Genomic DNA, 72,089 nt, shown 5'->3' with positions numbered 1-72,089 from the left:
AGCAAGAACTTGACACGTTGAAAAATTTCCTGAGATTTTCTTGCCATTATTCAGTGAAATCAGGTCACTTTAAGTTTATGATATATATTTTAAAAGTGTGGGTTTCAGTCATAAAATATTATGTTCTCTTCAAAACAAGAACAAGTCTAATACCTGTATATAAAACCTTTATAATTTATTTAAATAACTATGTCAGATATAATTTTATTATTATATTCATAATTTTTGAATTACTAAACCAATGCATGTTTGTTTTCTAAACATTTTCACTATGGAAATCTCAGAAGTATATTTAAAAATATCTCCCTTAAAAATAGGAAGCCTGAGGATTCTGATGAGTTAATGTTCTTTATTTCTAAAACATATATGTTTAATACATGTAATAACACTAGGTACAGGATCAAATACAAATTTCAAAAAATATTTAAATAATGTTTTTTTTTTAATTTTTAAACCAATATTAGCTGTCAGCCATTATCTAGGTATAAAAAATCATCAACTCTAGCAAACAAGTAAAAGTTGCTCTTTCAATTTATTGCAATTTGTTTAGTTTCAAGTTTTGGAAACTCTCTGAGCAGCTTTGTTAAAGTTGTGGATATGGTGATGTTTTCCTTCAATTTGAAACCTTATTGATGTAAGGTTTATGTTTTAGTTAATGAAGCAAACTATTTTAAAATATCTTAGAGAAGTGAATAGTTTTCAGATATTTCATTGAAAAAGTAAATAATTAATTTTAGGAACCAGCTGGTCTTTCCTTAGTGACTTTTAAGCTGAGAACCAACTGAATACACCATCCCTAAGAAAGTCTGAGTCCATTCTATATAAAAAAGAAACAAAAACGTTGTTTACTATCGAGGCTAAAGTGAAGTTTGGATTAGTGCTAAGAGCTAAGGAGAGGCATCACGGGAAGGGGTAAGGCCCTGATGAATTATTATATGTTTTAATCCTTCAGTTCAACAAAGATTGGAGTTACCAAAAATACCTTCTCAGTATACACCTGAAATCCAAACCCAACATAGACTTCCATGGCTCTAAAGGCAGAGAACCAAAATTTTTGCAGATTGTTTATCTTTTATGTATTAACAATTGAGAATGGTATTTTATATCTTATATCAATAATTTAGCCTAAAATATATAAATTTAAATTTCATCATATTCATCTCAAAAAAGAGAATAATCTTAATATTATAAAAACTGTGGTCTAAAAAGAAATTTATGTAGACTATTTTCTTTTTTTTTTTTTTTTTTGAGGACATATAATTTGATATTTGCTTCTTTTATGCTTCAATAAAAAGTTATATAGAACATAAAAAAATGAAAACAGAACTTTCTCTCTGGATAATATTCTTTCTTGTGCTAGCTGAGAAGACTTCTTACAGGGGAATTGGGTGTGACTCCAACTCTTTTGCTTTCTCTTAGAACTCTTTTTTTTGTTTGTTTTTAATTTCTTTATTTTTTCCATGACCAAATTATCATTGAATAGATAGTAGTTCAGCTTCCAACTTTATGTGGCTTTTATGGTGTCTTTCTTTTAATGAAGAGCAGCCTTAGTACACAATGGCCCAATAAAAAATATGGGGTAAATTCAATGTTTTTGTATCTGTTGAGTTTTGTTTTGTTTTTGATTATATGGTCCGTATTGTAGAAGGTACCACGAGGTGCAGAGAAAAAGTTGTATAACTGTTTACCTCTCTCTGTCTCTCTTTGTCCCTCTCTGTCTCTGTCTCTGTCTCTCTCTCTCTCTCTCTCTCTTTCTTTCTCTCTCTTTCTCTCCCTCTATCTATCTATCTACCTACATATCTACATATATATATACACATACACATATAGATATATAGATATGGATGTAGTTTCTTTGAACAACTTTATTCTAATAATCAAACATAAATGAACAAGTTTTAAGCATTTTTGCATAAAAGTATGCAAATACATTTTTGTCAGTGATTGGATTTTTTTTAAAGGATAGATAGTGTGCATTAAAGTGTTACTAGTTACAATGAACAAAAGGAACATGTAAAACAGGATATAACCTGAAAATAGTCAAAGGTTTCTTGGTGTGTAAGGACTGATCATAATGATTTTGTTTTTTTTTTCTTGAACTTCACAAAGACTGTGAGTTCTTTCTAGAGTGTTCAGAGCTTTCTGGGGGTAAGTATTTCATTATCACTGACTGCATATTATGTCTGTTCTTTTGTGACTGGGTTATCTCACTCAGGATGATATTTTCTGGATGCAATCATTTTCTTAAGAATTACATTAAGTAATTGTTTTTGATAGCTGAGTAGTACTCCATTGTGTAAATGTTCCAAAATTTTTATATCCATTCATCTACAGAAGGACATCTGGGTCCTTCCCAGCTTTTGGCTATAATAAATACAGCTGCTATGAACATTGTGGTGCATGTGTCTTTGTTGTATACTGGAGTATTTCTGGGGTATATACCCAGAAATGGAATAGCTGGATCTTCAGGTAGTACTATGTCCAATTTTCGGAGGAATCGCCAGACTGATTTCCAGAGTGGTTGTACCAGTTTACAACCCCACCAACTGTGGAGAAGTGTTCCTCTATCTCAACAACCTAACCAGCATCTGCTGTCATCTGAGTTTTAGAGCATGGTCAATCTGACTGGTGTGAGGTGGAATCTCAGGGTTGTTTTGATTTGCATTTCCCTGATGGCTAAGGATGTCAAGCACTTCCTTAGATGTTTCTGAGACATTCGATATTCCTCAGTTGAGAACGTTTTGTTTAGCTTTGTACCCCATTTTTTTAATAGGGCTGTTATATTTTCTGTTACCTAGCTTTTTGAGTTATTTGTATACCTTGGATAGTTGGCCTCTATCAGATGCAGGGTTGGTAAAGGTCTTTTCCCATTCTGCTGGCTGCCATTTTGTTTTCTTGACAGTGTCCTTAGCCTTAAAGAAACTTTGAAATCTCATTAAGTCCCATTTCTCTGTCTTTGACCTTAGATCACAAGCCATTGGGGTTCTGTTCAGGAAATTCTCTCCTAGTGTATGAGTTTTAAGGATTTCCCTACTTTCTCATCTAATAGTTTCAGTGTACCTGATTTAATGTGGAGATCTTTGATTCACTTACACTTGAGCTTTGTACAAGGAGATAAGAAAGGGTCTATTTCAATTCTTCTGGATGCTGAGTTCCAGTTGGACTAACACCATTTGTTGAGTAGGCTGTCCTTTTTCCATTGAATGTTTACAGATTCTTTGTCAAAAATCAGGTGACCATATATGTGAGGGCTCATTTCAAGATCTTCTATTCCATTGATCCACATGCCCATCTCTGTACCAGTACCATGTAGTTTTTAGCACAATTGCCTTGTAATATAGCCCGAAGTCATATATAGTGATTCGCCCAGATATTTTCTTTTTGCTGAGGATGGATTTCACTACTCTAGATCTTTTTCTTATTCCAGATGAAATTTCACATTGCTCTTCCCAACTCAATGAAGAATTGGGTTGAAATTTTGATGGGGATTGTATTGAATCTGTAGATTGCTTTTGGTAAAATGGCCATTTTAAAAATGTTGATCCTTCCAATCCATGAACATTGGGGATCCTTCCATTTTCTGAAATCTTCCTTGATTTTCTTCTTTAGTGGTTTGAAGTTCTTGTCATAAATGTCCTTCACTTGCATAGTTAGAGTCACACCAAGGTATTTCATAGTTTTTGTGACTATTGTGAAGGGTATATTTTCCCTAATTTCTTTATCCACATGATTGTCCTTTGAATATAGGAAGGCTACTGATTTGTTTGAGATAATCCAGTCACTTTGCTGAACTCGATTATTAGCTGTAGTAATTCTCGGGTGGCATTTGTGGGGTCGCTTAAGTACAATATCATGTCATCTGTAAATAGTCATTTTTTTACTTCTACTTTTCCAATATGTATCCCTTTGACTTCCTTTTGCTGTCTAATTGCTCCAGCCAGAACTTTCTGTACTATGTTGAATAGGTAGGGGCTTAGTGGGCAGCCTTGTCGAGTTACTGATTTTAGTGGGTTTGCTTCAAGTTTCCCACTGTTAAGTTTAATGTTGGCTGTTTGTTTGCTGTATATTGGTTTTATTATGTTTAGGTATGGTCCTTGGATTCCTGTTATTTCCAAGACTTTTAGCATGAAGGAGAGTTGAATTTTTTCAAATGCTTTCTCAGCATCTATTGAGATGACCATGTGTTTTCTTTTTCTTTGAGTTTGTTTATATGGTTAATTACATTGATGGATTTCCATATATTAAACCATCCCTGCCTCCCAGGGATGAAGCCTATTTGATCATGGTGAATGATCGCGTTGATGGGTTCTTGTGTTTGCAAGGCTTTTGTTGAGTATTTTTGCATCAATGTTCATAAATGAGAATGATCTGAAGTCCTCTTTCCCTGTATGGTCTTTGTGTGGTTTAGGAACGACGGTAATTTTAGCCTCAAAAAATGAGTTAGGTAGTATTCCATCTGATTCTGTCTTTTGGAATAGTTTGGAATGTATTGGTATTATGTCGTCAATAAATGTTTGACTAAATTTTGCACTTAACCCATCTGGACCTGGACTTTTTTTGATTGAAAGGCTTTTGATGGCTGCTTCTATTTCTTTATGTGTTTTGGGATTATTTAGATGGGTTAACTGGTCCTGGTTTAACTTTAGTATTTGGTATCTGTCTAGGAATTCATTCATTTCCTCCAGATTTTCCAGCTTTGTTGAGTTTAGACTTTTGTGGTAGGATCTGATTTCTTGAATTTCCTCAGTTTCATTCTTAATTTCACCACTTTCCTTTCTGATTTTATTAATTTGAATACTCTCTCTTTGTCCTCTAGTTAGTCTGGCCTATGGTTTATCAATCTTGTTAATTTTCTCAAAGAAACAGCTCTTGATTTCCTTGATTCTTTCAATGGTTCTTTTTGTTTCTATTTGGTCTATTTCTGCCCTAAGTTTGATTATTTCCTGCCATCTACTTCTCTTGGGTATATTTGCTTCCTTTTGTTCTAGAGTTTCAAGTGCGCTGTCAGGTTGCTAGAGTATGATCTCTCCAGGTTTTTTTTTTGGGGGGGAGCACTCAGAGCTATGAGTTTTCCCCTCGGTACTGATTTCTTTGCATCCCATAGGTTTGGGTATGTCATGTTTTCATTTTCATTGAATTTGAGATAATCTTTAAGTTTTTTCTTTATTTCTTCTTTGACCCGGCTATCATTTAACAGAGCATTGCTTAGTTTCCATTTGTATATGGGCTTTTTGATGTCTTTGTTGTTATTAAAACCAGCCTAAAACCATGGGGATCTGAAAGGATGCATGGGAGTATTTCAATCTTCTTATATCTATTGAGGCTGATTCTGTGTCCAATTATGTGGTAAATTTTTGAGAATGTCCTGTGATGTGCTGAGAAAAAGTTGTATTCTTTACTTTAAGGATGGTATGTTCTCTATGTATCTATTAATTCCAGTTGGTTCATAATATCTGCTAGTTTTAAAGTGTCCTTGTTCAGTTTTTGTTTTCATGATCTGTCCATTGGTGAGAGTGGTGTATTAAAGTCTCACACTATTATTGTGTGGGTTGAAATGTATTTTTTGAGCTTTAGTAGGGTTTCTTTTATGAATAAGGGTGCTTTTGCATTTGGAGCATATATGTTAAGGATTGAGAGTTCCTCCTGACAGATTTCCCCTGTAATTAGTAAAAAGTGTCCTTCCTTATCTTTTTTTGATGCCTTTTGGTTGCAAATTTACTTTATTTGATATTAGAATGGCCACTTCAGCTTGCTTCTTGGGGTCTATTGCTAGGAAGCCTTTTTTTCCTCAATCATTTACTCTGAGATAGTGTCTGTTTCTCTGAGATCAGTTTCCTGTATGCAGAATAATGCTGTGTTTTGTTTTTGTATCCAGTCTGATAGCCTATATCTTTTCATTAGGGAGTTGAGTCCATTTATGTTAATAGATATCAAGGAATAGTGGTTGTGGTTTCCTGCTATCATTTCTTTTGTAGGTTGAATTGTGCCTTTATCTCTTTCTCCTTTTGATTTTCTTGCTTAGGAGTTTTCTTGTTTTTACTAGGATGTAGTTTCCATCATTGTATTGGGTTTTTCACCTATAATTCGTTGTAGTGCTTTGTTTGTGGTCAGATATTGTGTAAATTTAGTTTTGTCTTGGAATATCTTCATCTCTCTATCTATGGTGATTGATAGTTTTGCTGGGTAAGCAGCTTGGGCTGGCACTTGTGCTGTGTTAGTGTCTGCATGTTGTTTGTCCATGCTCTTCTAGCTTTCACAGTCTCTGTTGAGAAATCTGCTGTCATTTTGATTGGTCTGCCATTATATGTTACATGACCTTTTTCCCTTACTGCTTTTAGTATTCTTTCTTTGTTTTGGGCACTTGGTGTTTTGACTATTATGTGTCAGGAGGTATTTCTTTTCTGGTCCAACCTCTTTGGAGTTCTGTAGCCTTCTTTTATGCTTGTTGTCATCTCATTCTTAAGCGTAGTGAAATTTTCTTCTATGATTTTGTTGAAGATATTTACTGTGCCTGTTAGTTGATATTCTTTGCCCTCTTCTGTTCCTATTATCCTTAGGTTTGGACTTCTCATGTGTCCTGGATCTCCTGGCCGTTTTGGGTTAGGAGCTTTTTGGTTTTTCATCTTCTCTTACTGTTTTGTCTATGTTTTCAATGTTGTCTTTGTCCCCCGAGATTCTCTCTTCCATCTATTGTAGTCTGTTGGAAATGCTTGCATCTGTGACTCATGATTTTTCTTCTAGGATTTCTACCTCTAGGATTGTCTCATTTAGTGTTTTCTTTATTGTGTCTATTTCTGTTTTAAATTCCTTCTTCCATTCCTTCATCTTTTAGGTTCTCTTTTCACCTAGGTCTTTGAGTTTTTTGAGTGTTTTTCTTATTTTTTCTTTAAAAACTTCTAATTCTTTATGTTTTTCCTCTGTTCTTGTTTAAGGATCTCTATCATCATCTTGAGGTAGGATTTCGTGTCTGAGTCTTCTTTTTCTGGAGTGTTTGGAATTCCGCTGTTTGTTGTAATTGGTGAGCTGGTTTCTAGTGTTGCTAGGTTGTCTTTTTTTCTCTGGGGTATGTTCTTTCGCTTTCCATTTGCCAATTTGTTTTCAGTGATTTGTTCTCGCCTTTCCCTTGTGCCTCGCCTGTGTCCCTGTATTTCTGCTGTTTTTAGTGGTGGATGGTTTGTGCCCTGTTCTGCACCTAAAAGCTGCTGGCTGGGAATAGAGGGCTCAATGCTGGGTTCTTGGTCCCTGGATCAGCCAGGGCAGGGCGCACTTTCCACATGTGCTTGGCAGAGATCTCTCTGCCTACTGACTAGTTGGAACCCTTTCTCATCTGGTATTTATCTCGGGGTCTCCGCTGGTCCTGGTGGTGAATCGAAGAATATTTTCTTGGTTCAATTATAAAATTTAACAATAGTTAGAGAATAATAATGAGATTTTATACTAAATTCTTTTTAGTCTTAATAATAATTTTTACAATAACAGAGGTAGGCCTGGATGCTTTCAACTACACTGTTAAGTACTGCTGAATAGTCATACAGACATTATAACAGTAACATTTTAAAAATATGTTCTTGCCACTGTTGTATATACTTGCCTAGTTTCACTCTTTCTAATAGTCTTGATACCTGAAGTAACTGTTAATTTTCTTATAAATCATATGATTATTGTTTAGAACATGAAAAATGCAGTAATATTCATCAAATTATTGGGAGACACTTTTATGAACTGTGTATTTACATGCTGATTACTGTGTTCAATATCAGGTTGCAGTCCATATGTTGGTATTGTCAAGCATTTTCTGTCTCAACGTTATGTCAAAATTGTTTTCCATAATCTCTGATTCATTAACAAAGATCTGATAAACCAATAGCTGGACAGGAGAGGAGGAGGGAAGGCATCTGATCTCAATGAATGGGCCTCAGCTACAAAGAGGCCAAGGCACTTTACCATGAGAAATTCACCATGAGGATTTGCCATGAGCAGGTAGCCATAAGAGAGTTGAGGAGGATACCAGTGGAATAGAAACAGCCATGGAAAGATGAAGATGGCAAGTAACAAGGCATGTTACTGGGTATTAGTCAACTATATTAGGTTAGATTAAGATTAGAATGAATGCATATCTGCCCAGCTATAGTGCTTGAAGCCATTTGATAAAAATATTAGGCCTTCATGTTATTATATCATAGCAAGGGCAGGTAAAGGAAAGCCCTTTATATATGGTAAAAACTGATACTAAGTTAAGGATACACTTTGAATTTATGTGGAAGTAGAATGTCAATGTAATACTAATTTGCAAAGGTTAAACTTAATAGCACAACTATCTAAACTTGTTTCCTATTTTATTGCTATCTCAGTTCTAACATTTTAACCTTAGTTGGTCACTCAGATATGTTAATTCATATTTAAACACATAATGTAGTATAGAAGCTAAAATTGTTTTTAATTCTTTTATTGAAGATTTTATTTACTTATATTTCAAATTTTATCCCCTTTCCTGGTTTTCAGTCTGGAATCTCCCTATTCTGCCCCCCTGCCCCTGCTCCCTAGAGAGTGTTCCCTCACCCACACACTCCCTCTAACCTCACTTCCCTGATATTCCACAACAATGGGCTAGTAGGGTAATAAGCCTTCACAGGGCCAAGGACTTCTCCTTTTCTTGATACCTGATAAGGCCATCTTCTACTACATCAGCAGCTGGAGCCAAGTGTCTCTCCTTGTGAAATCTTTGGTTAGTGTTTTAGTCTCTGAGAGCTCTAAGGGGATCTGGTTTGTTGCTATTGATGTTCTTTCTTTGGTATTGAAATCCCCTTCAGCTCCTTCAGTTCTATTACTAACTCCTCCATTTGGGATCCAGTTCTCTGTCCAATGGTTGGTTGAGAGAATCTGATTCTGTATGTCCAAAGCTATGGCAGAGCCTTTTAGGAGACAGCTATATCAGGCACCTGCCCGTATGCACTTCTTGGCATCCACAGTGTTGTCTGGTTTGCCAACTGTATATGAGATGGATCCCTGGGTCTGGATGGCCTTTATTTCAGTCTCTGCACCACACTTTGTCTCTGTATTTCCTCCTGTGTATATTTTATTTTTAATTTTAAGAAAGACTGAAGCATCCACTCTTTTGTCTTCCACCTTCTTGAGCTTCCTGTGGTCTGTGAACTGTATCTTGTGTTTCTGAGCTTTTGGACTAATATCCACTTATCAGTGAATATATACCGTATGTGTTTTGTGTGACTGAGTTACACACTCAGGATATTTTCTAGTTCCATTTATTTGCCTAATAATTTTCTAAAGTCATTGTTTTTAATAGCTGAGTAGTACTCCATTGCATAAATGTACCACATTTTCTGTATACACTCCTCTGTTGAAGTATATATGGGGTCTTTACAACTTCTGGCTATTAAAAACAAGGTTCCTATGAACATGGTGAACTATGTGTCTTTGATATGTTGGATCATCTTTTATTATTTTTGTTATTGCAGATGAATTTGCAAATTGATCTTTCCTACTCTATGAAGAATTGAGTTGGAATTTTGATGGGGATTGCACTGAATCTGAAGATTTTTTTTGGCAAGATGGCCATTTTAATATATTAATCCTTCAATTTCATGAGCATGGAAATTTTTTTCATGTTCTGAGATCTTCTTCAATTCCTTCTTCAGAGACTGAAGTTCCTGTCATACAGATCTTACAGTTCCTTGGTTACAGTTACACCAAGGTATTTTATATTATTTGTGACTATTGTGAAGAATGTTGTTTACCTAATTAATTTATCAGCCTTTTGTTCCTTTGAGAACATAAAGGCTACTGAATTGTTTGAGTTAATTTTATTTTTTATATTTTTTAGCAACTTTATTTTACAAAACAAAGATAAATGTACAGATTTTAAGCATTTTTTGCATAAAATTATACAATACATTTTTGTCAGTCCTTTTTTTTTTAAAGGTTTGATAGTGTGATAAAGATCCCACCAGTAACAATGAGCATAAAGTACAACCTGGAAATAGTCAAAGTTTCCTTGGTTTGTAAAGATTTATTTATTTTTTTCATTCTTTTTTTACAATGAGCAGACAGTACATGTAATACAGGGTACAACCCATAATTTGTCAATGTGTTCTCGGTGGGAATGATTGAGCATGACTATATTTTTTGTTTTGTTTTGTTTTCTTTATTTCTTGGACTTCATACAGACTGGGAGTTGTTTCTGGGGCTGTGTGAGCCTCTGGGGTTAGCATCCCACTATCAGTTACTGCATATTATGTCTGTTCTTTTATGACTGGGTTATCTCACTCAGGATGATATTCTATAAATGAAGACATTTTCTAAAGAATTTGGTTAAGTCATTGTTTCTGGTGGCTGAGTAGTATTATACTGTGTAAAAGTACCACAATCTTTGTATTCATTCATCTTCTGAAGTACATCTGGGTTCTTTCCAGCTTCTGGCTATTATAAATAAAGCTGCTATGAACATTGTGGTGTATATATCTTTGTTGTGTACTAAGGTGTCTCTGGGGTATATGCCCAAAAGTTGAATAGCTGGGTCTTCAGGTAGTATTATGTCCAATTTTCTGAGGTATCGCCAGACTGATTTCCAGAGTGGTTGTATTAGTTTGCAACCCCACCAACAGTGAAGAAGTGTTCCTCTTTCTCTGCAACCTTGCCAGCATCTGTTGTCATCAGAGTTTTGGATCTTGGCCAATCTGACTGGTGTGAGGTGGAATCTCAGGATTGTTTTGATTTGAATTTCCCTGATGGCTAAGGATGTCGATCACTTCATCAGATATTTGTCAGCCATTCGATATTCCTCAACTGAGAACGTTTTGTTTAGCTTTGTACCCCATTTTTTAATAGGGTTGTTTGATTCTCTGGTGTCTAGCTTTTTGACTTCTTCGTATACCTTGGATATTAGGCCTCTACCTGATGTGGAGTTGGTAAAGATCTTTTCCCATTCTGTTGGTTGTTGTTTTCTATTCTTGACAATGTCCTTCGCCTTACAGAAACTTTGAAATCTCATTAAGAAACATTTGTTAATCTTTGACCTTAGAGCTTGAGCCAGTGGTGTTTTGTTCAGAAAATTTTCTCCTGTGCCTATGTGTTCTAAGGTTTTCCATACTTTCTCATCTAATAGTTTCAGTGTATCTGGTTTAATGTGGAGATCTTTGATCCACTTACACTTGAGCTTTGTACAAGGAAATAAGAAAGGGTCTATTTTCATTCTTTTGCATGCTGAGTGCCAGTTAGACCAGCACCATTTGTTGAATAGGCTTTCCTTTTTCCATTGAATGTTTATAGCTCCTTTTTCAAAAATCAGGTGACCATATAACTGAGGGATCATTTCTGGATCTTCTATTCTATTCCATTGTTCCACATGCCTATTTCTGTACCAGTACCATGCAGTTTTCAGCACAATTGCCTTGTAATATAACTTGAGGTCAGGGATAGTGATTCACTCAGATGATTTTTGGTGTGGAGGATTGATTTCGCTATTCTAGGTCTTTCGTTATTCCATATGAAATTGCACATTGATCTTTCCAATTCTATGAAGAACTGGGTTGGAATTTTTAATGGGATTGCATTGAATCTGTAGATTGCTTTTGGTAGGATGGCAATTTTTAAAATGTTGATCCTTCTAATCCATGAGCATGGGAGATCTTTCCATTTTCTGAGATCCTCCTCAATTTCCTTCTTTAGAGGTTTGAAGTTCTTGTCATACAGGTCCTTCACTTGCTTAGTTAGAGTCACACCAAGATATTTCATAGTTTTTGTGACTATTGTGAAGGGTACCTTTTCCCTAATTCCTTTCTCCACATGTTTTTCCTTTGAGTATAGGAAGGTTACTGATTTGTTTGAGTTAATTTTGTATCCAGCCACTTTGCTGAACTTGTTTATCAGCTGTAAGAGTTCTCTGGTGGAATTTTAGGGGGTCAGTTAAGTACACTATCATGTCATCGGCAAAGAGTGATGTTTTTATCTTTTCCTTTCTGATTTGTATCCCCTTGATGTCCTTTTGCTGTCTAATTGCTCCAGCCAGGACTTCCAGAATTATGTTGAATAGGTAGGGGGAGAGTGTGCAGCATTGTTGAGACCCTGATATTAGTGGGATTGCTTCACGTTTCTCACCATTATGTTCGATGTTGGCTGTTGGTTTGCTGTATATTGCTTTTATTATGTATAGGTACGGACCTTGGATTTCTGTTCTTTCCAGGATATTTAACATGAAGGGAATTTGAGTTTTGCCAAATGCTTTTCAGCATCTAGTGACATGACCATATGATTTCTTTGAGTTTGTTTATATGGTGGATTACATTGATGGATTTCCTTATATTTAGCCATCCCTGCATCCCAGAGATGAAGTCTATTTTCTCATGATGAATTATCATTTTGATGTGTTCTTGGATTCGGTTTGCAAGGATTTTGTTGAGTATTTTTGAGTCAGTGTTCATAAGTGAGATTGGTCTGAAGTTCTCTTTCTTTGTAGGGTCTCTGTGTGGTTTAGGTACGAGGGTTATTGTAGCCTCAAAAAATGATTTAGATAGTATTCCATCTGATTCTATTTTGTGGAATATTTTGGAGTGTATTGGTGTAATATCCACAATAAATATCTGATAAAATTGTGCATTGAACCAGTCTGGACCTGGGCTTTTTTTTGGTTGGGAGGCTTTTGATGACTTCTTCTATTTCTTTAGGTGTTATGGGATTATTTAGATGGTTTACTTGGTCCTGGTTTAACTTTGGGATCTTGTGTCTCTCTAGGAATTCATCCATTTCCTCCAGATTTTCCAATTTTGTGGAGTATAAGTCTTTGTAGTAGGACCTGATGATTTCTTGAATTTCCTCAATTTCTGTTGTTATATCTCCACTTTCCTTTCTGATTCTGTTAATTTGGATACTATCTCGTTGCCTTCTAGTTAGTATGGCTATGGGTTCATCAATCTTGTTGATTTTCTCAAAGAACCAACTCTTGGTTTTGTTGATTTTTTCAATGGTTCTTTTTGTTTCTATTTGGTCTATTTCTGCCCTAATTTTGATTATTTCTTGCTGTCTACTCTACTTGGGTATATCTTCTTCCTTTTGTTCTAGGCCTTTTAGCTGTGGTGTCAGGTTGCTGATGGAAGCTCTCTCCAGTTACTTTTTGCAAGCACTTAGGGCTATGAGTTTTCCTTTCAGTACTGCTTTCACTGGATCCCATAAGTTTGAGTATGTTATGTTCTCGTTTTCGTTGATTTCTAGAAATCCTTAATTACTTACTTTATTTTTTCCTTGATCCTGCTATCCTTTTACAGTGCCTGTTTAGTTTCCATGTGTATGTGGGCTTTTTGCTGTCTTTGATGTTGTTAAAAACCAGCAGTAGACTAAGGGCATCTGAGAGAATGCATGGGAGTATTTCAATCTTCTTATATCAATTGAGGCTAGTTCTGTGTCCAATTATGTGGTCAATTTTCGAGTAGGTGCCATGGGGTGGTGAGAAGAAGTTGTATTCTTTTATTTTAGGATGATATGTTCTGTAGATATCTATAAATTCTAGTTGGTTCAAAGTCTCTGCTAGTTTTGCAGTGTCCTTGTTCAGATTCTGTTTCCATGATCTGTCCATTGTTGAGAGTGGGGTATTAAAGTCTCCCCCTATTATTTTGTGGGATAAAATGTATTTTTGAGCTTTAGTAGGGCTTCTTTTATGAATGTGGGTGCTTTTTTATTTGGAGCATATATGTTAAGGATTGAGAGTTCCTCCTGACAGATTTCCCCAGTATTGAGTAAAAATTGTCATTCCTTATCTTTTTTGATAACTTTTGGTTGTTAATTTATTTTATTTGATATTAGAATAGCCACTCCATCTTGCTTTTTGGAGCTGTTTGCTTGGAAATTTTTTTTTTCCACTCTTTTACTCTGAGATAGTGTCTGTCTTTGTCTCCGAGATGAGTTTCCTGTATGCAGCAATATGCTGGATTTTGTTTATGTATCCAGTCTGATAGCCTATCTCTCTTTATTGGGGAGTTGAGTCCATTTATGTTAATAGATATCAAGGAATAATAGTTTCTCTTTCCTGCTATTATTGCTTTTTTGAGTTGAGTTGTTTCTGTGTTTTTTTATTCTTTTGGCTTTCTTGTTTAGGAGTTTTCTTGTTTTTACTAGGCTCTATTTTCCCTCCTTTAGTTGGGTTTTCCACCTATAATTTGTTGTAGTGCTGGGTTTTTGGTCAGATATTGTGTAAATTTTGATTTGTCTTGAAATATCTTCATCTCTCTATCTATAGCAATTGATAGTTTTGCTGGGTATATCAGCTTGGGCTGGCACTTTTGTTCTCTTAGGGTGTGCATGATGTCTGTTCAGGATCTTCTAGCTTTCATAGCCTCTGTTGAGAAATCGAGTGGGATTCTGATTGGCCTGCCTTTATATGTTACCTGACCTTTTTCTTTTACTGCTTTTAGTATTCTTTCTTTGCTTTGGGCACTTGGTTTTTTAACTATTATGTGTGGGAGGTATTTCTTTTCTGATCCAACCTATTTGGAGTTCTGAAGGCTTCTTTTTACTTGTGGTCATCTCATTCTTGAGGGTAGGGGAGTTTTCTTCTACGATTTTTTGAAGATATTTACTGTGCCTCTTAGTTGATGCTCTTCTCCCTCTTCTATTCCTATTATCCTTAGGTTTGGTCTTCTCATTGTGTCCTGGATTTCCTGGACATTTTGGATTAGAAGCTTTTTGTTTTTTGCATCTTCTCTGTCTGTTTTGTCTAGGTTTACAATGTTGTCTTCCGCCCCCGAGATTCTCTCTCCATCTCTTGTAATCTATTGGAAATGCTTGCTTCTGTTACTCCTGATTTCTTTTTTAGGTGTTCTACCTCTAGGGTTATCTCTTTTAGTGTTTTCTTTATTGTGTCAATTTCTGTTTTAAATTCCCTCTTCCATTCCTTCATATCTTTGGTTCTGTTTTCCTCTAGTTCTTTGAGTGTTTTTTTTTTGGTTCCTCTTTAAAAGCTTCTGAATTTTTTTGCTTTTCCTCCCGTTCTTGTTTAAGTATAACAAAATATTTGCATATAGAAACTGATAAGGCATTCCTATAATTGATATAGATGTCTGAATATTAGTACATGATATAATAATAAAAACATATGAGCATAATAAAGAAAAATGTAATTTGATAGTCATCAAAGCACAACTCTTATGTGCAAAATTTTAAAACTGGCTAAGTAATAAGAATTCTATGCAAAAAATAAATTACAGAGATATGAGAACATCTTTCTGTGGAAAACTAATATATATTTTTTCATAATAAAAATAATGGTGATTTTTTTCTTTGAGTTTGATTATATGGTGGATTAGGTTGATGGATATCCACATATTATATTACACCATCCAAGCAGCCCAATGATGAAGCGTACTTCATTAGGACAAATGATCATTTTTGGGTTTTTTTAAACTTTATTTTAAAAAACAAAGATAAATTAAAAAAAATTAAACATTTTTGCATAAATGTATAAAAATACATTTTTGTCAGTGCTTGGCTTTTTTTCCCTTGTTTTTAAGGTTTCATACTCTGCATTAAGGTCTTACTAGTTACAATGAACAAAAAGTACATGTAAAACAAGATATAACCTGGATTTAGTCAACATTTACTTGGTGTGTAAGGATTGAGCATAATGTCTTTTTTTTTTTTTTTGTTCTCTTTTTTTTCTTGAACTTCACACAGTCTGTGAGTTGATTCTGTGGTGTCCGAGCCTCTAGGGTTAGCATCCCACTATCAGTGACTGCATATTATGTCTGTTCTTTTGTGACTGGGTTATCTCACTCAGGATGATATTCTCTAGATGCAGCCATTTTCTTAAGAATTTGGTTAATTCATTGTTTCTGATAGCTGCGTAGTACTCCATTGAGTAAATATACCACAATTTTTGTATCTATTCATCTACGGAAGGACATCTGGGTTTTTTCCAGCTTCTGGCAATTATAAAAAGAGCTGCAATGAACATTGTGGTGGATGTATCTTTGTTGTATATTGGAATGTCTCTTGGGTATATGCCCAGTAATGGAGCAGCTGGATCTTCTTTTAGTATTATGTCCATTTTCTAACGAATCGCCAGACTGATTTCCAGAGTGGTTGTATCAGTTTACAACCCCACCAACAGTGGAGAAGTGTTCCTCTTTCTCCACAACCTTGCCAGCATCTGCTGTCATCTGAGATTAGGATCTTGGCCAATCTGACTGGTGTGAGGTGGAATCTTAGGGTTGTTTTGATTTGCATTTCCCTGATGGCTAAGGATGTCTAGCACTTTCTTAGATGTTTTTCAGCCATTCGATATTTCTCAATTGAGAACATTTTGTGTAGCTCTGTACCCCATTTTTAATAGGGTTGTTTGATTCTCTGGTGTCTAGCTATTTGAGTTTTTTGTATACCTTGGATATTAGGCCCCTACCTGATGTGGAGATGGCAAAGATCTTTTCCCATTCTGTTGGCTGCCATTTTGTTTTCTTGACATTGTCCTTAGCCTTATAGAAACTTTGCAATGTCATTAAGTCCCATTTGTTAATTTTTGACCTTAGAGCTTGAGCCATTTTTTTTTTTTCAGAAAATTTTCTCCTGTGCCTATGTGCTCTAAGGTTTTTCCTACTTTCTCATCTAATAGTTTCAGTGTATCTGGTTTAATGTGGAGATCTTTGATCCACTTACACATGAGCTTTGTACAATGAGATAAGGAAGGGTCTATTTTCATTCTTCTGCATGCGTAGTGCCAGTTGGACTAACACCATTTGTTGAATAGGCTGTCCTTTTTCCATTGAATGTTTGCAGCTTCTTTGTCAAAAATCAGGTGACTATATATGTGAGGGCTCATTTCTGGATCTTTTATTCCATCCCATTGATCCATGTGCCTATTTCTTCACCAGTACCATGCAGTTTTCAGCACAATTGCCTTGTAATATAGCTTGAGGTCAGGCATAGTGATTTCCATAGATGTTTTCTTGTTGTTGAGGATGGATTTTGCTATTTTAAGTCTTTTGTTATTTCAGATGAAATTTCACATTGATCTTTCCAACTCAATGAATTACTGGGGATTGCACTGAATCTGTAGATTGCTTCTAGTAGAATGGCCATTTTTAAAATGTCGATCTTTCCAATCTATGAGCATGGGAGATCTTTTCATTTTTTGAGATTTTCCTCGATTTCCTTTTTTAGAGGTTTGAAGTTCTTCTCATACAGGTCCTTCACTTGCTTAGTTAGAGTCACACAAATGTATTTCATAGTTTTTGTGACTATTGTGAAAGGTATCTTTGCCCTAATTTCTTTTTCCACATGTTTGTATTTTGAATATAGAAAGGCTACCAATTTGTTTGAGTTAATTTTATATCCAGCCACTTTGCTGAACTTTTTTATCAGCTGTAGGTGTTCTCTGGTTGAATTTGTGCGGTTACTTAAGTACACTATCATGTCATCTGCAAAGAGTGATGTTTTTACTTTTTCCTTTCAGATTTGTGTCTTTTTGATTTACTTTTGCTCTCTAATTGCTCCATCCAGGACTTCCAGTACTATGTTGAAAAGGAAAGGGAAGAGTGCGCAGCCTTGTTGTGTCCCTGATTTTAGTATGATTGCTTCAAGTTTCCCACCTTTAAGTTTGATGTGGCTGTTGGTTTGATGTATACTTCTTTTATTATGTTTAGGTATGGACCTTGGATTCCTGTTCTTTCCAGGACGTTTAACATGAAAGGGTGTTAAATTTTGTCAAATGCTTTTTCAGCATCTAGTGAGATGATCATGTGATTTTGTTCTTTGAGTTTGTTTATAGGGTGGATTACATTGATGGCTTTCCTTATATTAAACCATCCCTGCATCCTAGGGATGAAGCCTACTTGGTCATGTTGAATGATTGTTTTGTTGTGTTCTTGGATTAGGTATGCAAGGATTTTGTTGAGTATTTTTGCATCAATGTTCATAAGTGAGATTGGTCTGAAGTTCTTTTTCCTTGTAGGGTCTTTGTGTAGTTTATGAACGAGTGTTATTGTAGCCTCAAAAAATGAGTTAGGTAGTATTCCATCTGATTATATTTTATGGAATCGTTTGGAGATTATTGATGTTATGTTCGCAATAAATGTCTGATAGAATTCTGCACTGAACCTATCTGTACCTAGGCCTTTTATGGTTGGGAGGCTTTTAATGACTGCTTCTATTTCTTTAGGTGTTATAGGATTATTTAAATGGTTTTTCTGGTCCTGGTTTAACTTTAATGTCTGTTATCTGTATAGGATTTTATCCACTTCCTCAAGATTTTCCAGTTTTGTTGAATATAGGCTTTTGTAGTACGATATGATGATTTCTTGAATTTCCTAAGTTTTAGTTGTTATGTCTCCACTTTCATTTCTGATTTTGGTATTTTGGACACTATTTGCCCTCTACTTATTTTGGCTAAGGGTATATATATATATATCTTGTTAATTTTCTCAAAAAAAAAAAAGCTCATGGTTTTGTTGTTTGTTTTGAATGTTTCTTCATGTGGTCATGTCACTAGATTCTGAGAAAAAATTTGAAAAAATTCAACAACTCTTTATGTTAAAAGTCTTGGAGAGAAAATTTCCTGAACTGAACACCAATAACTCATGCTCTAAGATGTTATCAACAAACGGGACTTAATGAGATTGCAAAGTTTTTCTAAGGCTAAGGAAACTGTCAATAAAACAAATCTGTAGCCAACAGATTGGGAGAAAATATTTTCCAGTCCCACATCAGATAGAGGCCTAATATCCAAGGTATACAAAGAAGTCAAGAAGTTAGACACCAGAGTATCAAACAACCCTATTAAAAATGGGGTACAGAACTCACCAAAAAGTTATCAATTGAGGAATATTAAATCTCTGAGAAACATCTAAGGAAGTGCTGTACATCATTAGCCATCATGGAAATGCAAATTAAAATAACCCTGAAATTACACCTCACACCAACCAGAATGGCTAAGATCAAAAATTCAGATGACCGCAGATGCTGGCAAGGATGAGGAGAAAGAGGAACACTTTTCCACTATTGGTGGGGTTGTAAACTGTTACAACCACTAAGGAAATAAGTCTGGTGAGATCCCAGAAAATTGAACATAGTACTACCTGAAGACCCAGTTATTCCACTTCTGGGCATATACCCAGGAGCTGGAAAGAACCCAGATATTGTTCAGTAGATGAATGGATACAAAAATTGTGGTATATTTACACAATGGAGTACTTACTACTCAGCTATCAGAAACAATGATTTTGTGAAATTGTTAAGAAAATGGATGCATTTAGAGTATATCATCTTAGTGAGGCAACCCAGTCACATAAGAACAGACATAATATGCAGTCACTGATAATTGGATACTAACCCTAGAAAGCTCCAAATACCCCAGAAACAACTCACAGACTATATAAAGTTCAAGAAAAAAGAAAGGCCAAAAGAAAGAAAGAAAATTGAAAAATCATTATTCTTAATCTTTACACACCAAAGAATCTTTATCTATTTCCATGTTACAGCTTGTTTTACAAGTACTTTATGTTCATTGTAACTAGTAAGATTTTAATGCACACTATCAAACCTTTAAAAAAATCAAGTACTGACAAAATGTATTTGCATACTCTTATGCAAAAGAAGCTTAATATTTCTACATTTATCATTAGTTTTTAAAACAATTTGTTCAATTAAAAAAAAAGAAAGAAAATGGATGAATTTAGAGAATATCATCTTGAGTGTGATAACCCAGTCACAAAAGAACAGACATAATATGCAGTCACTAATAATTGGATACTAATCCCAGAACACTCTAAATACCACAGAAACTACTCACAGACTATATGAAGTTCAATAAAAATCAAAGGCCAAAAAAAACAAAAAAAAAAAAAAACCAAAAAAAACAAAAAACAAAAAAGAAAAACCATTATGCTTAATCTTTACACACAAAGAAAAATTTGACTATTTCCTGATTAAATCTTGTTTTACATGTAGTTTATGCTCATTGTAACTAGTAAGATTTTAATGCATACTATCAAACCTTTAAAAAAGTCAAGTACTGACAACAATGTATTCATATACTTTTATGCAAAAAATGCTTAAATCTGTACAATTATCTTAGTTCTTTTAAAAATAAAGTTGATCAAGTTACAATAAATAAATAAATAAATAAATAAATAAATAAATAAACAATGGTGTGAGATGTTCATGTGTGAGAAAAGTGTGGGTACTGGATAATGTTTAAAATAATAAATGGCTTTTTTTTTTCACCTGTAGTTTCCCATACTTTACATACAGTTCCATTTTTCTCTGAGTTTATCTATTCTGACTTGAACAACAAAATTTGTCTTTTTTCCTCTACCTCAACAAAATAGTATTTCTTTTATTTATTTATACTATTTTGTCATTGAAAATATAATATAATTACCAAAATTGCTCCATTTTATACTCCTCCATACTTTCATTCAAATTCATTGTTTCTCTTTTATTCTTGTTATGCCAAATATATATATATATATATATATATATATATATATATATATATATATATAAAACCAAACACAAATATAGGTAGATAGATAAATAAATAAATAGATATATACAAAGATACATATATACATAGACAGATAGATAAAAGATAGATAGATATGGATGTTATTACATATGCACTGTTCATTCAATATTACTTGTATAATGTTTTCACATCAATTTGCCATTAAATAACTGATTTGAGTTTTTTTCCCCAGGGAAGACAGTTTTCCTCACTCACAGAACTCCTTATTATTTTGTTTACAGTTCTTTGTGTAGAGTTTCAAAGTTCGTAACAATATAAATTGCATTTGCAGTGTGATCATGCATCATGCCAAGTACTTTTTTGTGTATGGACAGAAATCTGAACTGTTAACCAACAGAGGTAAAAAGACATGTCAGTTTAATTCTATAGATTATTGAAGGGATGCTGCTTCTGAGATTTAATATATATATATATATATATATATATATATATATATATATATATATATAAATATATATATATATATATATATATATATATATATATATAATCAGTTCAACGATTCTTTTATTCTGTGAGGTGTGAAAGTTAGTAAAATGTGATATTTAATGTTCAATTAATCAGTCATATTTTTTGCAGGTCTTTCCTATTATATTCCAGTGAGGTAAATATCAGTTTTCTCTCATACATCTGGCATAGTGTGATGTTCCACCAACATGACATCGATAATTCTTATAGTTTCAGCTCTATAAAAAAGAGAAAAATTAATTGATAAATGTTTGCATTTAGTTTTAAAGTCAGATAACTTCAAAATCTGTTTCTGGGAGAAAAATATTATGTTTTGAACAACCAATAATTGTTTATGGTTTAACTATGTATGCCATTCTTTGATAAGCATTCTAATGTGCCAGAAAATATATTTGTGTGCGTATGTGTGTGTGAGTGCATGTGCATGCGCACACGAGCGCAATATTTTTTCAGAACTAAGCTCTTAAATTTGGAATCAAAAGTTCAAAGTAAAGAAAACAAATTGATCCTATTTGGGCAGTAAAATAGAAATTTATAAATAAATTATGAGGTAACAACAATTAAATTTATGTATGGAAAGTCAGGTTGGTGGAAAATTTCCAAGTCCTGAGGTAGGTGGGGCAACTTGTTCTTAAATCCCATGGAAAATTCTTTTAAATTCCAATTGTACTTAAAGAAGGAAAGTTTTGTTCCTTTTGTTTCTCTTTGATACCATGCTACAGATAATATATGAGTGGCAGTGTATTGCTGAAGATGCCCCTCCTCGTTTTCCAAGATGAAAAGAAAAAATTAGAAGAACACTTAAAGTCTAGCCAGAAACTGGATAGACCTACTCCATATAAAATATAGGAACATCATCCCTGGAAATGATACAAGTGAAGCTTATAATTCTTTTATTCAATTTCTAAAAATAATTTAAAATTATGCCATAGTACTTAATCTGTAGTTTCTATGTTCAATTGTGTGGATAGCAAGTGCAATAATACACATGGAATATAGGCTAGGACTTTATGCATAATAGATGTCTAATAAAAACTCAGTCATTAAAAAATAATCAGAATTGTAAAGTGTAATGCAAAACAGCCACTTAAAGGTTTAGTGCCATTAATACTATATTTAAATTTTACCTATGAATTAAATTCAAATCAGCTAAACACAACAAGTACATGTTTTATTTTACCTCACTAACAGAAATATTCTCTAACTTATCCTCATTTTTTTTTTTTAAGATTAAATCGTGACTTTTCAGAGAATGCCTATGATGTCTAGAGGATTCTGATGTAGAACCATGGAATTCTGACCTCTTTATACTTAACAATACATAACATAGAATATACCATATCTACAACAACACACTAATGAACTCCAAAAAACAGACATTAAGGTAAGAAGAATGACATGTCCCAGAGTGGGCTATCCACTTACTTTACTTTCCCTAAGTATCTTTGAAGTTTGTGAATAATGCTAGCATCCTGCCTTAGTATCCTCAGGAAGATTGGACATCTAAAGCCCTGTACTATGTTGGTGCTAGTCATGGATTAGTGTTTCTCTTAGATGAATTAGCAAGACAACAGGAGAGGCAGCAGGCATCCTCTGGAATGAATAACAGTGGAATCAAAAAAGTGATATCAGTCATTTCCCGAGACATTAAGTTTATAAAAATTATAGCATTTGGGAGAATTATCAGAGCATCTATGAAAACCAAGATGGGAACTAAAATCAGAAGAGGACATGTTTCCCAGTTAGTTGTATAAGGAATATTCTTAGCTGAATGGGTGAGGAATAAATATCTGATATATGTAATCATATTTCTATGCTTATTTTAGGCAGATTTATCTTTTACTAGTTTGTGTAACCTAAAAATTCCCATTCATGCCTATTGTATTCCTAACTCACCTCATGTTTATAATATGACTTTAATGCTGAGTTTATTAATATCAATATTCTAAAAATTTTTATGCTTGCAGAACTATTTTCTTATAAGCTTTATAAAACAACTTAATGAATTAAACACTTGTTGCAATTGAGTCATAATTGAAGATAGCATAAATTTTAGATGACAAATTTTATTTTATGGTAATTTTATATTTAATATTTAAGCTGCTCAAAATCATGTTGACATTAATATTTTAAGTTATTATTGATATATGTTTTATTAAATGAGGCTAAAATAACTGTCATACTTTTACAGCTCTCTGAACTTGATCTGTGTAACAGTCTCTATTTTATGTCAGAGGACATAGAATACCTTAGTTTTTTATTGACAGTGGCTGCCACATAAACAAGCTGTCATTGCTTGGTACTTGACAGTAGAAACTAAAAAGTTTTGAAATTAACTTTTAATTTAAATACCTTTAAATTGACTAAACTTGCTAAGGAAATAGTTGGTAAAATTATTCAATTAATATAAATTCTTTGTTCCTTTTATTATCACAGTCAATTCCATTTTTTTTGACACAGTAATGCTATGTGGAGCAGGGGGTCTGATGGTGGTGTCATTCCTTTATGTCTGTATGTAAAGACAGATGTTAGGTAAATGTTAGTGATTATTCTGGTGTAATAAAGTAGTCTTTACTCATCATCAAGAAAATTTCTTTTTATAAAAGACTCAGACCATAACAGAAACCACAACTAATCAAAATGTTGAGTTGTAGATACATGTCTGAATAAATACATTCGTAAAACACTCACACACCTAAGGTTCAGGAAATATTTCTAAAGAGTGAGTGAAAACATTGTAAGAACCAGAGGGCAAGAGAGTTTGATGTGCTATTGTTTCTCATAATAATTTTTGAACTAACACCCAAGGTCTCACCAACATTACTGACTAAATATGAGCTGAAAAATGATTGCACCAGTACATAAGCTAAAGTTGACAGAGAAAACTCCATGAGACTTCAATCCTACATAAAGAACTGCAGACAACTATAGAATGCTGAGAGATAGGCTTCCCAAGGGAAGAGCACAAACTTAATCCAATCCAATATCAAATGGTCAGCTGAAAAATGTACACGAATTAACATTATTCAGACTAAAACCAATATATTTAGAACTATAATTTATACACATACATGCATTTAACAACAATTAATCATCATACAGGCCATGATTTTAAAGAGAGTAAGGAATAGTATATGGGAAGATTTAAAAGGAAAAAAGGAGAGTGAGAGATATTGTAATTATAATAGCAAAGAAAGCCATATCATGAATTAAAAATACATTTTATTGCTTTGATTAGCCAAAATATTTTTTAACATTTTTAAACATATAAAAATATAAGTAAAATATTTTAGGAGTAGAATGTCATTCTTCTCATTGTAGGGTGTGTGCTGACCCCTCAAGACTGTCTCATCCTGATATTCTGACTACATCAATGACATACCTTTTCCTATTCCCTTATGAAACAATTAATCTAGATTCCTATAAAGTTTATCCTATGAGGCATTGAGATTTTTAAACTTCAAGTAATCTGCTCCAAGTCATAGTACAAATAGAAAACCTTGTATTGGGTATTCCAACAATAAGCAGGAGCTGATCTCACATTTTATTCCATTCTCTTTCCTGTGTTATTCCAATCCATATCCTGAGTCATTTACTGGGATACTTTTCTCTTTGTCAGCTATTTTCTATTTTCTTTTAAATTTTCTTTAATCTTCCTGCTCCTTGGTGATAATGTATAAGTAGTTTTGAAATTCACAGTACAGACACCAAGGAAAAGTGAATTGGAGACCTGAAGACAAAAACTAGTGTACAATTTATATACTTGGTAGTTTTATTCATATTTACACAGTTTCTGTTAATTATAAGTAGAATTTATAAACTGGGATTATTTTTAAATATTTTAAATTGATTCTTTTGTTTCCCTTTTTAACAAATAGGTACCAATATACACTTATATTTATAAACACATGCTTCTTGTTTGATATATATCAGTAAGACATATAAAGAGAACTCAATAATTCTTTTCATCTGTATGGACAAGTGAAAATGAATGGAAAATTATTCAAAAATGGGTAAGGCATTTTTCTATATTTTTTCATAACTAATTTTGAAAATTACAGTTACCAGAGGGAATGGTGTTATACTTTTAAGTTTGGCATACCATCATAATCCTAGAAGATGTGGAGATATAACTGAATAGGTTTTTCTTCTTGAGATGGTCATTTATGGAGCAGACTTTAGCCTGGAGGCAGAGATTCTGTCCAATATATGAATACATTTTCTCTGGCTTCAACTTAATCTCCTGAATGATGAGTTTCTTACAAATAAAACAGGTAACGAGTAATGAGAGCCCCCATGGACTGCTCTTTTTTTATTACTAACCATTAGGCAAAACTTCAGGAGTGGCATTATTTGCTTTTATGAACATCTATGCCAATTTTAGATGATAACTTTTAAAAAACCTTGATATATAATGCTTAAGCTTATACCTGTACTTATATGTCTTTTTCTATAAAACCGAGTTATTAAATCATGATAACAGATAACACACTTGATTTTAGCCAAAAGCTTAAGAAGAGGTAAAAATCAATAAAGTCATATTTAGTTTATATTTTTAAACTTCGTAGAAGTACTTACATTTGTCTCTTAAGTTGCAGGTTATTTCTTCAATTTAGAGATGATTTTTTTTTTTAGTTATTTAGTCATTACTATGTGCTTTTCTGACAGTGGAAGACATGATTAAACAGAGTCCTCATTTCCTCATAAGATGAATAATTTTTCAGAAGACTTTGTAGCAATTTAGGATCTCAAATAAATTGACAAATCTAGAATTGCATATAAAATACTGTCAGTCTTCTATGCATGCAACTGTTTCCATTTCCACCTATAGAGAGCTCTGGATTTTAAGTATTCAATAATTTATCTCTGCTTCAATCTTACTGATCTTACAGTATCACTTTGAAATGTTTCTGTATTTTTTTTTATATTCTTAATAAAATTAATCACTCAATGTGATTTTGGATCTGGCTATAAAAATTCTTTGTGATCTCAAAACTATAAACTGGATTGAAGGAAATGTTTATAATCATTGCCAAATTATATATTCTCTATTGGGCATTCATCTTTTCCTTGGAAACCATGCAAAACCAGACTTTTATAACTGAATTTGTCTTCTTGGGACTTTCACAGAATCCAAATGTTCAAAAACTAATATTTATCATATGTTTAGTGGTCTATATTGCAACTATTGGGGGAAACTTGATGATTGTGGTAACTGTTGTCTCTAGCCCTACACTGCTGGGCTCTCCCATGTATTTCTTCCTGGCTTTCCTGTCTTTCCTGGATGCAAGCTTCTCCTCTGCCATGACACCCAAGATGATTGTAGATTCTCTTTACAAGAGAAAAACGATCTCCTTTGAAGGATGCATGATACAACTTTTTGCTGAACATTTTTTTGGTGGGGCTGAGGTAATAGTACTGTCAGCCATGGCCTATGACCGCTATGTTGCTATTTGCAAGCCCTTACACTATTCTTCCATCATGACCCTGAAGCTCTGTGGTACTCTAGTGGGTGTGGCCTGGGCAGGAGGATTCTTACACTCTATTATCCAAATTATCTTCACTTTGCAGCTGCCTTTCTGTGGACCCAATGTCATTGATCACTTCATATGTGACTTGTACCCTTTATTGGAGCTTGCTTGCACTGACACTCACATCTTTGGCCTTTTGGTGGTTGCCAATAGTGGGTTTATCTGCATCATAATCTTCTTTTTGTTGCTTGCCTCCTATGGTTTTATCTTGCTTTCTCTGAGAAATCACAGTTCTGAAGGGCAATGGAAAGCTCTGTCTACTTGTGGATCCCATATTGCTGTTGTGGTCTTGTTCTTTGTTCCGTGTATATTTACATATGTAAGGCCTCCCACTGCCTTCTCTCTTGACAAAATAGTAGCAATATTTTATACCATGCTGTCCCCCTTGCTTAATCCTATGATTTACACTTTTAGGAATAAGGACATGAAAAATGCCATAAGGAAAGTATGGAAGAGATTGACAATAAATTCGGATAAAAAATAAAATAATATTATGCTTTTATCAAAATTAATATAAAAGTTAAAAGGTCAAAATTATTTCATTTAAATACTACAGTCTGTTAATTATATGTATGGAAATAAGGGATTTCTGCAGAAATAGAATGTTGTTTTTCCTTTAAAATCTGGAATTTCTCCAGACTAGAAAACTCAATACTAATGTGGTTAAATTTATTTTACACTTACTAGGAATTTATTAATAAAAATAATTAACCAAATTACCATCTATAAATTACCTATTAACTCCATGCTTTTAAAAAAGTGTATCCGAGAGTCAAAATTTCTTAGACATTTGGGTGAAAATTTACTTATGCCATCTATTATAAGTAAAAAGAAATTTCAATTTATGGTAGTGATCTCAGTAACAGTCAGAATTTAGGAAGGACAGAAGGAAAATCTTCACAAATTTACTATAGGTTACCTGTCTTTTGTGACTCCATTTTGTCATAAGAGTCATATGTCATCTGCTATAGATTTTGGATCATTTCATGATATCTTGAGAGATAATATGTAGTTAAGCCATTTATAACATGCTAGTGCATTCTCATTTGTTAGGTTGAGAAACATTTTGTCAGACAGAGTGGGGATGGAGATGGGAGGAGCCCATAATTGTATTTGAATGATCATCTAAACAGTGATTCTAAAGATTCCACAAAACTAAAACAGCTAGTCAAGTAACTCTTCTGTCTCCTAAGGTGCAATAAAATATAGGGCCACTATAGAATTAAAAAAATAAGTTTTTTAAAGAAGTTTATATTTCAAATTATATATTTAATTTAATCTTTTAAAATTTTAATCCAAACTAAAAACTTTTATTGGAATTTAACAATAATGAAACCATTTAAATTTAGATAAACCTGTGTGTTGTAGTTTTGCGATACTGTCCTATTGATTTTTGTTATGGCCAAACAGTCTAACTAAAACTGAATAATTGTTTTGTACTTCTGTCCAAAAACTTTAAAGTTACAAAGAAAGAGATGTGCAGAACATGAAGAACAAAGAATAGAGGGGTTTCTGATCCACACAAATTTCAAGAAAAAAATCATAAACACTTACATAAACAAAAGTTTTTCTGGGTTGGGCGTATTAAAACACTTAAAAGATAAGGGAGATAAAAATTGTAATTATCTGTCATAAACACAAATTTTATAATATTAAATGGAAAAATCTCATATTTAGTATTTTTTATAATGCTCACCTTCCTTTGATTTGACATTTTTTGTACTGTTTGCTTTCTTGATGATAGCAGTTCTAACAGTTGTGAAAGAGGATTTCAATACAGTTTTTGATTTAAATTTCCTGATTGACTAAGTATATTTTTAATTAAAAGTTTAGCTCATTGTTGTACATACTTTTATATTCTTCATAGAATAGTCTACTCTATCTGATGGTAGCAGTATGTGAGGACTAGAATGTTGTTAATGTAAAATGAAATTATTATGTTTTAAGAAGAAAAGGAAGACACCATCAGAAAACATGCAGTTCTTTATCTTTTTTATAAATTTTCAAATAAACAGCAACCTGTTTGGAAAATATGCCCATTGTTACAAGAGTAGCATGCATGTTATTAGAGTAACCAACCATTTTTATTCTTCTCTTTTTTTTATTTTAACTTTTAAAAAATTAAGGCTAACTCTATGAAACAGAACTGATATATTACATGACATTTTTAGTTGGGTTAAAAACCAGAGACCAAATAGGTCATTGGCCCTACAGAAAAATTGATACTATTATTTGTAATATTGCGGCAATAAAATTATCTCTAATCAATGATCATTGCACTGATCAAGACTGTTAAAAAAAAAGGTTCTTCTTGCAGTAAGTGGTACAAGCTTCAATAAATTCAGTCCTAAATTGGCTGTCTTTATCACACCTTTACCCTCCATCCTCAGTGTATAAGTGGAAAAAAAGACAAGGCTGAAGAACCAGAAGTGATCAATGAATTTAAAACAAAGTATTCTAGACACAAGAAGACAGGTTCACATAGGAACTCAAAAGACAGACAAAATGCACAGTGATAGCACAAGGACAAACCAGAAAAAATCCTAAAACAGTGCAAGGCAAGTAGGCATACAGACCCACCCCTAACTAAGAAGTTACTTATGATATTTTAATTTTATATGTCAGCACATCTACTTTGCAATTTGATTATAAAAATTTCCCATTTTCAGTCAGCAACAGCTTCATGGAAGAAAATATAAAGTGTAAAAAAGCCCCTAACCAAAGATATCTAGGAAATTTAGGACAAAAATGAAAAAAAAATACCTAAATATTGTAGGTTAGAGGAGAGTGAAGATTCCCATTGCAGATCAGTTGTGATTAAAAAAAAAAAAAAAAAACTTGCATGGTATTCGTACAGAGACAACAGATGCTGGGGAGGACGTGGAGAAAGAGGAAAACTCATCCACTGTTGGTGGGACTAGTGGTTCCTCAGAAAACTGAACATATTAATACCTGAAGACCCAGCAATACCACTCCTGGGCATATTCCCAAAATAGGCTCCAACAAATAACCAGGACACATGCACAACCATGCTCATAGCAGCCTTATTTATAATATCCAGAAGCTAGAAAGACCCCAAAAGTTTTTCAACAGAGGAATGGATACAGAAACTGTGGTACAAATACACAATGGTGTACTACTCAGCTATCAAAAACAATGACTTCATGAAATTCCTAGGCAAATGGATGGAACTTGAAGATATCATCCTGAGTGGTTAACCTAGTCACAAAAGAGCACACATGGTACTTATAAGTGGATACTGGCCCCAAAAGCTCAGAATACCCAAGAAACCATCCACAGATCTTATGAAGTCCAAAAAGAAGGATGACCAGAATGTGGATACCTCAGTATTTCTTAGAAGGAAGAACAAAACATTCATGAGAGAAAATAAAAAGACAAATAGAGAAGCAGGGATTGGAGAAAGTTCATCCAGAGATTGCCTGGGGATACATCCTATATGCAACCACTAAATCCACACACTACTTCTGATGCTAAGTACTCCTTACTGGCAAGAACCTGATATCTATGCCTCCTCATTCTGATACTGAGGAGGATGCTTGCAGTTAACCACCAGACTGAATATGAAGACCTCAATGAAGATGGTAGTTGAAAGGAGTAAAGGATCTTAAAAGGTCTGCAACACCATGGAAAGAACAAAATTATCAACTTACCAAACACACCACAGTTCCCAGGGACTTTAACACAAACCAATGAGTTCACATGGAGAAACCCATGCCTACAGGTGCATATGCAGCAGAGGATGTCATTCTCTGGCATCAGTGGTAGAAGAGGCCTTTGGTTCAGTGAAGGACTGTTTATCCAGTGTAGGGAAATGCCAAGGTGCTGAAGTGAGGAGGGCAGTTGAGAGAGGTAGCACTTTCATGGAGGCAATGGGAGGATGAGTGGGGATGGGATTGAAGGAAAGGTGTAACATTTGAAATGTAAAGGCAGAGAATTTTATTTTGGGGGAAAAACAAAATAAAACAAACAAACAAAACCTGAGGGGCTAGAAAATATTTTTCACAAAAATTATAGATGAAAATTTCTTAAACTAAAGAAAGAGATGGCCATACATGTACAAGAAACCTACAGAACAACAAATAGATTGGACCAGAAAATAAATTCTTGCCCTAACTTAATAATCCAAACACTAAATTCACTGAGCAAGAAAAAATATTAAAAACAGTAGTGGGAAAAGGTCAAGTAACAAATGCCATGTTTACCCTAAGAGAACATAGATGCCAGCTCAGTCTACAATACATAGCAAAACTCTCAATAAATACATAGAAAAGTCAAAATACTCCACAACAATTAAACATGCTTATACAACCCTACAAAGAATATTAGAGGAAAAACTCCAACAAAATGAGGGGAACATATTAAAAAAAACAACCAAACAAAAAATTAATAATCTCAACAAACCCAAAAGAAGAGAAATACACAAATATAATACCACAATTAACAAAAAAAATTGTAACAGGAACATAAGTCAATTATCTAATTAAAAAAATAGGCTAACAGACTGGATATGTCAACATGAGTCAGCATTTTGCTGCATCCAGGAAACATTCCTCACTGACAAAGACAGAAGCTTCCTCATAGGAAAAGGCTGAAGAATATTTTTTTCTAACCAAATGTTCCCAAGAAACAAGATGGAGTAGCAATTCTAATACTCCTTAAAATAGACTTTCAACCAAAAGTTATCAAATAAAAGGTGGGGGAAAAATACTTCATACTCATTGAAGGAAAAAAAAATCTATTGAGATTAACTCTCAATTCTGAACATCTTTGCCCCAAATGCAAAGGTACCCACATTTGTAAAACAAATGTTCCTAAAGCTTAAAACATGCATTGATCCTGAAAAAATAATAGTGGGAAACTTGAACAGCCTACTATCACCAATGGGCAGATCATGGAAATAGAAACTAAATGGAAATACAGTAAAAGTAACAGACATTATAAAACAAGTGAACCTAACAGATTTATACAGAACATTTCACCTTAAAGCAAATTAATATACCTACCTCATGGTGCTTTCTCAAAAACTGACCATATAATCTGATACTAAACAAGCCTCAACAGATACAAGAATATTGTAATAATTTCCTGCATTCTAAAAGATCAACAAGAACTAAGGGTGGTTTTCAATAACAACACAAACATTAGAAACAAAATTACTCATAGAAACTGAACAACTGTCTATTCAATGATGCCTTGGTCAGGGAGAAAATAAAGGCAAGAAACAAAAAACAAAAGCATTTTCAACAAACTGTACATGTTCTACGGGTGGTCTGCATGTAGAAGAATGCCAATTGATCCATTCTTATCTCCTTATACTAAGCTCACGTTCAAAACTGTACATGTTCTACGGGTGGTCTGCATGTAGAAGAATGCCAATTGATCCATTCTTATCTCCTTATACTAAGTTCACATTCAAGTGGATTAAGAACCTCCACATAAAACAAGATATACTCACTCTAAATGGCAAACATCATTGAGCATATTGGCACAGGGAAATTTTTCCTGAGGAGAGCACCAGTGCTTCATGCTCTAAGAGTAACAATTCTCAAATTGAGCCTCATGAAACTGAAATTACTCATAAGGCAAAGAATACTGTAAAATAGGACAAAATGGCAACCTACACATTGGGAAAAGATTGTTACCAACTTTATATCTGATAGAGTGTTAATATCAAAAATACACAAAGAATTTAAGAAGCTAGGTTCCAGACAACCAAATAATCTAATTTTAAAAAGGGATACAGAGCTAAACAAAGAATTTTCAACTGAGGAATCTTGAATAGTTGAGTAGCATCTAAAGAAATTTTCACATTTGTAGTCATCAAGGAAATGCAAATTAAAATGACACCAAGGAAGCTGTGGCTTCTGTCCACAGGTATGTTTTCAGTGAGGTGATGCTTGATGGCTTTCAATGGAGACAGTGCTACTCTCTGCTGGTGTGGAAAATCCCATGAGATATAAAATGGGCTAAAACCTAAATAATACACTTTGGAGGTGTGACTCTGAGATGCTTCTGTCAGTAAGTTATTGAAGAAATAAATACATAGAATCCAACATAGAATCAGAGGTGGAACTCCAGGAACATGAAGGTATTGGACTACAGAGGCTCTGAAAGTTTTCTCTTCTCAGGAAGGTCCTTAGCAGAGCTTTGATCTAGATCCTGGACATATCCCCACAGCACAGGAGTGACAGCCTTCAGAAGCTGACCAGTGCTCTTCTTGGTATACGTCTGTAATTTCTGGGATGTCAGAAAAAAACATGTTCACTCTTAAGTAGTACAAATTCTAACAAATCAAGTTGAAGTAATAATGCTTGATTATTCAAATAGCAGTCTTTAATAAAAAAATGAACTGGAAGCAATCACCAGGCATGTTTATGGTGGCATTTTTCTTCAAATGAAAGATTTTGTTGTGGGTTCTAACACATTTGATATCATTAACAACACTTGGAGAATTTATGGAATGGGTTAATACTTTGTGGATTTAAAATTAGGGGAAAAAACATCTTTTCAAACCACTTTAGATAGATTTAATAAATAAATTTTCACTTTCAAAAAAATAAAATAACCTTGATATTCCACATTACATCAATCAGACTGACTAAGATCAAAAACTCAAGTGATACCACCTTTTTGTGAGAATGTGGAGAAAGAGGGACACTCCTCCATTGCTGGTGGAATTGCAACATGGTGCAATCATGTTGGAAAATATTTTAGCAATTTAGCACTTCCACAGAAAATTGAAAATATTTCTACCTAAAAACCGAGCAATACCACTACCATATATATACTGGAAAGATGTTCCAAAATTTAACAAGGACTCATTCTCCACTATGCTCTTAGCAGTCTTATTTGTAATAGCTATAAACTGGAGACAGCTCTATGTCCCTCAACAAAAAAAAAAAAAAAAAAAAAAAAAAAAAAAAAAAAAATGGGTACAGGAAATGTGGCACATTCATACAATGGGATAATAGTTGGCTATTAAAATGATGACTTCATGAATTTTGCAGGCAAATGTATGGAACTCAAAAAATCATCCTTATTGGTAACTCAGATACCAAAGGACACACATAGTATATACCCACTAATAAGTAAATATTAGCCCAAAAGTCAGTGTACCCATGATATAACTCACAAAACATGAAATTTAATAAGAAGGAAGGCCAAAGAATGGCTGCTTCAATTCCACTTGGAAGGGGAAACAAAATAATCACAAGACATAGAGGGAGGGAATGATTGAGTGATATAGGGAAGGGGGAGGAAAAAGAGGGGGTTCAGACACAGAGAAGTCCAGAGGGCCAGGAGAATAAATAGAAATATGTAGCAGTGGCGGAGGGGTATAGAGGGGACCACTAGAAAGTCCCAGAAGCCAGGGATTTAAGAAACTCCCAGAACCCAGTGGGGATTACATTAGCTGAAATTCCCAACAGAGAGGAGATAGAACCTGAAGAGACCACCTTCAGAAGAAAAGCTTGGCCCCCAGTTTAGGTATATTTCCACCCACCCTTCTCAAAAAATTTAACCCAGAATTGTGTGTATCTAATAAAATGAAGGGTAAAAAAAATGGAACAGAGACTAAGGTAAAGGTCATCCAGAGATTGCCTACTTTGGGATCCCATCCAGAGAAAACAAACCCCAACACTATTGCTGATGCCAAGATGTGATAGTAGACAGGAACGTAGTATGGCTATCTCTGAGAGTCTCTGGGAGCATCTGACTAATACAGATGAAGATACATCCAACCATTGGACTGAGTCCAACAACCACAAATGGAAGAGTTAGGGGAATAACTGAAGGAGCTGAAAGGGATTGCAACCACATAGGAAGAACAATGACATCAGAGAGCCCAGAGACTAAACCACTCACCAAAGAGTATACATGAATGGATCCAGGGCTCCCACTACATATGTAACAGAGGATAGCCTTATCTGACATCAATTAGAAGTGAAAGACTTGATTCTGTGGTAGCTTGATGCCTCACCAAAGAAGGTTGCTAGATAGGTGAGTTTGAAATGGTTAGGTGGGGTCCACCCTCTTAGAGACAAAGTAGAGGGGGCATGAGGTGGAGGTTTGTGAAGATGAGACATTTTAAATGTAAATAAATAAATCAAAAAGAAAAAAACAAAAACCAAAAATGTGTCTCCTTTTTATTTCCTTCCTCCAAATTCCTATACAGCTCTTTCTGCTCTTTTTAAAGACATAGACATTTTCTTTAGAGTTAATTATTTTATTATTTACATTCCAAATGTTGCCTCTCTTCCAGTCCCCCTCTCAGAGTTCTTCACCCCATTTCTCCTTTCCTTTGCATTTGAGAGGGTATCCCCTGCTTCTTTTCCTACCAACATCCCCCTTCACTGGGACATCAAGTCTCTTCTCCCACTAAGGCTGGACAAGGACGTTCTCTGCTACAAATATTCCAGGGTCTTTGGGTGTTGTATGCTCTTTCATTGGTAGCTTAGTCCCTGGGAGGTCCCAGGGCTCTGGTTTAGTTGACCTTGTTGGTCTTCCTATGAAGTTGTCATCTGCTTCAGTTTCTTCCAACGTTCCTGTCTTTTACAGGAGCCCCAGAATGTCATCCAATGTTTGGCTGTAAGTATCTGCATCTGTCTCAGTCAAGCTCACAGAGCCTCTCAGAGGTCAGCCATGCCAGATTCTGTCTTCAAGTACAACATAGAATGAGTAATAGGGTTAGGTTTGGGTGTGTACCTATGGGATGGATACCAAGTTGGTCTGGTCACTTGATGGCCTTTCTTTCAGTTTCTCCTCCATTTTGTCTCTGCATTTATTTTAGACAGGAACAATTCTGGGTCAAAAATTTTAAAGATGGACTGGTTACTCTATCCCTCCACTGGGGGTTCTGTCTACACTGTCTACCTATTGGAGGTGGTTTCTTCATGTTCTATCTCTACACTGTTGGGCATTTTGGCTAAGGTCACTCCCATTGAGTCCTGAAAATCTCTAAGTCTCGGGTCTCTGAGAATTTCTCAAGATTCTACCACCCTCCATTCCTTGAAACTACATATTTTCATTCATTATCCTGGTCCTCAGGAATTCTCTCTTATCCCCCAACCCCATATTTAGTCCTGCCTCCTTTATTTATTTATTTGTTTCTTTGCTTCAGTAATTGTTATTTTAAGGTGAGACCTTTTAATATCTAATCTACATGAGTTTTAAAATTCATTGTTGAGTATTTTGTTAACAGCCTTCAGATGAAGATGTAGAACTCTCATCTCAGCTTCTCCTGCACCATGCCTGCCTGGATGTTGCCCTGTGCCCTCCTTGATAATAATGGAGTGCACCTCTGAACCTCTGAAATTAAAGTGTCATAGTCAGGGCTCCAGGAAGGCTCTAAAGCTATTCAAAGGCTAGGAAATAGGATATTATCAGAAACACCAAGTTAGTTGACCCAGCTGAATGGACAAGAAGCAATCATATTGACTAGACTAATTTATAACAACTTTCAGTAAGCTCAGAGCTCATCAGTTTATATTGCACAGTGAAATCCTGAGTGGTATCTGTTGGACAAATGAAAATCTGCTAAGACAAATATAGACTACAGACAGAAATTAAAGTCCAGGGGCTTGAAGGTAAAATCTTACTTTTATTACTTGTATGCCCATAGTGCTTATAATAGTGGGATCAGAGGAGTCCTAAGACCAGGAAAGAGATTCCATCTTCAGGAATACATACACAAATGTGGAAACTTAGGCTGTACTTATCTGGAGTCCATGTGACCTCTGACATGTAAGAATCAATGTCTTATGATTTGTTGGACACACTGAAGCTTTCATGGATTCTTAGTTTACCAAAAGAGATAAGACTATATTGGTACCTAGATCATGCTGGGTGAGAGCCAGTCTCACAGTAATGGTGGCACACTTAAGAACAAAGGAGAGACCACCACTGATGCTCTGAGGGACTCATCAGGAGCCTTCTGGATACAGGAATCGAGAAGTAGTTGGAAACAAGATCCTTCTGTTTTCAGTCTGTTCCCTGTGCTGACCTTGTGCCACATATCTCTCTACCCTGGGCCCTGCTGGGAAAAGTTGGTCCCCTAATACTGCTGACACATAGGCTTGTAGGAGGGTCAAGCAACTGGCAGAACAAGCAAAATCAGCTAAAACCAAAGACGAGCAGATGGCAAGAGGCAGTTTGAAGAACATAAATAACAGATACCAAGTCCACTTGGCATCATTGGAACCCAGTTCCCACACCACAGCAAGTTCTGAATACTCAAGCACATTGGAAAAGATATATTATGATTTAAAATCACAACTCATGATGATGTTATATCACTTCAAGAAATTCAAAATAATACTCTTAAAGAAATACCGGACAACACAGGTAAACAGGTAGAAGCCCTTAAAGAGAAAACAAAAATCAACAAAACAGGTAAAGGGATTAAACATAACTATTCAGAATCTAAAAATGGTAATAGAAACAAGTAATCACAAAAAGAGACAACTCTAGAGATAGAAAATCTAGGAAAGAGATCAGGAGTCAAAAATACAGGCATCATAAATAGAATACAAGATATGAAAGAGACAATCCCAGGGACAGAAGATACCATAGAAAACAGGACAAAACAGTCAATGAAAATGCAAAATGCATAAAGGCCCTAACCCAAAACCTACAGGAAATCCAGGATTCAATGAGAAGATCAAACCTGAGGATAAAAGGCATAAAAGAGAGTAAAAATATCCAAGTTAAAGGGCCAGTAAATTTCTTCAACATAATTATAGAAGAAAATTTTCCTAACCTAACAAAGGAAATACCCATAAATATGCAATAAGCCTACAGAACTCCAAATAGAGTGAACCAGAAAAGAAATTTTTTCTATCAGAAAATAGTCAACCAGCAAATGCACAAAACAAAGTATATTAAAATTAGAAAGGGGAAAATTTCAAGTAAACTGTAAAGGCAGACCTATCAGAAAGTAATTAAATACTTTTTAGAATTTAGTTAAAATGAAAACCCAAAATACCTTAACTTATGGAACACAATGAAAGCAGTGCTAAGAGGAAAAATCATAGCTCTGAGTGCCTTCAAAGAGAATCTGAAGACAGCATACACTAGCTGCTTGGCAGCATACCTAGAAGCTCTAGACAAAAAGAAGCAAATGTATCCAGTAGGAGTAGAGGGCAGGAAATTATAAAACTCAGGGCTGAAATTAACCAAGTAGAAACAAAATGAAAACTGTACAAAAAAATCAACAAAACCTGGAGTTTGTTCTTTAAGAAGATCAGCACAACACATATACCCTTAGCCAGACTAATCAGAGGTAACAGAGATATTATCCAAGTTAACAAAATCAGAAATGAAAAGGGAGTCATAAAAACAGAAACCAAGGAAATTTTTTAAAAATCGGATTTCAGTACAAAAGCCTATACTGTAATACAGATCTTTCCTTTGTTTATCTGGAGTCACACAAAGTATTTTAATATTATTTGGGACTATTGTAAAGGATAAAATTTTCCTAATTTTTTCTCAGCCTTTTTATCCTTTGAGTAGAGAAAGACTATTTATTTCTTTGAGTTAATTTTATATCAAGCCACTTTGCTGAAGTTGTTTATCAGCTTTAGGATTTCTTTAGAGGAATTTTTGGGTCACTTAAGTATACTATAATATCTTCTGCAAACAGTAATAATTTGACTTCTTCCTTTTCAATTTGTTGTCTGACCTCCTTTTGTTGTCTGATTGCTATGACTAGGACATTGAGTACTATATAGAGAGTAGGCACCCTTGTCTAGTACCTAATTTTGGTGGGATTGCTTTGTTCTAAAATCAACAATAGAGAAATTGAACCTCATGAAATCGCAAAGTTTCTGTAAGGCACATGACACTGTCAATAGGACAAAACTACAATCAACAGATTGGGAAAAGAACTTTACTAATCCTATATCCGATAGAGGTCTGATATCCAATATATACAAAGAACTCAAGAAGTTAGAATCCAGAGGATCAAATAACCATATTTAAAAATGGTGGACAGAGATAATCAGATAATTCTCAACAGAGAATTATCAAATGGCCAACAAGCACCTAAAGAAAATTTCAACATCTCCAGTCATCAGAGAAATGCAAATAAAAACAACCTTGAGATTTCACATCACACCAGTCAGATTGTCTAATATCAAAAACTAGTATGACAGAAGATGCTGGCAAAAATATGGAGAAAGAAGAACACTTCTGCATTGTTGGCGGAATTGCAAGCTGGTAAATCCAGTCTGGAAATCACTCTGGTAGTTCTTCTGAGAATTGGACATAGTGTTACCTGAGGACCCAGCTATACCACTCTTGGGCATATACCCAAAAGATTCTCTTACATATAAAAAGGGCACATGCTCTACTGTGTTTATAGCCATTTTATTTATTATAGCCAGAAGCTGGAAATAACCCAGATGTCCTTCAACAAAGGAATACATAACAGGAAATCTGGTACATTTACATAATGGTGTACTACTCAACTATTAATAGCAATGACTTTATGAAATTCTTAAGCAAATAAATGGATACTAGAAATTACCATCCTGAGTGATGTAACCCAGTCACAAAAGAACACATTGTATGCCCTCACTGCTATTTGGATATTAGCCCAAAAGTTCAGAAATCCTGCAATACAATTCACAGATTATGTGATGCTCAAGAAGAAAAAAGACCAAAGTGTGGTTGCTTCAGTTCTTCTTAGAGGGGGGAAAATACTCGCAGGTAAGAATACAGAGACAAAGTGTTGAACAAAAATTAAAGAGAAGGCTATCCAGAGATTGCCCCACCTGGGGAATCTATCCCGCATAAAGTCACCAAAACAACACCCTTGCAGATGACAAGTAATGCATGCATGCTGACAGCCAGAGATAGCTGTCTCCTGAGAGGCTTTGTCAGAAACTGACAAATAGAGAGAGGGATGCTCACAGCCAACCACTGAACAAAGAACATGGTTGCCAATGTTGCAGTTAGAGAGATGACTTAAGGAGCTAAAGGGGTTTGCAACCCCATATGAAGAAAAACACCAACCAGGCATATCCCCTCCCAGAGCTTCCAGGGACTAAACCACCAACCAAAGAATACACATGGAGGGACCCATGGCTTCAGCTGTATATGTAGCAGAGGATGTCCATGTTGGGCATCAATATAAGGAGAGGTTCTTGGTCCTGTGAAGGCTTGATGCTGTGTAAGGGAATGCCAGGGCAGAGAGGCAGGAGGGAATGTTAAATTGGGGAGCACAATCAAAGATGCAGGGGGTGGAGTGAATGTGATAGGTGATTTCAAGAGGGTAAACCAGGAAAGGGGATAAAAGTTGAAAGGTAAATTAAGAAAACATCCAATAAAGAAAAGAAGAAATGAAAATGCCTTTAGCATGGAGTATGAGATATATGATTGTTATCAGGTAAGGTATAAAACTGTAGGGGCAAATTACTTTTAACACACCTTCAAAGTGCCCCTTCTTTTATTTTTCACTACAACTTTAAGATACATGATGAACATATCAAGAATTTCTTCTGTGTGCCACTGCAAACTTTTAACATATGTTCCATGTCTATGAGATATGTAATCTCTGAAACATGCCTGTTAACTTTCTTCTTAAGATATGGCCTTAATGTGTACATACTCATAACCCTACTCATCACATGCAAACTTTTAAATGAATTTATGTACTACCCAAATAAAATGACTACACTATTTTTAAAAAAATTAAGGGCTTTCTAACCATAGTAATAAATGTGCTTTAAAAACTCTAGCAACTATAAAAACACAAAGAAGGTATCACAATACAGGAATAAAGAGACCATTAAAATCCAGGAGATTTTAAAATGTAGGTTTTCTTGTGGTATCCTAAATGATCTCAAGTTCTCAATATTTTCTCTCTATTTTCTACAAGATTCTCTAAGTTCCCCTTCATATATGGCTGCACTTTTTTCCATCAATTGATAGGTGACCCTTTCAGAGAACATTTATGCTAGGTTCCTCAATGTAAGTGTAGAATAACATTAATAGTGTGAGGGATTGGCTATTTTATCATGGCATAGGTCTTAGGTTAGAATAATTTTTGGTTGGCCAATCGCTCAATTGTTACTCCATCTTTAACTCTGCACATCTTGAAGGCAGGACACATTGTTGGTTGATGTTTTTATGAGTGAGTTAGTGTCCCAATCCCTTCATTGTAAGTCTTACCTGGGTACAGAAAATGGCTGTTTCAAATTTTATATCTTTTATTACAGGTTTTAGTTAAGGTCACTCTCAAAGGTTATTGGGAGTTTTCCATGTTCTAGGTTTCTAGGTCATCCCAGAAATATCTTTCCTAATCCCAGTTCTTTCTTTCTCTGTCCTTTCCAAATTTGATCCCTCCTGTTCCCTTTCCACCCTATACCACCACATTTCCTCCTTACAGGCACCCCCATTCCTATTTTATTTTTCTTTCTCAATGAAGCTGGGCACAGAGCGACTCAAAGAGTGTGAACCACCAACCTCACTACATGTATGTGAAAGATGTCCAGCTTAGTCTTCAGGTGGGACCCATAACAACTGGAGGTGGCATTATCTCTGACTTTGTTGTTTTTCTTTGGGTCCGCTCCCTTAACTAGACTTCTTTGTCTAGGCTCTGTAGGAAAAGATGTGCCTATTCTACTGGAACATGCAACTTGACATGCCAAAGCAGGTTGATATCTGCAGGAGTGATTCATTCTTTAAAGAGGAAGGGAGTAGAAAAATGGGGAAATGGAGGTGAGACAGAGAGACTGGAAGGAAAGGAGAGAGGAGAACTTGCAATTGGGATATAAAGCCAATAAATTAATAAAAAAATAAATAAAAGTTAGCATAAAATAATACCCAAGAGAATAAGGGTCATTCTCCCAGGCTGGTGACATCTCAGGGACACCTCTATAAACTACAGTGACAACAAAGGAGGGAAGCTTTGGCTTTGTTTTACTTGCATCCTGAAACCAAGCTGATGGCTAGACCAGAGTGGCAATGCTAACATACTTTTCATTAACTTCCAGAATCACCATTTTTTCTCTCAGATGTGGACTGGAGTTGGATACAAGCAGAAGCATGGCCACCACTGAATGGATTACTACATAAAGAATAGGAGATGCCTATTTTCAGATTTTTCACAGCAGTAAATCAGTGTTATATTTCAGGTAAATTCCAACATTTTCAAAAATGATTATGAATTATAACAGAATACTTTAAATGTGGACACTGTTTATCAGGTTATTATACTTAAAGCAACATGGAGCATCAGTATATAAATGTGTGTAAGGAATTTTACACACTCACTGCTCAGAGTCCACATCATTCATGTGGATATTAAAATTATGAGCTATCAGTAAATCAGTAATAAAGATGATGCTCATGGATCAGATACCAGCAAATAAAACTAATAATTAATTACAAATAAACTAATAATAAACAATGTACTAATAAAGATCAAAGAATTTCTTCCTTCTTCTTTTCTTTTCCCCTCTCTCATTTCTTTCTTTTCTTCATTTGACTATCTGCTTCTTTAAGTCTAATGGAATTAAACACATTTTCAACTTGTCATTTTTGAAGCTGAAAAAAGTAACTGAGAAATGACACAAGTGCTATTTTTTTATCATCGTCAACAGAGGTTTATTTGTTCTTTGTTAAAAACAATTTCAGTGGGTAACACTATGTTCTTATTGTTCTGATATTATTGATTAGAAAGTAGTATATTTTGAAGTTGTATAGATGGTGACACAGGAGCTTGATTGGTTGAGGCAGTTATTTATATTACATAGCTATTGAAATATAATCATCCAATAACTGAACACTAGGTATGATACAGAGGGTACTAAATCAGGAAGAGTGACATAAGTAAAAGTGAAGTCTGCTCTTTACTTAACCTTCTGTATGTGGTAGAGACAGCCTCTGAACTGTTAAAAAACAATCCAATCAATTAAAGACATGGACTGCTTCAGGACTCATGATTATGATTTGGTCTCTCTTAAAATAAACAGAAACACCCAGACACCAAAAGAGAAGTTTCAGAAATCCATTAGTAAGCCAGGAAAGGGGACAGTAAAAGTTGTTTCCTCTATGCCAGAAACAGTAAAAAAAAGCAAAGCCAAGGCATTTTGGAAAAGCAGGAGCCAGATATAGGTTATTAATATGACAAGTAATGGGGTTTTTCTCCCTTTGCATTTTCATTGTGTAAAATGCCATTCCATTCTGACATTTCACACATAGACCTCATGCTTTTCTGCTGTCTTCCATTCTTTTCCCATTCTACTTTAGTTGTAAATGACAACTGGTAAATCAGTAGTGAAAATTTTCATTTATTGTAAATAATTACTGTCTTATCCATTAACTTTATAGCATTTGTTTCAGAACACTGTTTCCTTAGATATAGCATGAGAGTGGCTGGAGTTCATATAATGCATGCTAGTATGAAATTGATGTTAGGACACTATAAAAATTACTTGTAAAATTAAGTGAACTGTCACATGATAGATATGTAAACATATGAAGTAATTTTTACCTTTTTTAAAGATTATATGTTTCCATTATTGAAATATATAACTTTCTTTTCAGTGCAAACATGTTATTCTTAATGCACACATATATTTGTATGCATAAAAATACATACACTACCAGCTCAGCACCTGTTAATCTGCCCTCAACTTCGTTTAATCAGTCAATTAGTCCTAGCTTAGCATGCTAAATCTAACCTCTGCTTAATCATGTCTCTATTCTCCTGCCTGCTTCCCCAAGCCAGTAGAGGAAGCAGTCAATGGCCAATCTGCCTTAACGCCAAATAGCTTGTGACATTTTCTCCCTCTGTATCATGGCAATTTTTTTCTCCTCCCCCGTGTCTGCTAGACTTTCTGTCTTAAACCTGTATGTCCTGCCTATTCCATCTAGGTCATTGCCCTTATCATCTTTATTGATAAATAATCATTGGGCAATAGGATCTTCAGTGTTCTCAAGTAGCTTCCTAATCAAAGTATCAGAGCCATCCCCTACACATCACCAAGTACCTATGAGGTTTCCTGCTATGCCACTTTTTATTTTAGTTATATTAGATGTAATATATATATATATATATATATATATATATATATATATATATATATGTGTGTGTGTGTGTGTGTGTGTGTGTGTGTGTGTGTGTGTGTGTGTGTGTGTGTGTGTGTATGCATATGTATATGTATATATGGGTGTGGTTAAGGAGCACAGATATAATCCACACTCCAGAAAAATATTTTTGTAGGCTGAGTATACAGTGAGTGTTGTGAGCAGTTAATGTTAAAAATATAAATACACCAGTCTTTGGGCAACAATCAGCTTATAGTTCCACAGGAAGTCACCGAGGATATCTTAACAAATATTCAGCTTGACTTATGGATGTTAGAAACATGACAAAGGGGAGAAGAAAATTCTTCCATGAAAGATCTTTGCAGCATCTATAATTAATTTCAGAAGAAGAAAACAATACCTGACCTAGGGTTGTGAGCATGGGGTAGAGGAAGAGTGCATTGGATAATGATTGGGTAATATATATGGCATTTTAAAAAAACCGAGTGAGTCAAAATTTCTTTCCTTAATTTTGTTAAATAGTAACCATTTTTCTTAATGTCCATATTTATACCAAAATATTAGTTAAAATATTACTTAAAATTTTGTATTTTAATTAATTACATTTAATAATTTTCAAGATAAATGATACACAAATAAAAAAATACATACACATGCATATGTATAGACATATTTATATCAAACATAAAACATTTTAAAGAAAAATATACAGATGTCTTTTGTGTTTGTGACTCCCTACAGAAAATGAATCACAAAGCTAAAATATTTACAGAAAGATTTGTGGAAATACAATCTTTGGGTAACCAAGTTTAATTTTCTTATGAAAATTAATTGCAGCTAAAATTGTAAAGCAATGATACTGTGAGTAAAATTTTCATTTTGATATTTTGAACTTGTCAATGTAATAGAGATGAGCAGGTAAGTTATCATGACTATGTTTTATAGTGAATTATCATAATTTTTAAAGCTTGTATCTGTGCAAATACTTAAATCAGAATACTCTATATTTGAGGGAACTTTCTCTTTTTCAGTTCATGTTATCACCAGTTTTAATTCATAATTGATTGATGGTTATCTGTTTCTGTATATCTAACTTGCTTGCCTTTTTCAGGATGTCTCACTGGTACAAGAACAAAGAAAGAGGATACTTTAAACTTTACAAAAAAAATGAAGACTATAAAGAACATAATTTTCCTGCAGTTTTTACAAAGGAAAAAAAAAATCTCCTTTACCCTGTTGATTCTGTAGAATCATCATGCATATAAGAGATTGAATCACTAAAGTCCCAGGTTGACTGACTTTTGTTTGTTTGAGCATAACATAATCCTGGATACAACTAGGATTTCAAGTCTGGAGAAATTGTTTTATAATTCTATTTGTAGTATTTCACTTAGCCTTTATAAAAACAGAATAGTTTTTTTGTTTTCAAAAGTTTGTATCATGTTATATAATGATTCAGTAAACTGTCACATTTTCAACATATGTATCATGTAGAGTGTTACATATTTTCCTACAGAACCTTCTGTTTTGTGAAGAACAAAGTAATTAATTAGATATTCCAATAGATCCACAGTTTTACATGCATTTGAGATGTGTTTATGATTTTAAAGAATTCCCTAAAAAGTCTTTACCACTTTTGGTGATAGATAAAGCAGTAGTCTGGTCAGTCAATAAAGACTTAAATTCTGCCCTTCATTTACATCCTGAATAGTTTTAAATGCATTTTAATCTTTCTTTTCAGGAAGTCAATAAAGATTGATGATGATAGCTGATCATTCAAATATAATCTATTCCTTTTTTGTCACCAAGTAGATGCTTTTATCTCCAATATTTTAGATGTGGGTATTTACATTATTCAATACATTATCTCAGTTTAGCATTACATGTATAATATTATACAAAATTATATGCTTAAAAACTTATAATATTATATTTTAATTGCAAATTAAACAAGGACCATCTTCTACATGATAATTATATAAACTTGAATAGGTTATTCTTTTCTCATAATTGCAGATTTACATGAACAAATTTTCCTTTAAGTGTTTCATAAGAATAATGCAAAATCAGAGTACTGTAACTGAGTTTATTCTTCTTGGACTTTCACAGAACACAAATGTTGAGAACATATTGTGTGCTGTATTTTTGTTTATCTACTTTGCAACTATTGGTGGCAATATGATAATTGTGGTGACCATAATTTACAGCCCTAAACTACTGGCCTCCCCCATGTACTTCTTCTTGATATTCCTGTCCTTCCTGGATGCCTGCACTTCTTCTACTGTCACCCCCAAGATGATTGTAGACTTTTTCTATGAAAAGAAGACCATATCCTTTGATTGCTGCATGACACAACTGTTTGCTATTCACTTCTTCACTGGGATAGAGGTGATTATTTTGTCAGCCATGGCTTATGACCGTTATGTGGCTATTTGTAAACCTTTACGCTATTCTTCCATTATGACCCAGAGGTTCTGTGGCATTTTGGTGATGGTGTCCTGTACAGGAGGCTTCTTACATTCTATTATACAAATTATCTTCATTTTGCAGTTGCCATTCTGTGGACCCAATGTCATTGATCATTACCTGTGTGACTTGTTCCCATTACTGAAACTTGCCTGCACTGAGCCACATATTTTTGTCATTTTGGTGTTTTCTAACAGTGGGTCTATAAGCATCATAATTTTTTCTATTTTGCTTGTCTCCTATGGTGTCATCTTGTTTTCTCTGAGAGCACACAGTTCTGAAGGGAGACGTAAAGCTCTCTCCACCTGTGGATCCCACATTACAGTTGTACTTTTATTCTTTGTCCCGTGCTTTTTAATATATGCACGACCTACTTCTGCCTTTGCTTCTGAAAAAAATGCATTTGTATTTTCTACCATCATAACACCACTTCTGAATCCTATGGTGTACACTTTCAGGAATAAGGAAATGAAGAATGCCATAAGAAAAATGTGGAAGAGATTGATAGTGGTTTCTTGTGACTATTAATATAGTATACTCACAATTCAGGAGTAGATAAGTGCAATGGGTAATGCACTTGTTTAAATATAAGCTATCTTTTCTGAAACCCAGCACCAATGGTAGCAGTCAGACATTGTAGCATAGTTTTAATGAAATTAGAAGGAAGTAAGGTATTACAAATTCCAATGATTCATACCAACACCAGTGAGGTCAAAGTTCATGATTCAGCCAAAATGCAGACATCCTAGATAACAGTATAATCTTCCTGAAATATAAACACATCCTTAATACCACATTTGATCTCTAACAATGGCTGTAATGTTAGTTTTAGATGGTATCTTTCATGTTTGGAAGTGATATTTAATTTAGGGACCAGACAAAGTGATGAATCAGAGAAAGATTTAACAGAATAAATCAGAGATAGGATACATATGTCCCAGGAAAACAGCACAAGAAAGAGAACAACATTTTGTTTTAAAAGAAATGTACAAACAATGGGTATGAATCTCATAAAAATCTGTAACAAAACACTAGATATGCTATGATGCCTCCTCATTCAATTTATGTGTTTATCGTCTATCATTCTCATAACAGATGCATGTGCTTTATATTATTCTTGAACATAGAGTTTCTACATATTTGGTTCATCTATCTCTACAAATCAGCTTAAGATATAATGATCTGATATCAGTGTACTAGTTGCTTTTATGGTTGAGAAATATCACGATAGAAATAAAACTATGAAATAAAATACTGAACACATTGGCAAAAACATATTCATTTTGTTACATTAGGCATCACAAACATTATTTATATTTTCTTGATTACAGTTGTATAGGTGTAGATTCTATTAATGCTGTGCTATGAGAAAATAAATTACAGACATTAGTTGTAAAATAAAAACTAGATGTGATTTGCTATTTTTTATTTTTGCAAAATTAAAAATTAGAATCTGGTAAGCAGAGAAAGAGGAACTGTTGGTGAGGTTGTAAACTGGTACAACCATTCTGGAAATCAGTCTGGCGATTCCTCAGAAAATTGGACATAGTACTACCCGAAGACCCAGTTATTCCACTTCTGTGCATATACCCCAGAGAAGCTCCAACATACAATAAAGAAAAATACACCACAATGTTCATAGCAGCCCTATTTATAATAGCCAGAAGCTGGAAAGAACCCAGAATGTCCTTCAGTAGATTAATGGATACAAAAATTGTGGTATATTTACACAATGGAGTTACTCAGTTATCAGAAACAATGACTTCCTGAAATTCTTAAGAAAATATTGCAACTAGTAGGTTTTCAATGCATACTGTCAAGCCCTTGAAAAAAATCAAGTACTGAGTAAAAAACATATTCACATGGTTTTATGTAAAATTTATTTTAATGTCTGAAAAAACAGTACTGACAAAAATGTATAATTTTAAGCAAAAAAATGTTTAAAATCTGTACATTTATCTTTGTTTTGCAAAATAAAGTCGTTTAAAAAAATGGATTCATGTAGAGAATATCATCCTGAATGAGATAACCCAGTCACAAAAGAACAAACATAATATGCAGTCACTGATAATTGGATACTAACCCCAGAAAGCTCTGAACACCCCACAAACAACTCACAGACTATATGAAGTTAAAGAAAAAACGAAGACCAATAAAGAAAAATAAAAGAAAATGAAAAACTATTATGCTTAGTCTTTACAAACCAAGAAAACTTTTACTAATTCGAGATTACATCCAGTTTTACATGTACTTTATGCTCATTGTAACTAGTAAGATCTTAATGCACACTATCAAACCTTTAAAAAACAAAAATCCAAGCACTGACAAAAATATATTCGTATATTTTTATGCAAAAATGCTTAAAATCTGTACATTTATTTTTGTTTTTTTTTAAATAATGATGTTCAATTTATAAAAAAAATCTGGTAAGCTTCTGTTATACATTATTGATACACATGTGAACTAACAGAGACTCAGCACACACACACATATTAAAATGAGAGCCTGTATTAAAAATAGAAAATTACTGCATAGTCCTATGTCTACCAAGAAGCTGCTTAGAGTTGAAGAAAGTCCATTTTTTTTTTCAATGGGTTAGGGTTAGGGTTAGGGTTAGGGTTAGGGTTAGGGTTAGGGTTAGGGTTGGCTGTTGGTTTGCTGTATATTGCTTTTATTATGTTTAGGTATGCACCTTGGATTCCTGTTCTTTCCAGTACTTTTAACATGAAGGGGTGTTGGATTTTGTCAAATGCTTTCTCAGCATTTAGTGAGATGACCATGTGATTTTGATCTTTGAGTTTGTTTATATGGTGGATTCCATTGATGGATTTCCTTATATTAAACCATCCCTGCATCCCATCTTGTTTTTACTAGGATGTATTTTCCCTCATTGTATTGGGTTTATCAGCTATAATTTGTTGTAGTGCTGAGCTTGTGTTCAGATATTGTGTAAATTTAGATTTGTCTTGAAATATCTTCATCTCTCCATCTATAGTGATTGATAGTTTTGCTGGGTATAGCATCTTGGGTTGGCATTTGTGCTCTCTTAGGTTGTGCATTATGTCGGTCCAGGCTCTTCTAGCTTTCATAGTCTCTGTTGAGAAATAGGGTGTGATGCAGATTGGTCTGCCTTCATATGTTAACTGACCTTTTCCCTTACTGCTTTTAGTATTCTTTCTTTGCTGTGGGCACTTGGTGTTTTGACTATTGTATTGGGAGTTGTTTCTTTTCTGGTCCAACCTCTTTAGAGTTCTGAAGGCTTCTTTTATGCTCGTGGTCATCTCATTCTTAAGGGTAGGGAAGTTTTCTTCTACAATTGTTGAAGATATTTACTGTGCCTTTTAGTTGATACTCTTCTCCCTCTTCTATTCCTTTTATCCTTAGTTTCGGTCTTCTCATTGTGTCCTAGATTTTCTGGACATTTTGTGTTAGAAGCTTTTTGTTTTTGTGCATCTTATCTGACTATTTTGTCTATGTTTACAATGTTGTCTTCTGCTCCAGAGATTCTCTCTTCCATCTCTTGTAGTCTATTGGAAATGCTTGCTTCTGTGACTCCTGATTTCTTTTTTAGGTGTTCTACCCCTAGGGTTAACTCTTTTAGTGTTTTCTTTATTGTGTCAATTTCCATTTAAATTCCCTCTTCCATTCCTTCATCTCTTTCATTCTGTTTTACTCTAGTTCTTTGAGTTCTTTGATTGTTTTTCTTGTTTCCTCTTTAAAAGCTTCTGATTCTTCTTGCTTTTCCTCCCGTTCTTGTTTATTTCTATCTGCATCTTGAGGTATGATTTCAGGTCTCAGTCTTTTTTTCTGGATTTTTTGGCTTTCCAATGTTTTCTGTTTTGGGAGAGCTGGATTCTGGTGTTTCTGGGTTCTTGATTTTCTTGGGATATACTCTTCTGCTTTCCACCTGCCATCTTGTTGTCAGTGATATGTTCTTGCCTATCCCTTGTATCTGGTCTGTGTTCCTGGATCTCAACTGGTCCAGGTGGAAGATGGGCCAAGCCCTGTTCTTTGCTCCAAAGTCTCTGGGTGGAATCAGAGGTTCCAATGTTGTGTTACTGGTCCCTGGATCATGCTGGGTGGGGTCATGCTTTCAGTGTGCATTCGGCAGAGATCTCTCTGCTCCCTGGCTGCCCATATCTCCTACTCACCAGTCTTTAAAACTTTTTTTATGGGTTATATCTTTTCTACCTTCTCTTTATTTTTTTAATTATTTTATTGAATATTCTCTTTATGTACATTTCAAATGTTATGCCCTTTCCTCCGCAGCACTCCCATCTCCTTCCTCAACTTGTCTCCACTAACTTGTCTCAACTTGTACACACCTCCCAATAACCCTCTTCACCTCAATGCCTTAACATTCTCCTACATTGGGAAAACACGCTCTCACTAGACCATAGGTCTCTTTTTGCATTGATTCCAGACACTGCTGTTCTCTGCTACATATGCAACTGGAGCCATGAATCTCTCCATGTGTGTTCAATGTTTGGTGGTTTAATGGATAAAAAAATTGTGTTACATATACACAGTTGAATACTGCTCAACTATTAGAAACAATGACTTTATGAAATTCCAAGGCAAACAGATAGAACTAGAAACTATCATTCTGAGTGTAGTAAACTAGACACAAAAGAACATACATAGTTTGTAGCCACTAATGAACAGATACTAGCCCCAGAAAGCTCTTAATACCCAAGAAACTATTCACAGACCTTAGGAACCTTCAGGAAAAGGAAGGCCAGAATGTGGATAGCTCAGTCCTTCTGAGAAGGGAGACCAAAACACTCATACAAAATCAAATAGAGTAGCAGAGATTGAAGAAAAAATAATTCAGAAGCTGCCTCACCTGGTGATCCACCCCATAAGTAGCCACCAAACAAAAGCACTATTGTGCTGAAGCCAAAAAGTGCTTACCATCAGGAACCAGATATGGATGCCTCCTCAGAGACTCTGATAGAGTCATACAGACACAGCTGAGCATGCTTGCAGCTAACCATCAGATTGAACACGGGGACCATAATGAAGATGTTAGAGAAAGGACTGAAGGACAAGAAAGGGTCTGCCACCTCATGGGAAGAACAACAGTATCAACCAACCAAACACTTCCTTCTCTTTCTACACCCAAGTACTCCACTACATTTCTAATATTGCCCCCTTTTCCACCTCTCCTATACTCTCTCCCCCATCCCCTTGCTTTTGAGATGTTCCCACTTCCACACACACACTACAGCCTCATTGTCCTGTCACTTCCTTACATTGGGTAAAAAAGCATTTACAGGACAAAGGACTGCTTCTACTATTGATACCAGACAGTGCCAACATCTGCTACATATACAGGGCTGGAGCCATGGGTCCTTCCATGTGTATTCATTGGTTACTGTTTTAGTCCCTGGGAGTGCTGTGGGGATTTATTTGGTTGATATTATTGTTCTTCCTATGGGTTGCAAACGCTTCTCTGTCATTTCTCTGGGTCCTCCATTGAAGTCCCCATGCTCAGGCTAATGGTTACCTGCAAGCATCCTTATCTGTATCCGTAAAATTCTGGCAGAGCCTCTCAGGAGACATTTATATCAGGCTACTGTCAGAAGCACTCCTTGACATCTGCAATAGTGACTGGGTTTGGTGTCTGCATCTAAGATGAACCCCTAGATGTTGCAGTCTCAGGATGACCTTTTTTAAGTCCATGCTACATTCTTTGTCCATATATTTCCTTCCATGAGTATTTTGGTCTCTCTTCTAGGAAGGACTGAAGCATCCATATTTTGGTCTTCTTTTTCCTTGAGCTTCATATGGTCTGTGAATTGTTTCTTGATTATTCTGAGCTTTTGCAGACTAGTATCCGCTTCTCAGTGAGTGCATACCACATGTGTTATTTTGTGACTTGGATACCTACTCAGGATATTTTCTAGTTCCATTCATTTGCCTAAGAATTTTATGAAGTTATTTTTTTAATAGCTAAGTAGTAGTCCATTGTATAAATGTACCAGTTTCCATATCTATTCCTCTATTGAAGACTGTCTGGGTTTTTTCCAGCTTCAGGCTATTATAAATAAGGCTGCTATAAACCTGTTGGGATATATGTTCTCATTATATATTGGAGCATTTTTGGATATATATATATATATATATATATATATATATATATATATATATATATATATATATATATATTGGACACATATACAAGGATTGGTATAGATGTGTCCTTAGGTAGTAATATGTCCAATTTTCAAAGGAACTCCCAGACAGATTTCCAGAGTGGTTATACCAACTTGCAGTCCCACCAACAATAGAGGAGTGTTCCTTATTCTCTACATTTTGGCCAGTCTCTGCTTTTAAGTGAGTTTTTATCTTAGCCATTCTGACTAAGGTGAGGTAGATGCTCAGGACTGTTTTGATTTACATTTCCCTGATAACTAATGATCTTGAACATTTTTTATATGCATATTAGTCATTAGGTATTTTTTAGTTAACTCCTTTTGTCAAAAGATTATTTGATTCTCTGGAGTCTAACTTCTTGAGTTCTTTGTACTTATTAGATATTAACCTAAATCCGTAGAATTGTTAAAGATCTTTTCCCAATCTGTTGGTAACCATTTTGTTCTATTGACAGTGTCCTTTGCTTTCAGAAGCTTTGAAATTTTATGAGGTCCCATTTGTGTATTCTTGATATTATAGCATAATACATTGGTTTCCTGTTCAGAAATTTTTTTTCTTGTACCTATGTGATCAAGGATCTTCACCACTTTTTTCTTTTATTAGTTTATGTGTATCTGGTTTTATGTGTAGATATTTGATCTACTTGGCCTTGAACTATGTAAAAGGAGAAAAGAATGGATCAATTAGTATTTTTATACACGCTGAATGCCAATTGAACAACACCATTTGTTTAAAATTCTGCCTTTTTTTCCACTGAGTGGTTTTAGCTCCTTTGTCAAAGATAAAGTGACCTTAGGTTTGTGTGTTCATTTCTGGGTCTTAAATTCTATACAATTGATCTATTTGTCTGTCTCTGTATAAATACCATGTAGTTTGTTGGTGTTTGTTCGTTTGTTTGTTTGTTTTTTAATTATGATTGTTCTATACTTTAGCTTGAGGTCAGAGAAATTTCTTATTGTTGAGAATTGTTTTTGATATTATGGGACTTTTTTATTCCAAATGGATTTGGAAATTGTTCTTTCTAACTCTATGAAGAATTATATAAGTTTGATGGGGACTGCATTAAATCTGTATATTGTTTTCAGCAAGATGACCATTTTTTACTATATTAATCTGGTCAATCTGTGATCATGGGGAATCTTTCCATCTTCTAAAATGTTTGATTTTTTTCATCAGAAACTTGAAGTTCTTTTCATACATACATTTTACTTTCTTTGTTAGAGTAACACCAGGGTATTTTATATTATTTGTGAGTATTATAAAGGGTGTCATTTTCATATTTTCTTCTCAGCATCTTTATTCTTTGAGTAGAGAATAGCTACTGATTTGTTTGGGTTAATTTTATATCCATCCACTTTACTGAGTTTTTTTTTTTTTTTAATCAGGCTCAGGAGTTCTCTGTAAAATATTTGAGGTCATTTAAGTATACTTTCTCATCATTTGCAAATAGTGATATTTTTACTTTTTCCTTTCCAAATTTTATCCATTTGACCTCGTTTTGTAGTCTAATTTCTCTGGCAGGAACATCTAGTACTATATTGAATAGGTAGGAGGATATTCAGCATCCTTCTCTACTCCCTGATTTTAGTGGGAATGCATCAAGTTTCTCTCCATTTAGTTTAATGTTGGCTACTGGTTTGCTTTATATTGCTTTTACTATATTTAGGCATGGGTCTTGAATTCCTGATTTTTATGAAAAGCTGCTGAATTTTCTCAAATGCTTTCTCAGCAACTAATAAGATGATCATGTGTTTTTTTTTAAATATTTTATATAGTGTATTACATTGACGATTTCCATATATTGAAACATCCCTGAATCCCTGGGATGAATCATACTTTATCATGGTGAATTATAGTTTTGATGTGCTCTTTAATTTGATTTGAAAAAATTTTATTGAGTATTTTTGCATCGATGTTCATAATTGAGATTGGTCTGAAATTCTCTTACCTTATATGGTCTTTGTGTGGTTCATGTATAAGCATAATTACTGCTTTGAAGAACAAATTATGTAGTATTTTTGTTTTGTTATATTTTGTGGAATTAGTTTGGAGAGTATTAATATTTCATTGATTATTGTTTCATTGATTATCTACATACATATTCCTAAATATAACATGCTCAGTTTGCATAATGTTACTTGTATATAATGTGGTCAAGCACAATATTTAGTATTATATAATGAGTTGGTCATACATTTTCTGAGGAAGTTCAATACTTATATTTTTCAGTATTCCATAATTGTCCAGTTCTTTGTGTAGTGTTGAGGCTCCATAGTTTGTGGTTATATTAAAATTAACATAGTGGTTCATTTTCTCTCAACATGAGATCCACTAGAATTTGAGTTGATTTCTTGACATGGCAAATTATTAGAGTCCTAAGAATAAAATCATACAGTTTCTTAGTTCACTCATTTGTTTTATATTGTTTTAACTTTCAAAGTGGGTGTGATATTGAGTTTTATGGTTATATTACATTATTTCTCTGGGATAGAATACAAGATACAAGATATTCTAGTTGCTGACAAAGGAATATGCTAATTTGAGAGGAAGGTTTGGTCCTTGTGTTTTTAAAAAGTATGATTTGGCTTTACCTGCCTTCTAGACTTACATGGATCATATTTGATAGAGGTAGACTGCTTAAAACTAGATTCAAAAAGATCAAACAAAAAATCTTGATACTAAAATGTTTTTTAATATATATACATATCAGAATGTGCAGCTATGGTGAAGCTTGTCATCAGAATTCAGAACTGGTCTTCTTAGATTCCTGATCTCAGAGAGTACAGCAAATGTAGGTGTTACTTTGCTTCTTGAGGCCTGTCTGGCTTTATCATTCTCCCCTCCTGTTCTAGATTCTCAATGCCCATATATTCAGCTTAATGAAGCTATGAAGAATTGTTGCCCTAATTCTCTGGACATTGGGAGGTGTGACGGTGGTTATTGTAAGGTTGTTTTGATGAAGAATTTAGAAATGGTCATAATTTAACAGGGTGGAATTTCCCAGATTGATTTATACAGCCATAATCTCTATGCAATCTTCAAAACAAACACACAAAAGTTTTAATACATTTTCTAAATAATTCTGACAATGAATCAAGCATCTTCTACAGGTGGAGGCTGTCTCTGTGTTTCTTTTGTTTAAGGTTCCTGCACTTGAGAAATCATGTGACTAAACATGCACTGGCCCCCTCTTAGAAAATAAAACTTTCTAACTAACTCTTAGACTGATAGCCGTAACCTTTTAGTGGATTATTGCCTAAAATATTGGTTTGCCACATGTTATGATAAATATTAAATATTTGCTTAACCTTTTATCCCAGGTTAAGTGCCAACACAGTGAGACCATACAGCACTGCAGGAATCTCTAACTCAGCAGTTCCAAGCCACCTCTAGAAACTTGGCCACATTCATTTCACCTGCCATTGCTGCCTCTGTCCTAAGTAGATATATAGTCCTGGCATGTTGTTTTCACTCACTTCCCCTTGGTCTGCTGTTGCCAAGCTTTACACACATACATACATACACACACACACACACACACACACACACACACACACACACACTCAGTGACAGGGTTTATGTGTTCTACCACTATACCATTTGAACTCGATTAAATTGCTGCATCAATGAACACAGCAAAATAATTGGATCAAATTGGTGAAATATAATTTGTCCACTTAGATAAGTCAAATGAATTTATACAATCCCATCCCTTATAAAACTTTTATAATAAACTTATTTATGAAAAATAGGCCAAGAGAAACATAAACATCTGATTTTATCTCTATTTCTCCATGAATCTCCTCCCTTCTGCCCTCAGCCTCTTTTATTGCATACTTCTCTACTGTCTAAGCACATATCACCTTAAAATAAACCTATAACTTATGCTAGCCTCCAATAGCCACAGACAAAAAAAACAAGATTCAATTAAACTCACCTCAATAGCTGAATAGTTAAATGATCTACCTTAACCCCCTAGACTAATCTGGCTACCCTCCTAGCTGCATCCCATGATACTTGAATCTTTGTATTGATCTGGCTCTTTTGGCTTCAGATGTGTTTTCCGGATTTTTCTCTGTACCACTTCCTCGTTTTTCCAATTCTTCCATCCTCACAGCTGATTTTAAATTCCCTCTCTTCCTCCATTTCTCTCTCCCTCTCTTTTTTTCTGGCTGGTGATATCCCACTTTATTTCTATTTTGCCTAGCCATTGGGTAATCAGCATTTATCAACATTTGTTTATACAAATTTGAGACAGGAGATTCTTGCTGTAAGCACTACAATGCCATGTCCAGATTGAAATAAGATATGAGGTCAGAGAAATCAGCATTTCTATAACACAAAGTTGAACATTTTACAGTGTAGAATAAAATTATGCCTACAGTAATGGATAAAATATCTTGACATGAAACCAGATACACTGAGCCTGACAGAAGAAAAATTGAATAGCCTTGAATTCATTGGCACAGTAAATGATTTTCTGAATTAAACATCATTTACTCAGGCACTAAGATCAGCAATTATTAAGTGGAACCTTTTGAAACTGAGAACCTTCTGCATGGCAAAGAATACTATTTTTATGACAAAGCTGTAGCCTATATATAAAATAAACTCAATAAACCTACTAAGAACTCAAGAAAGTATATGTCAAGAAAACACCTTAATTTTCAAAATGGGTACAAATTTAAACAGAGAATCTCAATAGCAGAAACTAAAAGGAATGCGAAAAACTTAAAGAAATATTCAACATCTTTTTTCATTTCAGGGAAATGCAAATCAAAACAACTTTCAGCTCTCTGTCCCTCTCTCTGGATTTGTTCTGTCTCTCTATACCCATCCTTCCCTTTCTCTTACTGTCTCTCTGTCTCTGTCTCTGTGTCTTCCTCCCTCCTAACCTCCCTCCCTACCTCCTTCTCTCTCTCTCTCTCTCTCTCTCTCTCTCTCTCTCTCTCTCTTTCTCTCTCTCTCTCACACACCCCACTCTTCACCATTCTTCTCCCTTCATCTGTTTATCTTTGTCTGCATGGTGACTTTTTTCTGCCTTGGCCACTGAGACTGATGAACTTGCCTAGAATGTGTTCCTAAATAAGCAAAAAAAAAAAAAAAAAAAAAAAAAAAAAACACACAATAAAACAAAAAACATACTGAATGAGGTATGAGAAACCTAAGAAATATAAATCCATATGACCTTCAACAGAGGAATGGATACAGAAGTTATGGTACATTTACACTACTCAGCTATTATAAACAGTGACTTTATGAAATTCCTAGGCAAATGGATGGAACTAGAGAATATCATCCTAAGTGAGGGAACCCAGTCACAAAACAACACACATGATATGCAATCACTGATAATTGGATACTAGCCCCAGAAAGCTCTGACTACCCAAGAAACAATTCACAGACCTTATAAAGCTCAAAAGGAAAGGCCAAAATGTTGTCTAAGCCTTAGACCTTAGAAAAAAATCGTGTATTAACCACATAATTTCATGTAACAAATTTTGTGAGCTATAATAAAATTTTATAAAATAAATAAATTAAAAAGCAAATACAGTATGTGTTTTTCCATATTGTATATTAGCTATTAAGTCATTTATAACCAAGCTAGTCTGTAGAAAAAGAGAAGGTAGGCAAAGAATAAAGAAATAGAGGGAACAGATAACTACCTCATAAGGAAGGAGAAATAGAACCAGTAGACGGACGGAACTGGAACAGGAGGATGAGTGAGAAAGGTAAGAGAATATGGAGAATGACAGCTAAAAATTGAGGCCATCTGATGAATAGTCTGGAAACCTAATACAGTAAAAGTTTCCTAAAGTGTAAATATATATGAAGGTTATCAAATGTAATTGCCATATAATGGGAGAGATAGAGTCTCAAATGGTCATCTCTTGTCATCAGCTGAAGCTTCTATTACTTGGATTGGGTTGTACCTAATTGAGTTGGACAAACAGGTTCCATGGGAATTCTCAAACAACACAGGCTCTAGCCAGGACAATAGGTTGCCCTCAATAAATTAGTAGCAAGGTCCATTGTTGAATAACTCACTGAACATAAAGACAGAACTACTATGTACATTGAGCCTTCAGTCTTAAGTTCTGGAGCTGTGATACTTGAAGGTACTCTGCCTCCTACCAAAAAGAAAAAGAAACACCAAATGAGCCATAAACTGGTATTTTAACAATAGAGTCCTATATACAAGATATACTAGGACACAATGGTGATACAAAGCTTGTAGAAATTACTAACCAGTAAGTGATTTGATTTTATCAGATGGAACCCATAGTCAAAAGTAATTGGGTGTCCAAGAACCTGAGACTAAATAGCCCAGGGATCTTGGGTCAAGCCAAATAATACTAGTCTAAATAAAAATTCAAAGATAGTAATAAAATGAATCACAATGTTATTCTTCTATATTCTTAAATCAGTGCTTCATTCAGCCACTATCAAAAATGCTTACTCTTACAGCAGATGGGAACAAATACAGAGACCTAAAGCCAGATATGCAGAGAATAAAAGATTTGGGAATACTCATGCCCAAATATGATGTCTCTCCATCAAATCCTCTTACTCTGAGCTCAGAGAACCCTGGGGAAGAGAAGGCCAAATAGAACATATGAGTCAGAATGGCTCAAAAAATAAAACAAAACAAAACAAGACAAAAACTCCAAACCCTCTAAATGAGTATGTCCCCCCCCCCAAAAAAAAGAACTCACCAAGATGGAAGCAGCATGCTAAGGAACTCTCTGGGTCTGTATGAGGTCTTCTGTCTGAGTATATATTTTAGCTTAGTGTTTTTATGAAATTTTTGAGTCTGTGAATAAGGGGGTCTCTGACTCTTGTGACTTCTCTTGGGCTCTCTTCCTCTTGTTGGTATGCCATATCAAATTTCAGTGTGATGGGTTTTGTTATACATTATTTTATTATGTCATGTTTGGTTTTTTATCTCGTAAAAGACTTATCTAATGAGTGATAGAAATGGGGTGGATAAGAATTGGGAAGAGTAGACAGAGGAAAAATTTTAATTAAGATCATTAGATTAGTAACAAATCTATTTTTAAAAAAATAGATATGTTTTTATTTACATTTTAAATGTTATTTTCATTAGAAGTAAAAATAAAATTATTTTTCCAAATCTTATATCCACTATTAATTGACTACTTAGTATTGTCATATGTGGGGTTGGATCAATATGGAGGTAGAAAGGGTTGGTTGCAGATGAAGTATGGTAAGAATGAATATATTTTATGAAAAATACCCAAATTATAATAATTTACTGAATCGGGTAGTCTCTGAGTATTTCCTTTTATAATTTTCTGCTTCTACAATTTTAACCTATATAATTTCACAAAATCATTTTCAGAAGTTGTGAATACTTAAACCACATCTTTAAAGAATGTTATTGAATTTTTCAAATGTAATAAAGTAAGATAATATAAATCAGTAGAAAATTGGGGAATATAAGATAATACCTACAGATCTGATTGCTATCTCAAGGCTGTTGTTTATATTTTCTTGGATACAACCCCATATTTTATTTTATATTTATTGATTAGATTTTTAAAAATTCTCTATGTATGAATGTTTTTTATTAAATATTATTTTTAATTGAACAACTTTATTTTAAAAACAAAGATAAATGAACAGATTTTAAGCATTTATGCATAAAATATATGAATATATTTTTGTCAGTACTTGGCTTTTTTTAAAGGTTTGATAGTGTGAATTAAGATCTTACTATTTACAATGAGCATAAAGTACATGTAAAATAAGATGTAACCTGGAATTAGTCAAAGTTTTGACTGTGTGTAGGTACATGCATGGTGCAAGCTGAGGTCACTGAAAATGCAATTATAGATGGTTGTGAACTACCATGTGTATGTTAAAAACCACAATTCACCTTAAGTGCTTTTAAGTCCTGAGTCATTTCTCTATCCTTATCTTCTTTTTCGCTTTATGTTTTAATCTTTAAAACATCTAATTTCTACAATAGGTACAAATATTAAATATATATGTAAAATATTTTCTAAAATCTAACCTATTGCACTTTTGAAGAATTACTTGCATTTTTACACACTGCTTTTTTAAACAAAAATAGGGAAAAAAGATAACCAAAACCATGGGGAAGGAAATGGGGGGTTCAAAACCACATATTGGGAAGAAAAGAAGATATGGCTAGATGGTTATAAAAAAAAAAAAAACAAATGGAAATTTACAACTAACAGGGGTGAGGAGGTTGAGGGCATCTTCATAACTAGACATAGACCTTGGGTAATGGAGATACCAAGAAATCAATGAGGATGAACTTAGCTGTGACACACAACCTTTGGGAATGTGGGCCCTGAAAAGGTCACCTCCTTTAGCCAGGCAGGAACCCCAGTAGAGTGATAAAGACATCGATATGCACCCAAAAACTTTCAAGCCAATATTTATCCTGTCTATAAAAACACAGGCACAGGCTCAGACTGAGCAAATGACCAACCAAAGACTGGCCCAACTTTAGACCCATTTCATGATAAGCACCCATCACTGACACTAATATTAATACTCCATTATGCTTGTAGGAGTATATTGTCCTCCGTGATGCTTCACCCAGTTTCTCACTTAAACAGATACAGACACCTATAGCCACATAGTGGATAGAGATAGTGGACTCTTATTGAATAATAAGAGGAAGGATTGGGAGCCCTGAAAGAAATAGGAACTTCACAGGAAGACCAACTGAGTCAAGAAACCTGGAACATTGGAGATCTTAAAGACTAAACCACCAAGCAAAAACCATACATTGACTGGACTTAGCTCTTCCTTCACATATGTAGCAGATGTGTAGCTTGGTCTTTATGTGGATCCTGAACAACTGCAATGGGGCTATCCAAACACTATTGCCTGTAGGTGGGATATGCTATTTTATCTGGTCTGTCTTGTCTGGCCTCAATGGAAGAGGAAGCACCTAGCCTCGAGAAGACTTGAAGTGACAGGGTAGGGGTTTACACAGGTGGTTCCTACTTGCTCAAAGGACAAGGGGAAAGAGCATAGAATATGGATAGTGAGGAGTGATAAGAAATGAGGCAATGTGCAGAATGTAAAGTGAATAAGAAAAAATAAATTTTAAAAAAAGTTTCATCCAAAAGGAAAAAATAGAGAAAGAAGTAAAGTAGGAAAAATTAATAAGATTGTATTAAGTCTTTGTTAATAAGTTGCTAGTATTTTAAATTGAGCAGAATAACTCTTAATTTCTGGGTGTTAACCATTAAAGATCACATGTCATCACCTACAGTGAGCTATAATACATGTGAGGTGATTATTCTGTGTTGGGACACAGATATAACATTTATGTTAAAGAAAAATAAGCAACACATGTTAACGTCATAGACTATCATACTGATTTCTATTATTCACAATTATCTTATAATTTCTACTATTTAACATTAAATGTATATAGATACAAAAGGATTGGAATTGGTGCTTAAGAACTTTGGCCCAAGCAATTTGGCAGAATGATTAGTTTCTTTCCTCTCTGAAATAATTTAAAGGACAACCTTTAAGTTTTCTTTCAAGCAGCAATGTCAAGACTGAATCGCTTACGCTAAAATTTTATTCAAGATGCTTTTCGAAGATCAATTATGTTCTTCAACCTTGAGAAAATCTACATTTGTTTTTTTAGTGTATGATATAAATTATAGATTTTGTCCCAACCTTTAACCTTAGTGTTTGGGAAGCTAAATGAGAAAGATTGCTGTGAATTCAAGTTCAATATGGCCCATGGAAGGAAATAGGAAAAATCTGCCTTCTTCTCTCCTCAAATGCTATATACAGACAAACTCAATATGATTAGAAAAAAGTAAACAACATTAAAATTAAAAGATATATTTAAATATAAGCTTTAATAAAATGTTTTTCTTTGAGAAAATGTCATCATTAGACCAGAAAAGACACATGGAAAACAATACATGTCAATGATTACCTAATTATCTGTATTTCAAATTATCAAAATAAATTAAAACACCACAAAATAAAACAAAAGCAAGAAAACAAACAAGCAAAAAAAACTATATTACTTCAATTCAAACCTATGGTGCTAAAATAATGGGAAGGATCTAATGGGCATTGTGGACATCAGGACACAGGAAGGCATACTATTCAAGCTCACTACTCCATGTAATGGCTCAGTGATTGCAGTTATGCAATGCAGGACACTGAGCAAGAGCAAAAATAGAACCCAGATGATTACAGTCCATGATTATTAAAGACCAAATGGAAATGGAATGTTGGGGAGAAATATAGAGAAAATGAGTTGGTTCCTTTGTCAGAATATGGAAATATATTCAATGAGTAGAGGAAATTATAAGAAGGTGGAATTTATGTTATTAACATCTGTGAAAAGTCCGAGTAGACAGAGGGCAGAGAGATTTCTGCCGAGCACGCACAGAAAGCATGTCCCTGCCCTGCCTGATCCAGGGACAAGTAACCCAGCATTGGGACTTCTGCTCCCACCCGGGGGCTTTGGGGTGCAGAACATGGCTCAGACCATCCACCACTTTGACTAGTGGAGCCCCAGAGATAAAGGCCTGGTGAGAAGGTGATCCGAGTAGCCAGAGGGCAGAAGGATCTCTGCGAAGTGCACACGGAATGCGCGCTCCTGCTCTGCCTGATCCAAAGACCAGGAAACAAACATTGGGACCTCTGTTCCCACATGGGGGCTTTGAGGTGCAGAACAGGGCTCAGAACATCCTCCACCTGGACCAGCAGAGACCCAGAGATCAAGGCCTGGTGAGAAGGTGATCCGAGTAGCCAGGGAGCAGAGAGATCTCTGCCGAGCATGCATGGAAAGCACATCCCTGCCCTGCCTTATACAGGGACCAGGAACCCAGAACTGGGACTTCTGTTCCAATACAGCAGCTTTGGGACACAGAACAGGGCACAGACCATCCACCACCTGGATCAGTAGAGATGCCGGGACACAGGCCAGGTACAAGGGAAAGGCAAGAACACATCACTGACAACAAGATGGCAAGAGGAAAACTAAAGAAGATATCCCAAAGAAAACAAGACAACCTGGCAACAATTGAACCCAGCTCTCCCATCACAGCAAACAGCAGAATGCAAATCACTCCAGAAAAAGAGGATTCAGACATGAAATCCTGCCTCAAGATGATAATGGGGATCCTTAAACAAGGACAGGAGAAAAACAATAAAGAATTAGAAGCTTTTAAAGAAGAAACAAGAAAAACACTCAAAGAACTCAAAGACCTAGAAGAAAACAGAACCAAAGAGATGAAGGAATGGAAGAAGGAATATAAAACAGAAATGGACACAATAAAGAAAACACTAAAAGAGACAACCCAAGAAGTAGAAATCTTACAAAAAATCAGGAGTCACAGATGCAAGCATTTCCGTCAGACTACAAAAGATGGAAGACAGAATCTCAGGAGCCGAAGACAAAACTGAAAACATAGACAAAACAGTCAGAGAAGATGCAAAAACCAAAAAGTTCCTAACCCAAAATGTCCAGGAGATCCAGGACACAATGAGAAGACCAAACCTAAGGATAATAAGAATATAAGAGTGAGAAGAATATCAACTAAGAGGCACAGTATCTATCTTCAAAAAATTGTAGAAGAAAACTTCCCTACCCTTTAGAATGAGATGACCATGAGCATAAAAGAAGCCTTCAGAACTCCAAGTAGGTTGGACCAGAAAAGAAATTCCTCCCAACACATAATAGTCAAAACACCAAGTGCCCAAAGCAAAGAAAGAATACTAAAAGCAGTAAAGGAAAAAGGTCAGTTAACATATACAGGCAGACCAATCAGAATCACACCTGATTTCTCAACAGAGACTATGAAAGCTAGAGGAGCCTGGACAAACATCATGCACAGCCTAAGAGAGCACAAGTGCCAGCCCAAGCTGCTATACCCAGCAAAACTATCAATCACCATAGATAGAGAGATGAAGATATTTCAAGACAAAATTAATTTACACAATATCTGACCACAAACCCAGCACTACAATGACGTATAGTTGGAAAACTCAATACAATGAGGGGAACTACAGCCTAGTAAAAACAAGAAAACTTCGAAGCAAGGAAACCAAAATAAGAAAGAGACACAAACACAACTCAACTACAAAAGCAATTGTAGCAGCAAACAGCAACCATAATTTCTTGATATCTATTAACATAAATGGACTCAACTCCCCAATAAAAAGACACTGGCTATCAAACTGGATACATAAACAAAATCCAGCATTTTGCTGCATACAGAAAACTCATCTCAGAGACAAAGACAGACACTATCTCAGAGTAAAAGGTTGGGAAAAAACTTCCTAGTAAACAACCTCAAGAAGCAAGCTAGAGTGGCTATTGTAGTAATGAATAAAGTAAATTTTCAACCAAAAGTTATCAAATAGGATAAGGACACTTTTTACTCATTACAGGGGAAATCTGTCAGGAGGAACTCTCAATTTTTAACATATATGCTGCAAATACAAAAGTACCCACAATCATAAAAGAAACTGTACTAAAGCTCAAAACATACATTTCACCCCACACAATAATAGTGGGAGACTTTAATACACCACTCTCACCAATGGTTAGATAATGGAAACAATATTTGAACAAGAACACTGTAAAACTAGCAGAGACTATGAACCAACTGGAATTAATAGATATCTACAGAACATATCATTCTAGAGTAAAAGAATACACCTTCTCAGCACCTCATGGCATGTTCTTGAAAATTGATCATATAATTGGACAGAGAACGAGCCTCAATCAATATAACAAGATTGAAATACTGTCATACATCCTCTCAGATCACCATGGTCTAAGAGTAGTCTTTAACAACAACAAAGACAACAAGAAGCCCACACATACATTGAAACTAAACAATGCTCTGTTAAATGAAAGCAGGGTCAAAGAAGAAAAAAAAAGAAAGAAATTAATGATTTTCTAGAAATCAATGAAAACAAAAACACAACATACTCAAAAGTATGGGATGCAATGAAAGCAGTACTGAGAGGAAAACTGATAGATCTGAGCGCTTCCAAAATGAACCAGGAGAGAGCATACATCAGCAAGTTGACAGCACAGCTGAAAGCTCTATAACAAAAGGAAGAAGATACATCCAAGAGATGTAGACGGAAATAAATAATCAATATTAGGGCACAAAAAGACCAAATGGAAACAAAAAGAACCATTGAAAGAATCAACAAAACCAAGAGCTGGTTCTTTGAGAAAATCAACAAGATTGATAAACCCCTAGCCAGACTAAATAGAGGGCAAAAAGTGAGTATCCAAATTAACAAAATCAGAAAGAAAAGTGGAGACATAACAACTGAAACTGAGGAAATTCAAGAAATCATCAGATCCTAATACAAAAACTTATACTCCACAAAATTGGAAAATCTTGAGGAAATGAACGAATTCCTAGACAGATACAAGATCCCAAAGTTAAACCAGGACCATGTAAACCATATAAATAATCCTATAACACCTAAAGAAATAGAAGAAGTCATCAAAAGTCTCCCAACCAAAAAAAGCCCAGGTCCAGAAGAATTCAGTACAGAATTTTATCAGACATTTATTGCTGATATAATACCAATACTTTCCAAAATATTTCACAACATAGAATCAGATGGAATACAACCTAACTCATTTTTTGAGGTTACAATATCCCTCGTTCCTAAACCACACAAAGACCCTAAAAGGAAAGAGAATTTCAGACCAATCATACTTATGAACATTGACGCAAAAATACTCAACAAAATACTTGCAATAGCTTCTGGCTATTTTAAAAAGAGCTGCAATGGACATTGTGGTGCATGTATATTTGTTGTATACTAGCGTGTCTCTGGGATATATGCCAAGAAGTAGAACAGCTGGATCATACGGTAGTGCTATATCCAATTTTATGAGGAATTGCCAGACTGATTTCCAGAGTGGTTGTATCAGTTTACAACCCCACCAACAGTGGAGAACTTTTCCTCTTTCTCTGCAACCTCGCCAGCACCTGCTGTCATCTGAGTTTTGGAACTTGGCCAGTCTGACTAATGTGTATGTAGGCTTTTTGTTGTCTTTGTTGTTGTTAAAGACCAGCTGTAGACCATGGTCATCTCAGAGGATGCATGGGAGTATTTCAATCTTCGTATATCGATTGAGGCTTGTTCTGTGTCCAATTATATGATCAATATTCGAGAAGGTACCATGGGGTGGTGAGAAGAAGGTGTATTCTTTTACTTTAGGATGATATGTTCTGTATATATCTATTACTTCTAGTTGGTTCAAGGTCTCTGCTAGTTTTGCAGTGTCCTTGTTCAGTTTTCCTTTCCATGATCTGTCCATTGGTGAGAGTGGGGTATTAAAGACTCCCACTATTATATTGTGGGTTGAAATGTATTTTTTGAGCTTTAGTAGGGTTTCTTTTATGAATGTGTGTGCTTTTTTATTTGGAGCATATATGTTAAGAATTAAGAGTTCCTCCTGACTGATTTCCCCGGTAATGAGTAAAAAGTGTCCTCCTTTATCTTTTTTGATAACTTTTGGTTGGAAGTTTACTTTATTCGATATTAGAATAGCCACTCCAGCTTGCTTCTTGGGGCTGTTTGCTTGGAAGTTTTTTCCCCACCCTTTTACTCTGTCTGTCTTTGTCTCTGAGATGACTTTCCTGTATTCAATAAAAGGCTGGATTTGTATATGTATCCAGTCGGATAGCCTAGTTCTCTTTATTTGGGAATTGAGTCCATTTGCATTAATAGATACAAAGGAATAGTTGTTTCTGTTTCCTGCCATTATTGCTTCTGTGGGTTGAGTTGTGTCTGTGTCCTTTTCTTCTTTTAGTTTTCTTGTTTAGGAGTGTTCTTGTTATTACGAGGCTGTATTTTCCCTCATTGTATTGGGTTTTCCATTTATAAATCTTTGTAGTGCTGGGTTTGTGGTCAGATATTGTGTAAATTTTGATTTGTCCTGAAATATCTTCATCTCTCCATCTATGGTATTTGATAGTTTTGCTGAGTATAGCAGCTTGGGCTGGCACTTGTGCTCCATTAGGGTCTGCATGATGTCTGTCCAGGCTCTTCTAGCTTTCATAGTCTCTGTTGAGAAATCGGTCATGATTCTGATTGGCCGGCGTTTATATGTTACCTGACATTTTTCCCTTACTGCTTTTAGTATTCTTTCTTTACTTTGGGCACTTGATGTTTTTACTATTATGTGTCGGGAGGTATTTCTTTTCTGATCCAACCTATTTGGAGTTCTGAAGGCTTCATTTATGCTAGTGGTCATCTCATTCTTTAGGATAGGGAAGTTTTCTTCTATGATTTTTTGAAGATTTTTACTGTGCCTCTTAGTTGATACTCTTCTCCCTCTTCTATTCCTATTATCCTTAGGTTCGGTCTTCTCATTGTGTCCTGGATTTCCTGGGCATTTTGGGTTAGTTACTTTTTGTTTTTTTTTTCATCTTCTCTGGCTGTTTTGTCTATGTCTACAATTTTGTCTTCTGCCCCCGAGATTCTCTCTTCCATCTCTTGTAATCTATTGGAAATGCTTGCTTCTGTGACTCCTGATTTATTTTTTTGGTGTTCTACCTCTAGGGTTATCTCTTTTAGTGTTTTCTTTATTGTGTCAATTTCCGTTTGAAATTCTTTCTGCCATTCCTTCATCGCTTTGATTCTGTTTTCCTCTAGTTCTTTGAGTTCTTTGAGTGTTTTTCTTGTTTCTTCTTTAAAAGCTTCTGAATCTTTTTGCTTTTCCTCTCGTTCTTGTTTAAGTATCTCTATCAGCATCTTGAGGTATGATTTCATGTCTGTGTCTTCTTTTTCTGGAGTTTTTGGCATTCTGATGTTTGCTGTTATGGGAGACCTGGGTTCTGGTGTTGCCAGGTTGTCTTGGTTTCCTTGGGATATACTCTTTCACTTTCCTCTTGCCATTTTGTTTCCAGTGATATGATCTTGCCTTTCCCTTGTATTTATCTGGTCTGTGTCATAGGATCTCCACTGGTTCAGATGGCAGATGGGCCGAGCCCTGTTCTGTGCCTAAGAGGCACCCGGTGGGAACAGTAGTTTCAATGTTGAGTCCTTGGTCCCTGGATCAGGCAGGGAGGGAGGTGTGCTTTCTGTGCGCACTCCACAGAGATCTCTCTGCTCCCTGGCTGCCTCGATCTACTACTCACCAGTTTTTAAACCTTTAGGACCTGCCAGACAGGGTTGCAGATCGCCATTTTTTTTCTTAACAATGTCCTTAGCCTTACAGAAACTTTGCAATCTCATTAAGTCCTATTTGTTAATCTTTGACTTTAAGCTTGAGCCATTGGTGATTTCAGTAAAAAATTTTCTCCTGTGTCTATGTTTTCTAAGGTTTGCCCTACTTTCTCATCTAATAGTTTCAGTGTATCTGGTTTAATGTAGAGATCTTTGATGCACTTACACTTGAGCTTTCTTTGTACGAGAAGATAAGAAAGGGTCTAGTTTCATTCTTTTGCATGCAGAGTGTCAGTTGGAACAGCACCAGTTGTTGAATAGGCTGTCTTTTATCCATTGAAAGTTTACAGCAGAAGATTTCTGCAGATGTTTTCTTGTTGTTGAGGATGGATTTCGCTATTCTAAGTCTTTTTTTACTTCAGATGAAATTGCACACTGATCTTTCCAACTCAATGAAGAACAGCGTTTGGAATTTTGATGGGAATTGCATTGAATCTGTAGGTAGGATGTTCATTTTATCAATGTTGAAACTTCCATTCCATGAGCATGAAAGATCTTTCCCATTTTTGAGATCTTCCTCAATTTCCTTCTTTAGAGGTTTGAAGTTCTTGTCATACATGTCCTTCACTTGCTTAGTTAGAGTCACCCCAAGATATTTCATAGTATTTATGACTATTGTGAAGGGTATCTTTTCCCTAGTTTCTTTTACCACATGTTTGTTTTTTGAATATATGAAGGGTACTGATATCTTTGAGTTAATTTTATATCCAGCCACTTTGGTGAACTTGTTTATCAGCAGTAGGAGTTCTCTGGTTGAATTTGTGGGGTCACGTAAGTACACTATTATGTAACCTTCAAAGAGTGAGGTTTTTACTTCTTTCTTTCAGATTTGTATCCCCTTGATCTCCTTTTGCTGTCTAATTGCTCCAGCCAGGACTTCCAGTACTATTTTTAGTAGGTAGGGGAAGAGTGGGTATCATTGTGGAGTCCCTCATTTTAGTGGGATTGCTTCAAGGTTCCCACAGTTAAGTTTGATGTTTCCTGTTGGTTTGCTGTATATCGCTTTTTATCATGTTTAGGTATTGACCTTGGATTCCAGTTTTTTCCAGGACTTTTAACATGAAGGGGTGTTGAATTTTGTCAAATGCTTTCTCAGCATCTAGTGAGATGACCATGTGATTTTGTTCTTTGATTTGGTTTATATGGTGGATTACGTTGATGGATTTCCTTATATTAAGCCATCCCTGCATCCCAGGGATGAAGCCTACTTGGTCATGATGAATGATGGTTTTGATGTGTTCTTGGATTCGGTTTGCGAAGATTTTGTTGTGTATTTTGTCATCAATGTTCATAAGTGAGATAGGTCTGAAGTTCCCTTTCCTTGTAGTGTCTTTGTGTGGTTTAGGAACGAGGGTCATTGTAGCCTCAAAAAATGAGGTAGGTAGTATTTCCTCTGATTCTATCTTGTGGAATAGTTTGGAGAGTATTGGTGTTATGTCCTCAAAAAATATCTGATAAAATTCTGTACTGAACCAGTCTGGACCTGGTCTTTTTTTGGTTGGGAGGTTTTGCTGACCTCTTCTATTTTTTTATGTGTTACAATATTATTTAAATAGTTTACCTGGTCTTGGTTTAACTTTAGTATCTTGTATCTGTCTAGGAATTCATCCATTTCCTCCAGATTTTCCAATTTTGTAGATTATAAGTTTTTGTAGTAGGATCTGATGATTTCTTGAATTTCCTCAGTTTCAGTTGTTACGTCTCCATTTTCCTTTCTGATTTTTTAAATTTGTATACTCTCTCTTTCCCTCTAGTTATTCTGGCTAGGGGGTTTATCAATCATGTTGATTTTCTCAAAGAACTAGGTCTTGGTTTTGTTGATTGTTTCCATGGTTCTTTTTGATTCTATTTGGTCTATTTCTGCCCTAATTTTGATTATTTCTTGCCTTCTACTCCTCTTGGTTATATCTGCTTCTTTTTGTTCTGGAGTTTTTAGATGTGCTGTTATGTTGCTGATGTATGCTCTCTCCAGTTTCATTTTGAAAGCGTTCAGAGTTTTCCTCTCAGTACTGCTTCCTTTGCATCCCATAAGTTTGGGTATGTTGTTGTTTTTTTTTTTCATTGAATTTTAGAAAATACTTAATTTCTTGCTTTATTTCTTCTTTGACCCTGCTATAATTTAACATAGCGTTGTTTAGTTTCTATGTGTATGTGTGTTTTGTTGTTTTTGTTGTTGTAAAAGACCAGCCTTAGACAATGGTGATCTGAGAGGATGCATGGGAGTATTTCAATCTTCTTATATCGATTGAGGCTCATTTTGTGTCTAATTATGTGGTCAATTTCCAAGAATATTTCATGAAGTGCTGAGAAGAAGGTGTATTGTTTTACTTTGGATGATAAGTTCTGTAGATATCTAATAATTCCAATTGGTTCATTGTCTATTCTAGTTTTACAGTGTCCTTTTTAAGTTTCTGTTTCCATGATCTGTCCATTGTCAAGAGTGGGGTATTAAATTCACCCACACTTATTGTGTGGGGTAAAATGTATTTTTGAGCTTTAGTAAGGGTTCTTTTATGAATGTGGGTGCTTTTCTGTTTGGAGCATGTATGTTAAGGATTGGGAGTTCTTCCTGACAGATTTTCTTTGTAATGTGTAAAAAGTGTCCTTCCTTATTCTTTTTGATAACTTTTGTTCGAAATTAACTTTTTTTGATATTAGAATAGTCACTCCAGCTTGCTTCTTGGGGCTGTTTGCTTGTAAGTTGTTTTTCCCAACCTTTTACTCTGAGATAGTGTCTTTCTTTGTCTTTGAGATGAGTTTCCTGTATGCAGCAAAATGCTGAATTTTGTTTATGTATCCAGTCTGATAGCCTATGTCTTTTTTATTGGGGAGTTGAGTTCATATATATGTTAATAAATAACAAGGAATAGTGGTTCATGTTTGATGCTATTATTGCTTTTGTAGGTTGAGTTGTGTCTGTATCTCTTTCTTCTTTTGATTTTCTTGCTTAGGAGTTTTGTGTTTATACTAGGATGTAGTTCCCTCCATTTTATTGGGTTTTCAACCTATAATTAACTGTAGTGCTTGGTTTGTTGACAGATATTGTGTAAATTTAGATTTGTCTTGAAATATCTTCATGTCTCCATCTATGGTGATTGATAGTTTTGCTGGGTATAGCAGCTTGGGCTCGCACTTGTGCTCTCCTAGGGTCTGCATGACAACTGTCTAGGCTCTTCTAGCTTTCATAGTCTCTGTTGAGAAATCGCGTGTGATTCTAATTGGTCTGCGTTTATATGTTACCTGACCTTTTTCCCTTACTGCTTTTAGTATTCTTTTTTGCTTTGGGCACTTGTTGCTTTGACTATTATGTGTCAGGATGAATGTTTTTTGGTTCACCCTATTTGGATTTCTGAAGGCTTTTTTTATGCTAGTGGTCATCTCATTCTTTAGGGTATAGAAGTTTTCTTCTACAATTTTGTTGAAGATATTTACTGTTCCTCTTAGTTGATACTCTTCTCCCTCTTCTATTCCTATTATTCTTAGGTTTGGTCTTCTCATTGTGTTCTGGATATTGTGGTTTTTTTTGGGTTGGTAGCTTTTTGCTTTTTGCATCTTCTATGTCTGTTTTGTCTGTGGTTTCAATGTTTTCTTTGGCCCCGGAGATTCTCTCTTTC

At 34.8% G+C, this 72,089-nt stretch overlaps 2 protein-coding genes across 2 annotated transcripts; both read left to right on the top strand.

Moving 5' to 3' along the window:
- Positions 1 to 26,071: 26,071 nt before the first annotated feature.
- LOC308429024 (olfactory receptor 4C15-like) lies at positions 26,072 to 27,007 on the top strand (the record flags this gene model as incomplete). The annotated part of the gene is made up of 1 exon (XM_080927670.1): positions 26,072 to 27,007. One exon carries the CDS (start codon positions 26,072 to 26,074, stop codon positions 27,005 to 27,007), a length of 936 nt encoding a protein of 311 aa, XP_080783796.1.
- An 18,647-nt stretch (positions 27,008 to 45,654) lies between these two features.
- On the top strand, positions 45,655 to 46,590 carry LOC308429026 (olfactory receptor 4C15-like; the record flags this gene model as incomplete). The annotated part of the gene is made up of 1 exon (XM_080927673.1): positions 45,655 to 46,590. One exon carries the CDS (start codon positions 45,655 to 45,657, stop codon positions 46,588 to 46,590), a length of 936 nt encoding a protein of 311 aa, XP_080783799.1.
- Positions 46,591 to 72,089: the final 25,499 nt, after the last annotated feature.

The sequence above is a fragment of the Micromys minutus genome (assembly GCF_963924665.1).
Source record: "Micromys minutus genome assembly, chromosome: 13".
Lineage (NCBI taxonomy): Eukaryota > Metazoa > Chordata > Mammalia > Rodentia > Muridae > Micromys > Micromys minutus.
Note: the sequence above shows the minus strand (reverse complement) of the source record. Positions and strands in the feature narration are given on the sequence as shown.